The sequence below is a fragment of the Magnolia sinica genome, chromosome 18 (assembly GCF_029962835.1).
Source record: "Magnolia sinica isolate HGM2019 chromosome 18, MsV1, whole genome shotgun sequence".
Classification (NCBI taxonomy): domain Eukaryota; kingdom Viridiplantae; phylum Streptophyta; class Magnoliopsida; order Magnoliales; family Magnoliaceae; genus Magnolia; species Magnolia sinica.
In genome coordinates, this window is record NC_080590.1 from 10,727,066 (window position 1) to 10,799,154 (window position 72,089).

Here is a 72,089-nt window from a genome sequence, read left to right on the forward strand (position 1 = left end):
GCCCACCAAATAATTTAGCCGGCCAGATTTTATTTTATGATCATCTCCAAGTACAGGTATATTACCGGTATTGAAGAATCTTCAACATTTACTGCATATGTCTAAGAGTTTTGTGAGCAGATCCAGCATCCCTGGAGACATTTCTGCACATGTGGGATACTTAGACGAGATCAAAACCGATTAAATGGCTCGCCTAATCATTAGACATATGTATCATGAAAAAGCAAAGTTCCTTACGTGTCCAACTTGAAAAATAATGTAATTGCAACTTCAGCATGAATGCTATCAGAGGAAATTACAATTTGGTAATTTCAGCTCTACTAGACAAATAACTGCAAATTCAATTCAATGCTCAATACTGCATCAAAAACAGCCTTCAGTGCTCAACCTAACAGGATTCATCCACACCATACTCCGAAAATGCATCCTATATTGAAGTTTTTATACATACAATTTCAAGAACATGCTTTCTTATGTTGATATTTTAACCATACATACCAACATCTTCTCTCTTTAAGATGGGCGTCTGAAATAGTACCTGTAAAAAATGAGAAGCAGTGATAAAATTGAAGCGATCTACATACAAAGCTTTCGACATGAAAAATACTGAACAATGTAAAACAGGGAGAGAAACTGCTTACACAAAAATCTTTATGCCATAGATGGACACATATTTTCGCAGAAGGCGTTCTACCACGTACCAGTTTGAACGGTCACTGCCATCCTGATAGCCTATTCTTGGCATATGAATTGATGCTTTTTAAGAAATTAACACAGAAAAATGTTAGATACTGACAAAAGTATATTTTGAAAAAAAAAAGGGGGGGGGGGGACATAACTGCTTCCCTCATGTTGTGGTAGTTACATTTTTTTCACTAATAGCTATACTCAATCCTCTTTCTTAGAATTTGAGATTTCTTAACCAACACAATTTGCTTAACAAACTTGAGTTAGATGAACAGTACCAGAGTTCTGAGCAGCTGAGAAAGATGCCTTCAGTAAGCATTGTTCCAAATCTGGTAAAGAGATATTGCTACGAGGAACCTTACGGCGAGGGTTGTATGATTGTACAATGGCTAGAGCCACCCACTGTGGAGTATTTCCATCCGTGTTATTTTCACCATTGACCTCTGAACATCAACAACACAACTAGGATTGGTGAAAACATGAAAACCATAGAATATTAGATGGAAGATAGCTATATAGAACTTCTGAAAATACGAGAACCAAGAGATATTTTTCAAAGGAGATGTACCTACTCTCATCACAGCATTGTGTCTACAAGTTATGAGCTAAAGCACTAGAGAAATAAATGGAACAAAAGGGAAAAACAGCAACAGGGTCCAAGTAAGATGGATAGAACCTTTAGCATCAACATAAATTAAGGGATGTTACTGAAAAATTCAAATGGGGAACTACAACTTAGTGTGCCTTTCCTACTAAAATATCCACTGCCTAATTTTTTTGAGAAAAAAGCATATTGTCTATGGTATGTTTGGATGTACACTCAAAACCAAAGTAGGGAGAATACAGGGGTTAGGCTACCTCCAATTAATTTGAGGGGATGTTTTCTGGGGTACAGAAAGAGGGAACCACATTATGCAGACCTACATTTCTGTCTTCCCGACGCCTGGAAGAAGCAGACTAACAGTCGGGGGCAGAAATCTATTCCGCCTACAAATATTCTCAAGATAACCAACCTACCGCCACTTAATTAATTGCACAAGAAAGAATTACCCATGTTTAATATATAATTTGGTGAAGGCAGCCCTGGTGTAGCAGGTACTCACAAGAATAAGATGGAAGAACTAACCATTGATTTTTACAAGATGTAAGTCACCCAGGTGAAGGTCCCCACATTCAAAAGCCCGCTGATATGCATCTGGGATGCTCGCAGAAAGATTGGCTAGTGCATCAAACATTCCTCCACGACCCCAATTCCCACAGTTATCAATACAACTGCCAAAGAAATTACATGAGTGAACATACAAATGACTCACAAATAACTCTAGCTACAAGCAGAATTTTTCGAACTGCACAAGGATATTGACTGCATGTAAGGTTTTAAATAAAACATAAATGACTGAAGCTGATAGACTAGCAATCTCCATTTATCATTTATATGTCGGCTCTTCAAAGGTATTCCATCAACTTTATAATCCTATTCTAAAATATCTGAAATGAGAAACTTACCTGAAAATTATGGTCAGTTCAGATGGGCAAACTTTTGTTGGTTTTGTACAATCTCCATAAACGAATTCCACAGATCCTGAATCTGACATTATGTCACCATCCATGACCCAAACAGGGTCTTTGATGGCTAATGACTGGTAACCAAGAGCTTCCCACTTCAACTTCTTCTCCTCTGCCTTCTTCTGGTCAGCTTCATGTTTATGATGCCTTGTTTCAGATGGGTTTCTTTTCCTTCCCAACTCCACAGTGGAAGCTTCAATTGATTGTGATGCTTCTTTTAACTTTCCAATCCATGACAGATATGAAGCCTCATCAAGACCAGGATCAAAACTAACTGACATAGAACTGCTTTTTGCGGATATATCATCTCTATTCAACAAATCCTTCGGATTAATCTCAAATTTCCGGTCATTTTCATCACCCCTGTCTGATGGTTCATGAGTGCGCATTTCAATTACCTTTTCAGCCATTGCATTCAGTTCCACCATATTCACTCCACCTGAGCTTTCATCGATATCTGTGGGGTCAAGCATATGTAACCCAAATATAAGAGATCGCAAGTCACCAGCTTCAGCTCCTGCTTCTTTCCCTTCCCCATGAGTATCATCCTCTCCAACCGCATTACGACTTAGATGCAATTTCCTCTCTGCTCTTCGCATGATAACCTATTCACAAAAATTTATCAGCCTCCCAAACCAAAATAAAATAACTATTTTGTCATATATGTTGACCAACATAAGGTACAAAGCAGCGTTTTAAATAACGAATAGCTTGTAGCATAGCATTCACCCCTCTGAAGTGTGAGGTGTAAGCTACATAGCATGTAGCTTAAGCTACACGCTACTTCTAAATTTTTAATCAAGGTTGCACTTAGTTCCACCAATTGCATGATATTTTGCACCAAATTAGACTGATTAATAATGAAATTTAACAAAATTTCATGATTTTGGTGCAATCAAACACAACCTAAAGTAATAAGCGGGGGCAACGATTAAGTACAAAGGTAAAGAAAGAGCAACGAAACTGATTTAATACTATTACTTGTGTTATTTTACTGAAAGTATTAAAAAGATTTAACTAATGTTTATTGAAAATAGAAAATTGTAAAAAATCATTGAAAATATTAATTTATTTTAATTTTGTAGTGAAAAATAACTTGTAATTTAGTGAAAATTAACTTGTAATATAAGCTATGTAACGTGTAGCATAGTCTATGTAGCGTGTAGCATATGCAAATTAACATGTACTGTAGGCTAGATGTAACTTAAGCTATTTTCATAAGCTACGTAGCATTAAGGCTAAGCTACGCTATGCAACATAAGCTACACGCTACATAGAGTAAGCTATCACTGTACAAAGATTCACATCTCACCTCCTCCACAGTATGTGCTGACACTAGGTTTATAGACAGGACATGATTCATTTGTCCAATGCGGTGGGCTCGCTGCAGGGCTTGCTTATCTACCTGAGGATTCCAATCTTGCTCATAAAATATGACCTGTAAGCATGGGATTAAAAATCAGTATCAGATGTTAACACGAAACTGAGAAATCCTTGAGCATGTGTTTATTAACTCACAGTATCAGCAGCAACAAGATTCAGACCAACTCCTCCTGCTCGAGTTGAAATCATAAAGACAAATGCACCATGTTGATTAGCCTGAGTTTTTGACGTGCCTTTAACTAGTTGCTGGCTGAAACTTCTTATTGCAGCAAACCTCTCCTCTGCCCGAATAGATCCATCAAGACGCTCATAAGTGTACTTGCGTAACTCTAGAAAATCCTATGGGGCAAAAGTATACAAGCTATAAGAGTTTCACCGCATGCATAATTCAGCTTTATTTGAGGTTGAGCAATCCTCTAGCAATCACAATCAAAGAAAATAACTGACTTGAAGAATGTCAAGTGTATGTGTCATCTGAGCAAAAAGAAGAACACGGTGCCCTGCAGAATGGAGCTTCTGAAGTAGCTGGTCCAAAACAATTAGTTTCCCGCTAGCCTGATGAATGCAGCATACAGAAAGAGAATCATGACATTAGATTTGTTTGACAAGACATCTTACATCATTAGAAAAGAAACCAAATCAGATCAAGCTATTCAGTTGTCTCAAAACAAGTGGTGGACAGTACTTTCAGTTTGTTCAGACAAAAAAATCAATTAGAACAAGTTATTCTTTGCTTCTCCTTCTTCTTTCTTTCTTTCTTTTTTCTTTCTTGCCTTTTTTTCATTTTTTTACTGAGCACAAATCCGAACTCCGTACAATATACTAAATCAACATAACTACATAAGAATCCAGATCTACCTGAACCAGGTGTTCGCCTTCTTCATAAGGTTCAGGCTCAATACCATTGAAAAGGTAAGGGTGGCTGCATGCCTTTCGAAGCTGTATTACCTGAACAACCATGACACAAAGGTTTGGTAATGGCAACAAGAAATATTAGAGGCACACTTTCCTATCTAGTTCTTTCATATCGAGAATGCAAAATCGTAACACATCAGGCAGCAGTCACACACCAGAAGTACAAAAATCAGTGAGATTACAGATCCACTGCCATATAACAGAGAGAAAGATTGGTGGCATCATGGATTCTTATAGTTAGACTGTCAACATATGTCAGTACCAATGAACGTCGATGTCTAATAAAGATAAGAAAAGGTTAAAACATATCACCCTCCACAGAGTTAAAATGGAAGCTCCAGGAGGAAAACGTCTCTGAGTCCCACCAAAAATAAAATAAAATCAGCCTTTCTTTACAACTATGGGAAGGTTCATCATTATGTAGTTGGCAATCTCTGCATCTTCAATGCTTGTATTTCTCTCTTAGCAGTAAATAAATAAATGAACAAATAAGTAAAGATGAGGAGGTGTGTGCCTGCCTGATGAGAAACTCAGGCTCCAACAAGACATCTAGATGCCAAGAAATACAAAGAACCTTCTTTCACAATTTTGATGGCTGAATCTAAAGTGAAAGCAACATGATGAAATAACAACCAGAGAGAATTGAACACATTTAAATTGTAAACTACCATGTAAGAAGGCCCTATATCATTGTCTTGAAAGCAATGAGTCTCTCCTTGCTAAGCTTTGTAATTTCACAAGTTTTACAATCTCCTTTTAATACAAAGAAAACCAAGGCCAACTTATGTCTTTGGCAACAATCTTGGGTCTTTTTTTGTGGGATTCATGGGGTGTTTCTTCTCCTTTGTATTTGGGATGACACCTTGTCGTCCTTTACCTTTGCTTTAGAAAAATTGTGGTATCCTTCACAAAAAAGCAAGGTATTCAAAATCGGTTACACAATGGCCGTAACGGTGACAGTTATAACCATTACGTGTTACTGATGCAAGGCCGATGCATGAACTAAGTACCATGTGAGATCAAATAGTCAAATTAAGATATTTAACAAAAGAAAAAAAAAACACACAAACATAGCTATAATCATCACACATATCATGAAAATCAAAAGAAAACCATGCATAATCCTAGCCTAAGCTACCAACATCGTAACTCAAGATCATTAAATAAAAAGAAAATGGGATCAAATGGATGTGGGGACATCCAATTAGCATAGGGTATAATCTATTTCGAAATAGAAAACCTAATACAACCTAGGGTGAAAATTAGGGTTTGTTTAATTTGGGAAAGAAGAAAAATTAGAAATTTTAGATTTAGGGTTAAGGTCTCGGGGATGGATGGGTATGGGAAAGTTGGGTTTGAGAGAAGACGAAGATTTAGGATGGGAGAATTAAGAATCAGAAGGAAATAATTGGATGGGGTAGGAAAAAAAAACGGTGTGGGAATAGATGAAGACCTCGCACCTCCGTCGATGAAGATTAGGCTCGCACCAATCTTCCTTCCAAATCGCATGGAAGTATCTTCAAATCGCATGAAGATGGGAGAAGAAAGCAGGAGCTTTTCTCTTCTTTTTTATCACGAAATTCAATGAGGGAGAGGTAACACGCCCTCCTCTTTTTATAGATCCAAGAAGTTTAAAAAATTACAAAAATCTCCGTCTTGTGAACTTTAACGAAAATAACCTTAGTCTAAATAAAATCAACTAAAACACTCATAATGTGTTTAAATATAAAATAATCAAAAACTAAATCCTAAAATATGATAAAGTCTAGAACTGATGTGGACGATCAACGATCAATGGCCCGATCATGTGATCCACGCGATCCAATGGCCCGATCGTCGCGTCCCTCCGATCCAACGGTCTAGATCATTCCATAAAGCAACTCATGTGCATCTTCCTAGTGTAGGGCCTTCCAGATGCTCACACATGCACATGGGGTCTTCAACACGATCGTAGGTACTCACCTAGCCAAAGGAAAATCGGCGCGGCCCGCTTCCTCCTCTGATGCGTACGTAAGGATATACGTGACGTGATATCCTCATTAGTTACGGGGCCGAAACGGCCCATATCATAACGGTAATGGTGGTGGCCGTTACAACCACCGTTACCATTATGGAACACCTTGCAAAAAGGAGGGGAAACAAAAGCCAACTTATGTACCTACGAACTTAAGACTAACAGTTACAATGTTCAGAGTAACCTACAGTAGAAGTAGAGCTTTCGTAGAAAAGAAGTTTGTCTACACTCAATTGAACTACTATGTCATCATCATCTAAGCGTTATCCCAAATAATTGGGTCAGCTACATGAATCTTGTTCCCTCATTCCAATCTATCAAGGGCCACATCTTCAGTTAGACCATAAGTCATCAAGTCTTTTCTTACTACCTCCACCGACGTCCTCTTGGGTGTCCCCTTGCCCTTTTAGAGCCTTCAACTTGTACCAACTCATTCTTTCTAACTGCCACAATTCTTGGTCTCTGTTGCACTTGACCAAACCATCTAAGTCTACTTTCCTCATTTATTACTTATTGGTGCTACATTGCTTCTCCTACGTTCCCTTGAATGCGTTCATTTCCAATTCTATCCTTCCTCATCTATTGTGTGTTTATCCATTTTGGCAACCACCTATTTAGCAGTATGCAACCATAAGAATAGTGCAATCAAAATAGTGATGTAATTAATAATAGGAAGAAGCACAGAATATGATAATGGCGTAGTTAGCGTGGAAAAGTCCAAGAATTGAGATGTTTGAAATGAAAAGTTGAAAGATAGGCATCACCATATTCTGTAATGACTGATGACTTGATGCTCCCGAGGATAATGCAAGAAGTGCAGGAAGTTCTCTCCTCAATATTGACATATAGACTTTCTTTTGCAGGGGAACTAGTGGAGACATCCTGTCAAGATGAAATTGCAATAAACCAGATGAGGGTTCACTACTTGATAGCAAAAACACCTACAGAGACACTTGAATGTAACATAATGTGTTAAAAATCTAAATCCAGAGTGGAGAATCTGACACGGTAATCTCTGTAAGAGCTGGTAGCATGAGAGTTCCCCTCTCAATGAGCATTGATTTTGTTCGCCGAAGCATAAATGCTCTCAATATATATTTTAAAATTTTGAACTGTTCCTTAACTTTAGCTGCATCATGACCTGTTCAGAATGGGCACATAATATTTCAGGATGATGTTCCATTTACATCACAAGGTCCTTCCTAATTTGAGAAGATCCTCTCTTTTCAGAAATAGATTGCTTAATATTAAAAAATGCCCATAGATATCCACAGTGAGGATGTAAGAGCAAAAAGAAATGCATAGATGATACGCAGTGACTCTTGAACCATATGAAAAAGGGATTTGCCGATATGTAATCCCAGATAAAATAATCTCCCTCGTAACCCAAGATACTTATAGTATAACATCCAAAGGTAGCCATAAAAAACAATGTGTACTGCCATAAAAATTGGAAAATATCTTCAGTTTTAGCACCCACATGAGAAGGTAGAAGATGCCTTTCACTCCATTCCCTCTACTTTAGCCTAGAGCCCACTTGGGATGTTGTTTCTATGAGGATTGGCAGTCCTACTTCCATGTCGGTAAACCAGATCTCTAACAGGCACTGGAATTGGATGATATAGTTGCAGCCATGCATCCCCATTTGCAATGGTGGGAGGATATTCAACTAGATTTGGAATTGGTATTGGCATCCTTGCTTCTGCCCCCTTTGCCTTTGATAGCTAAGCCCCCGCCTCTATTTCTGTCTCTCTAACTCCCTTTTACTAACTTTGACTAATAGGGAAGCCGTCCTTCTACATGCCCCCGCATGTGCCAAGGGGCACAAGGATGCGAGATCCAAACCGAACATCAAATGTGTCCCACCTTGTATCTTCCAAGGCCCATAAATCAGGATTGTCTACTAAATTCAGCCATGATGTTAGAAAACAAGTGAATGGTTTAGAAAAACTTAGCCAAGTTCTTCAAATTGTCGATTTATTCATAACATTGAGGATAACCAGATGAATACACCGGCATGGTGTTGGGGTTGAGGTGTTAGAGTTGTGCCCTTGAAAACCCATATGAATCTTATATATTAATGACATGGATGGTATCTAGTGATATTGATGATCTTGACTGTAGATCATGATTACCATAGGTCCTAGATGGACAAGTGATTATGCCATGGTTAATATGAGGGAGTATCACAAACGTACATAATGAAAGCAAGGGATTGCTCTAGTTGTCCTTAGGAACTAGAGAGAGGACACAATAGTCATCGATCAACAGGAGTTATGGGCCATGGATCTCAATACCTTGCTATACCACCTATCAAGTTATAGGACAAACATGTGGTTATTACTTTATATGTGGTCATCTTGTGTGAGGGGATTAATGATAAGTTAAGATAGAAAGTCTCTGCCATTGGGCATGACAACAAGTTGGTGTACCTTTGCCCTACCTACCCCACATAGTAGTGTAAGTGTGTCATGGATATATGCTCCTAGTTTAGACCTATTGGGCACTTGCATTGGTAAATTGAGGTCAAGTCTCGAAACCGGAAGAACTATCATGCCTAAACTATAATCGACTTAAGGATGTACTAGCTTTAATTAATCCTTAGACTTCTAATAGTTAGATTTGTTATGGCCCACAACTTTATCTGCATGCGTATTGGGTCAATGGTGGATGCCCATGGTAGTGGAAGGATTGGATTAATTTGAGTACATGGGATAAGGTAGAATCATGAACACTAATGTAGTAGGGCATATGGAAGACTATAGGGTAGTAGAGTACCATAACTGATGTCTCTCTAAAACCCTAACTCATCCTTGTGTGTGTGTGTGTGTGTCCCTAAAGGGAGAGAAATCCTAAATTAGAGAAAGAGAGACCCTTGGACATCCCCAATGGCCATCACCTACACACACACACAGAGATTCTCATCTCTCCTTCCTCCATACATCAAGGTCCACATTCGTGAACGGCTCTTGCATCCCCTACTCCAAGGCTAAATTGGGGAAAGACCTTTTGATGCGGACACCAGGCCATTTAAAATATATCAACACAGGAGGCATGCGTTACCTGTATCAATGTGGTTAGATGACGGATACGGTTTGGGTCTCTAGATGTTGAAGACCTTACACATGTGTTCGTGACATGTGTAAGTTGCTTATAGGAGACATTTGGACCGTTGGATCGCGAGGATGGTGTGATCAGACCATTGGATCGTCACGGCCCACCTTCACTACGCCACCTTCATGGCGCTATCATTGGGGCCCATCGGGCATCTTAAATTTGCATTAAGTCTATGAACATTTGATTTATTTAAGTTTGAAGACAGTTTGCATACAATTTTGTACGAATTTCTTCTTTTTTTTAACTTCTTTTAGTAGAGGCATTTTGGTAATTTCATTTAATTACGAATTTATAAGGATTGCGCTAAACCTATAGCATGTTATGTTATGTTTATGAAAGAAAAAAAGAAAGCTTTTTGCTTCTGACGATCTCTCTTCGACTTCCAGTGATTGGAAAAGGGCGTGAGGCCCAGGTAAACGATTTCTCATCCCCTACTTCTTTCTCCTTCTCTCTTTTCTCAAGGTACTATTTTCTTTAATCTCATTCTCTTCTTTTTCTTCTAGAATCTTTAAATCTAGAATCCAAATCTTGTTTCTTTTTATCTAAATCATTAGATCTCAAAAGATTTTCAACCCCACATAAAACCCAACACCCAAATCTAAATTTGAGAACTACCAATTCTTTTCTGAATTTTCCTGATTTCCCAATCCAGGAAATTCCTATTTTTTTGGATTAGAAAATCCACTTGGATCGTTAGACAAACCTATTGTAAGACGAAAGTTCTATCTTTCGCTGAATCCAACTAAATTCAGATTTTAAAATTCAATACTTCGTGTTTGTGATGAATGGCCATAATCAATGCTATATTAACCTTATTCCTTTCTTGTGCTTATGATGTATAAGGCAGGCTGATATTTTATTTGTTTTTTAAGATTGCATGAATCTGCCGTTTTCAAATACCATGCTCATTTAAGGTTGGATTAGGCCGTCCTACATCAATTTTTGGTATCAGAGCCTGGGCTTCTTGCATTAGGTCGTCTTAGATCGAGTTATCAAGAGTCTAGATTTTTTATTTTATTTTATTTCTAGGGTTTCATGCATTGCATATAGAGTCTAGATCTGAAATTTTCAGATTTGTAAGGGTCTAGATCTGAATTTTTCCACATTTGCATCATTCTAAAGGTTAGGATCATCGGTGTCGATAGTTTTGTGTCTAAACAATCTCTTAGAGTTGTGTTTTAGGAAACCTAAGTTGAGTCTTATTGTGTATGCCCACTCGGACTAGTAGAGGATTTGGTCTACACCCGATTTTCAATATGGAACAGTTGACTGAGATGATGAACACAATCAACCAACGTTTGGCCGCCATTGAGGCGCAATCTAGGAACACGAATACTCGTATGGATCAGATAGAAGCGTCCCTAAGAGAAATCTCCGACATTGGAGGGGATGAACAGTCTCATGTAGGGGGAGTAGTTGAGAAACGGGTAGGAAATCGTGGCAGAAGTCATAGAGCACGTGGCCAAGAGGTAAGACGTGGAGGGGCACAAAATCCGCAACCCGCTGTCAAGTATCAAGAGCGTTATGATGACGATGAGAGGGTCTTAAAAAGTGTTAAAGTAGATGCTCCTAGTTTTGATGGGCGTCTTGACCCAAAATCATTCCTTGATTAGTTAGCGGACATGGACCATTATTTCAAATGGTATGAGATGTCTGAGAACCGAAAGGTGTGGTTTACAAAAATGAAACTTATGGGTCAAGCTAAATTATTTTGGACAAATACGAAGCATAGGATCGAGAGATCAGGAGGTGTCCCAGTCGCGCATTGGGTAGAGATGAAGGAGTTATTAAAGGAAAAATATCTTCCTCTCTCTTACCGTCAAAAGCTCCTAAATCACTGGCAAGCATTATGCCAAGGATCTATGTCGTTGCCGATTACATCGCAAAATTTGAGGAGTATATGATGCAGTGTGATATTCAGGAGGATCCCTTAGTGACGCTGATGCGTTTCAAGGTGGGTCTTCGCATGGATCTACAATGTAAGCTTATAACCCGTGCAGTGAGTGACTTGGATCAGGCTTACCAAGTTGTACAGGAGTTAGAGCTTTACTTAAAGTCTCCTGTCACGAGGCGCTTTGAGTCCCGAGACTCTACTGTTAGATCTGGTTTTTAGGGAACCAAACCTAACATTGGAAGTCAACCTAGGGCGTAGGCTAGTGCACCGGCTAAGCCTAAGGATGATAAGGGGAAAGGTGTCCTTAGTGTCAATCCTAGCAGTGGTAGTCACTTGAGATGTTATGAGTGCGGAGATACAGGTCATTTCGCATACCAGTGCACGGCAAAGACTCGTGAGAAAGCCTTAGTCATAGACGAGTCAAATGAAAATGCGGATGACATGAGTGATTATGAAGTTGAGGAATATTACGTAAAGATAGGTGCTAGTGATTATGAAGAAGAAGAACCAAAGACTGCACCACTAGCTGTAGCTAGATGTGGTTTGGCGCAGGCCAAGGAGAGTGGTGATTGGCGCATAAGCACGATTTTCTACACGTTTATCAAGAGCGGTGACAAAAATTGCAAAGTCATCATGGATAGTGGTAGTTGCACCAATGTGGTCTCAGTTAGTACAGTCACTCGTTTGGGTTTGAAGCCCATCCCTCACCCTCAACCCTACAAGGTTTCTTGAGTTGACACGTCTTCTATGCCTGTGTCCCAGCAGTGTTTAGTCCCCATCCAAATCGATTCATATAAAGACATGTTGTGGTGTGATGTTTTACCTATGAATGTAGGTCACATCATTCTAGGGAGGCCATGGTTATAGGATAGAGATGTCACGATTTTTTATCGCTCAAACGTGTGCACATTCATGCATGAGGGCAAGAAAATCAAGATTAATCAGTTGCCACCCAAGAGCCACACGGACAAGGCTGGGAATGTGAAAATGAGTGAGTCAAGGAAGGATGTGAGAAAATCTATTCCAAAGTCTCTACATATCATAAACGCAAAAGAGTTTGAGAAAGAGACAGCGGATGATTCGACGGTGTACGCCCTAATGGCTCGGGAAGTTACACCCAAGGTTCATGTAGAGTTACCCCCTGAGGTGACTTCGGTTCTTAAGGAGTACAATGATGTATTCCCTGAGGATTTACCGGATGAGCTTCCACCTATGTGGGACATCCAACATGCCATTGATTTCGTCCCGTGGTCTACTTTACCGAACTTTTCTCATTACAGGATGAATCCTGCAGAGCATGCAGAGTTGCATAGACACGTAAATGAGCTCCTACAAAAAGGTTTCATCCGTGAGAGCATGAGTCCATGTGCCGTACCAGCGCTATTAACGCCTAAGAAAGATGGTACATGGCAAATGTGTGTGGACAGTAGGGCCATTAATAAGATCATGATCAAGTATCAATTTCCGATACCAAGGCTTAATGATATGTTAGCAATGATGGCCAGATCCACCATTTTTTCCAAGATAAACCTTAGGAGCGAGTATCACCAGATACGCATACGCCCAGGAGATGAGTGGAAGACAGCCTTCAAGAATAGGATGGGTTGTACGAGTGGTTGGTCATGCCCTTTGGCTTGACTAATGCACCCAGTACTTTTATGCGTGTGATGACCCAAGTTTTGAGACCCTTTACGGGGAAGTTCTTAGTGGTCTATTTTGATGACAAACTCATGTATAGTACTACTAAAGAGCTATATCTCGACCACTTGAGGCAGGTCTGTAGTGTCCTGAGGGCAGAGATGTTATGTGCGAACCTTAAAAAATGTTCGTTCATGTCTGATAGGGTTGTCTTCTTAGGGTTCATAGTGTCGTCTGTAGGGATGCGAGCAGATCCAGAAAAAGTCAAGGCCATAGTTGAGTCGTTGACTGGCTTGAACCGCAGAACATATATGAAGTGAGAAGCTTTCATGGCTTAGCCACATTTTATCGTCGGTTCATTCGAGGGTTTAGCACTATCATGGCTCCCATTACTGATTGCATTAAAAGGGAGAGTTCATATGGTCTAAGGCCGCAGCTAAGGCATTCAAAGATATTAAGGGCAAGATGATGGAGGCTCCCGTCATGCATCTTCGAGATTTTTCTAAAGTTTTTGAAGTAGCATGTAATGCTTTAGGCGTAGGTATAGGAGGAGTACTAAGCCAAGAGGGTCATCCAGTTGCCTATTTCAGTGAGAAACTGAATAAGGCAAGACAAAAGTATTCCACCTATTACAAAGAATTTTATGCGGTAGTGCAATCGCTACGTCATTGGCGTCATTATCTTCTACCGTAAGAATTTGTCTTGTTTTCTGATCACGAGGCTTTGAGGTATTTGAATTTCCAAAAGAAGTTTAACCCAAGGCATGTCAAGTGGGCAGCGTTTCTTTAGGAATATTCATTTGTCCTGAAACATAAAGCCGAGATCGAGAACAAACCAGCCAATGCCCTTAGTAGGAGAGTGACATTGCTTAACTCCTTGAGTGTAGAAGTCGTCGGGTTTGAGCAATTGAAAGACGAGTATCTCATGTGTCCAGATTTTGGGGGAACATACGTGTCACTCTTAGGTGCCCAGCATAGTTCGGGTGAGTTCGTGCTAAAAGACGGTTTCCTTTTCAAAGGAGACCGACTTTGTATTCCCCGCACTAACCATGTTGGAGGTATTGCTGACCATTTTGGTCAAGATAAGACCATCGCCTTAGTGGAGGATCGATTTTATTGGCCAAGTCTCAAGCGAGACGTAGCCAAAATTTTAACGCAATGTCGAACATGTCAAATGGCAAAACAGAAGAAGCAAAATACTGGATTGTACACGCCATTGCCAGTGCCACACACACCATAGCAAGACATCAGTATGGATTTCGTGCTTGGACTTCACAAGACAATTAAAAAGCACGATTCCATTTTTGTGGTCGTGGACCGTTTCTCAAAAATGGCCCACTTTCTCCCTTGTTCTAAAACCTCAGATGCGTCTAACATAGCTAAGATTTTCTTTGAGGGGGTGATTCGATTGCATGGTTTGCCTAAGACCATAGTGTCTGACAAGGATGTTCGGTTTACTAGTTATTTTTAGAAGACATTATGGCTTATGATGGGTACGAGACTCCAATTCTCATCTGCCTAGCATCCTCAAACTGATGGCCAAACTAAGGTTGTGAATCGAAGTCTCGGAAATCTACTACGATGGTTGGTGGGTGAACACATTAAAATTTGAGACTTAGTCCTGCCAGTCACCGAGTTTGCATATAACAGTTCAGTTAATAGGTCTACGGGTTTGAGTCCATTCGAGATTGTTAGTGGTTACAAACCTAGACTACCCATAGATTTGTTACCTATGTCAGTCACCCAGAGGCCCTCAGAGTCAACCGATGCATTTTCCCATAACATTCATGAGTTGCATGCAAAGATTAGGAAGCAGATAAATGCTAGTAATGAACAATACAAAATTTCAGCTTACATCGTAGAATTCAAGAATTTAATGAGGGTGATTATGTAATGGTTAGGATGAAGCCAGAACGGTTCCCATAAGGTACCGTTAAGAAGTTACAAGCACGCAGTGCTGGACCATTTAAAATTCTGAAAAAGATTGGGTCCAATGCGTATGTGATAGATCTTCCACCTCGCATGGGGATTAAATCAACATTCAATGTGGAAGATCTCATGCCTTGTTCAAGCCATCCCATAGACCCTAATTTTATTCCAAACCATTGGCCAATTTCTGAATTTTCTTTCCAACCTAAACCACCTATGCCAACTATACCTGAGATAAGAGAAGAAATTAAAGGAATTGTGAATGAGCAAATTGTTTCCACTGGAGACGGTGGATTTCAGAGGTACTTAGTGAGGTGGAAGAACAGACCATCATCCGACTGTACATGGTTGACAGAAGCAAAGTTGCAGCGACTAGATCCAGATTTGTTAGAAAAGCACAAGAGTGTTATCTCGCCGGAGTTGAGATCTTCTCAGCCGAGGGGAGTTGATGCGGACACTAGGCCATTCAAAGTATATTAACGCGGGAAGCGTGCGTTACCCGTGTCAATGAGGTTAGATGACGGATACGGATCGGGTCTCTAGAGGTTGAAGACCTTACACGTGTTTGTGACATGTATAAGTTGCTTATAGGAGACATTTGGACTATTGGATCGCAAGGATAGTGTGATCGGACCGTTGGATCGTCACAGCCCACCTTCATTACGCCACCTTACGGTGCTATCATCGGGGCCCATTAGGCATTTTAGATTTGCATCTAGTCTATGAACATTTGATTTATTTAAGTTTTGAGACAGTTTACATACAATTTTGTACAAATTTCTTTTTTAAAAAAAAACTTTTTTTCAGAAGGGGTATTTTGGTAATTTCATGTAATTACGAATTTATAAGGATTGTCCTAAACCTATAACATGTTATGTTATGTTTATGAAAGAAAAAAAGAGTTTTTTGCTTCTAACGATCTCGTCTTCGACTTCTAGTGATTGGAAGAGGGCGTGAGGCCCAGGTAAACGATTTCTCATCCCCTACTTCTTTCTCCGTCTCTCTTTTCTCAAGGTACCATTTTCTTTAACCCCATTCTCTTCTTTTTCTCCTAGAATCTTTAGATCTAGAATCTAAATCTTATTTCTTTTTATCTAAATCATTAGATCTCAAAAGATTTTCATCCCCACATAAAACCCAACACCCAAATCTAAATTTGAAGAACCACCAATTCTTTTCTGAATTTTTCAGATTTCCCAATCCAGAAAATTCCTATTTTTCTGGATTAGAAAATCCACTTGGATCATTAGACAGACCTATTGCAAGACGAAAGTTCATCTATCATTGGATCCAACTAAATTCAGATTTTAAGATTCAATACTTCATGTTTGTGATGGATGGCCATAATCAATGTTATATTAACCTTATTCCTTTCTTGTGTTTATGATGCATAAGGCAGGCTGATATTTTATTTGTTTTTTAAGATTGCATGAATCTGCCCCTTTCAAATACCATGTTCATTTAAGGTTGGATTAGGCCGTCCTACATCACCTTTTAGTTGAAAAAATGGCATGAACAAATCAACGGATTGTCGACGACACAAGTAAGGTAAATTCCAACCGTATAATTTGAGTTTATTCTTTTCTAGAAATCTATGAATATCTCCAAACTAAAAAAAAAAAGTATCTGAGAATATCCTAATGGAGATCCATAAGGTTATAAAATCCAAAATTGGGTTTTTGAAAACTTTTATTTTCCGCTATGTTTTGAAAATCCTAACACGAGGCACCTAAAGGGTGAGTCCTAGATGATGGACAGCCTAGATCTCGCACCCCATGTGCCACATGGACAAATGTAGGTGTGTGCAAAGAGGCTGCCTTATGCACATGGGCAGGATTAGCAAAATAGCAAAATTTCATGTTTCTTGATTTGATTTGAAAAGCTAGTACTTCTCTCATGAGAGGGGTCTCAAGAAGCATTGGAACTTATTATTGGTATTAAAATATTGTTGGAAACAATCTGGGAGAACGCAGTTTCAATTAGAGCAATCTATGGACAGTAACAACAATTGGTTCACAATAAGACTTCAGAAAAAAAAAATAGGAAAAAAAAATGAAAAAGATATTTTTTTTTATTTTTTTTATTTTTTTTTTGCCTTGCATGACAATTAATTCTCAAAAATAAGAGTAATCTGTCAATGCTAGAACAGAGCCATGATCAGTGCAGGGTAATAATAGTACCTGCTGAAGAAATTCCAGCTTCCTTGAATGTGGAAATAAACTGTTCTAATGTCCCAAAGATTGACGGCATGCAAAAATGCATCAAAGCCCAAAGCTCAGAAAGGTTATTTTGGATAGGAGTTCCTGTCATCAATAACCGTCTTGGCATGAGAAAACATTGCTCAAGTACATTGTATAAAACCTGCAAAGCATCAATCGCAAAGTAACTGCCACAGAAATTACATGAGCTAATTATTTTAAGTCCATGAATGCATCAAATGTATAAAAAGATTAACTAATCTGAGTACACACACTGGAAGGATTTTTAAGCCGTTGAGCTTCATCAATTACTGCATAGTGCTACGGAATTTGACAAAGAAAATCTTGATCCAACAATGCTATGTCATAAGTTGTCAACAACACGTCAAATGGTAAAGCAGATTTTACCTGCAAGGACACCAGGAGGGGCTTCAATGAAAAGCTAGAGAGTGAAAGATTTGAGATGTCTTTGATGCACTATTGAACTATATTCAAATAACTATAGATACAGTGAAATGGAAATGGCAAATTGCTAGTACTTCATTATGCTTATTAACTTGGGTACGAATTGAATTTTTTCAAGTTGGAGATGAATGTAACTGCAATTTGAGGACCACTTCTTCATTATGAATATCAAATAGAAGATTGAAAAAAAAAACATTTGGTTATTTCCTCTCTATTATCGAATGTAGACAAAGCTTTGTATAGATTCTAAAATACTACCAGTGGTAAACAATTAAGATTCTAAGCTCAGCAATGGGGGAAAAAAGATCAACTGAAGTGTTGCCGGCATGAAAAACTACAGTCCTATTGACATCCATGTTGGTTTAGTGACGAATAAGAGCACATTTTGACAATGAAAAGACAGACACATAAGGTTCCAGACTTACATCAGATGATGGCAATTGTTGCTTTACATGCTCATATATTGTCCTCCTTATATCGCAGCGGAGTCCCTTATCGCCAACATACCTAAGAACCCTCAAAGTTGGACAGAAGTTGGTGAATTCAGACATCCAACCATCTGTCACACTGAGTGGACATAATACCACTGCAAATATAGAAGCAGAGATAATAACACATTATTCATACTTCAGGAACAATATAAGAAATAAGTCCACCAGAAGTGATTTCCCATAGATATCAAGTAAGAAGATTAGTGTCGACAGGATTTAACACATGTTCAGAGCCCATGATTCAGGCAATTCAGACCATTGACCTAATAGCCCATCAAGTATGAGATGCCACATTAACTTCAAGATTAGAAGATCCCAACCATTCGATAGTTAAGACTATTTTCTGCGAACGTAGAGCACTGTTGTATTTTCTGCTTCAATGTCTCTCTATAGGCCATTGATCGAAGGGTTAGGCTCTTCCAATGTGGAAAATTTTTGAGGCATCCCTGATGGTGGGCCTAGCGACTAATGTTTCAAGTCACTGAACCCACTTGTACAGAATCCTGTGGACTGAGATTCTTTGGATCCTTGGAAAACTCACTTAAGAAATGGATTTCCATTTCCAATTTAGAATGTCTGGGCACATGGATAAGGTTGTCCATGAAAATATAGAAGCAGAGATAATAACACATTATTCATACTTAGGAACAATATAAGAAATAAGTCCACCAGAAGTGTTTTCCCATAGATATCAAGTAAGACGTTTAGTGTCGACAGGATTTAACACATGTTCAGAGCCCATGATTCAGACAATTCAGACCATTGACCTAATAGGCCCCATCAAGTATGAGATGCCACAGTAACTTCAAGATTAGAAGATCCCAACCATTCAATAGTTAAGACTATTTTCTGCAAATGTAGAGCACTGTTGTATTTTCTGCTTCAATGTCTATCTATAGGCCATTGATCAAAGGGTTAGGCTCTTCCAATGTGGAAAAATTTTGAGGCATCCCTGTTGGTGGGCCTAGCGACTAATGTTTCAAGTCACTGAACCCACTTGTACAGAATCCTGTGGACTGAGATTCTTTGGATCCTTGGAAAACTCACTTAAGAAATGGATTTCCATTTCCAATTTAGAATGTCTGGGCACATGGATAAGGTTGTCCATGAAAATTGCTGCTTTGCATTTGGATGACACATCTTGGACAACCTTTACCTTAAAAATATACTGCAGGAGCATATAGAAGAGGTTAGTACTGACATGTTTACCAATATTGCACGTGTGTGCAGAACAAAAATCTGATAATAAGTGGATTCTAAAATGTGAACATGCTCTCTCATTAAATCTCGCTCATATACTGTTGGATTGCATATGGTGGAGGTTGCAGTTAAGCATTTGGAGTAGAGAGCTTTTTTTTAATGGTCTTAGAAAGTTCTTTCCAAGAAGCGGCATCTCACCCTCCCTCGTTAGACAACACTAAATTCAATTTTCTTGGTAAAGCTTGTCGCTTTTCCAAAAATCATAACGCAGCCAAACACAGTCTAGGTCACTTGGAAATGGAAATCCAGTTCTTAACTGAGTTTTCCGGGGATTAAAATGAGCCCTCCTCCTCAAGTGAACGAGTAGAAGAAAAGAAGAAGTTTCTCAACTCACAGAATGGCCCAGGGGACATCTGGTGGACCTTCAAATAACTCAAGAAAGAGATGGCTTGCAGAGTCTTCCCGAGGCCCATCTGCCAAAAACTCATTCAGCTCAAAAATGTCTATGAAGAACATACCATCTATGGTACCTAGATAGAGCAAATAAACAGCTAATGTACCTGTTGATTATACATACATGTACAATGATCCAAACTGTCCAAATTGTGGACCTACCATAGATCCAGCGGGGTCCCAAGATCACAGATGTTGGAAAATTCTAATCTCTAATTAATAAACATTTGTTGAATCTAAAAAGTTGAGTTCTATTCATTTTAACTATCCAGTTCACAGCAACCATCTTGGATTAGGACTTAAGAGTCTTACAACCAATCAGCGATGGACCCTGTAGTCTGAACCATTTGGATCATAGTAGTATGGGGGCTTGTGCGCACCATACTCCACCTTAGGACCAAACAATTCCCTTCTAGAAATTGAAAAGGACAGAAATAATAACAAGTGAACAACTCTGATACTCTCTGGCAGCGTGCCCTGTTTGGTTTTCCAATTACAAAGGTAAATGACTGTAAATGGGTAGTGATTATTTACTATTGTAATTATGTGGTGACATCACTTACATTTGGCAGCAATGAACGATTTTACTACGTTTTTTTTTATTTTGAAAGATGAGAATTTTATTAAAGCAAACAAAGGGCAATAAAAGTGAAGATAGCAACCAAAAAAAAATGAAGCTGGAAACACTTGAAAAAAGACTATACAAGGAAAAGCATCTAAAAAACCCAAATCACCATAAAAATGGTAGTTTTATAATGTGAAAATGCAATGATTAAAATTTACTTTACCTACTTCCTTTACAAGTGTATTTGACTCTCGATTTACAAGCCACAATTCCTATTTAAATAAACACCTAGAAATGACGATGATGGCTCATTTACTTTGCATTTCATAGGAAATTGGAAAACCAAATAGGCACTTAGAGATTACTTAGGAATTGCATATATGGCATATAAGTAATTCAAATGAAAAGATCCAAATTATGAGTACCACTTGAGATGTGTCATTAACCAAAAGTCATGCTTATGCTTATTCAATTATCTATCAAATTAGTGTAGATTTATTGGACGATTTACAATGAAAACATCTAATGGTCTTATTTCAACAATCAAGAGTCTACTAAGGTTAGGATTGTTCAAACAATCTGCTTTTTTGACAGTAAATTAAAAGCTCTTGTAAACTAAAAAGTCTTTACAGCCGGTAAAGGGTTTATAGGCAATTACAGGCATCCAAACAAACCCTAGGGGAGTTTGTTTTTCAATTCCCCCATGTAAATACATGTAAATGGGTAATGACTAATTACCAATGTAATTCCTGCACTTTTTTCTATGCTGAAAATGACCATTTGTTTTGTCGACACTCTTTTTTGAAGTGAGACTAATCCCTGCAGATACACGCAATCACCTACAACCACGTGTATCGGGTAAAGCCAAGGAGGGGAATCGAACCCTCACCTATAGGGAGCAAACCTACGGTGTAAATGGGTAATGACTAATTACCAATGTAATTCCTGCACTTTTTTCTATGCTGAAAATGACCATTTGTTTTGTCGACACTAAAGCCGAGGAGGGTACAAATTTCATGTGGGGCCCACTGTGATATATGTGGCTTATCCACACCGTCCATCCATTTTGCGGGATGATTTTAGGGCATGAATCCAAAATTGAGGTAGATCCAAAGCTAAAGTGGACTACACCACATGAAACAGTGGGTTGAAAGCCTACCATTGAAAACCTTCTACAACCAAGATTTCCTATGGTGTGGGCCACTTGAGCTTTGGTTCTGCCTCATTTTTCGGCTCATGCCCTAAGATGTTCAGGTAAAACGGGTGGACAGAGTGGATATCTCACACGCATCACGGTGAACCCCACAGGTTTAAATCAACTTTTTATGGACTTTCAAGGTAGAAATACCCCTGGAAATCAAACGGACGTAAATAACCATAATGAGCTATTTACAACTATTTACTGATATTTACCGAGGATTTTACAGGCATCCAAACAATTAATATGGTACGTGTACCATTTCTAAGTGGAGTATCAAATAACTCCCCTAATAACAAATATTTGAAAAGAAATATCGAACCCTAGATTAGGGAGCAGAGAAGCTGACCTCGTCTCCTGCAAGAACACCCGAAACGTATAAATATACGAATACGGAAACGAATGCATAGGTAATGCGTAGAAACGAAAGGGATGGTAACCTACCGAGGATGACGTTGACTCCGAGGGTGAATCTCCTGATAAGCCAAGAAACTCCTTCGACCTGGTGGGGTTTCAACGTAGCAGAGATACCCAAATCTGTACAGTTCAAATCTTCTTCCATTCGGCTGCGGTCATTCGAGATGATGAAGTGGGCCGCTGCTTTGAGCCTCTGCTCGTAGTCCATTTTCTGAAGAAATTGGGGAAATTTGTGGTGTTTCAGCAGGTTTTAAACTGTTTTATACGGTTTCGTATACGGAAATGGCGCCGCAGGCGTATAAGGTGGTTTGTTGCCTACATACGGTGTGAAGAGAGAGAGAGAGAAAAACAAGTTGTTTGAAAGCAGTAGAGCAGGCGCAACCGGAAGACGGAAAACTCCTGTCGGTCGCGACTGACGCGCCTTGATCAAGTAGCCACGGCTTCTGCTTAGTCATGAGAATTTTATAAAAAAATAAATAAATAAATCTACCCACTGGTGCTTATCATGGAATTTATATTCCGACACCACCCTTAAAAATGTTTTCAATACGCTTCTACGTTGATTTAAGTAATTATCATTATACTACATTTCATTTAGATTTCCCCTTTTTTATCCACACATACTCACACCCCACACAAATGGGATTTCACCGCAATGGTTATTATAACCCATGACCTCGTGTTGAAACTTTTGTGAGTATTATCAATGACTATGGACATCTCTCTCCCAACTACTTGCTTTGATGTGGCCCTGAGCCCAACATAGGGTCATACATCTGATGCATGGAGTGGATTTGACACAAAAATCATGATATGCCTCTATAAAAATAAGGGTTTCCCTTCTTTTCTTAATGAATAGGTCCAACTGGTTGGACCACAAGTTATCAAGTTATGGTATACCCGACCATAATTTCCAACCAATTGAGTGTGTAACTAAAATCCAAACCTTCTAACCGGTTTACACCAATTGGGAATCATATAATGTAGAAATTAGCCCTACCTACTCATCAAGTGAGCCACACCATATAAATTAATGCCCAACCATTGATGAAAGGAAAAATACAAGTATGGTGCACTCAAGGAGTGTTGTTGCTAGGTTTCCAAACGGTGGTGATGGTTGTGGTGGGGTAACCTATTGGACGGGTAGGATATGATAGGGTATCCTATTGGACAAGTAGGATATCGTACACACATCAAAGGTTGGAAGTTATTAGCTACTTGGACAATACATTACAGTTTAACTTGTCTTTGGGACTGGCTGGGAAAGAGACGCCCCTTTAAATTTTTATGGACCACCGTGATGTGTAGGCAGGATCCACTAGGACCATTAGATGTGCAATCCTACTTTATATGCATGGATAAAACATTAAATTGACCCGTGATTTAAGTGAGCTATGTCAAAGGGAAATGCTAGGAGAGAAACATCCACCCTTAATTTTTATAGGGCTCACTTTAATGATTATATTAAATTCACTCCAATTGTCACACCAAATTTTAGGCATGGGTTCAAAACCATGCTTATACCCTAATCAAGTTAGCCACGGTGTAGGAAATAGTTTGGAGGGTAAGCCTTGACCTCTACACTATTTTCAATTACACTGATGAGTTGACTCTTGGGTAGAGTTGTACATGAGTTGAACTGGGCTTGGCCCAGCTCGACCAACAAGCTACCCTAAGTTGAACTCAGCTCTCAACTCAGTCTTTGGGCCTGATTGGCTAGCTCGGATTGGTTCAACCAGTGGCTTAGCTAGCAGCTTAAGCCAAGTTTGAGCTCGATCTTTTTAACCGAGTTCGAGTTCGAGCTTACAAGTTGAGTTGATTTTAAGTTTTAGGATTTTTAATATATATATAAAATAATTTATTTAAATATATAAATATTTAGAAAATATTCATATTAAGTGAACCCGATCTAAATCGAATCGAGTCAAGTTGAGTCGAACTCGGTGTAGCTTGGACTTCGCTTGAAATTTTTTGAGCTCAAAAAATCAACTTGAATCCAGTTTCGAGTCGAGTGGAGTCAAGCTTTTTCGAGTTGAGTCGAGCAAATTAACCAAGCTAACTGTTCATGTACAGCTCTACTTTTGGGGCTTGAAATAAGATGGGTGACACACTCAGTGGTTGAATTTCACATAAACATTATCATAGGCCTGTCCAAGACACCCAAGGGCCTGTAATGAAAATTACTTAGTTTAGGGCATGTTTGTTTTTCCATTTTTAATATAATACGGTGTCAGTGAGTAATTATTACTTACACTTATATTTACATTCAACACTAATTACTTGGCGTTGGCATAAAACTTGTTTAGAACCCTATTATACTTGAATTGAGGAATTAAGGTTTTTTCCACTAAAATTTGTAGGGCCATTGTTGTGTCTGTGTAATCAACACTACCCATCCATTTTTTCCGCTCACTTTTAGGGCATTAACAAAAAAATGAGGCAGATCCAAAGCTCAAGTGGACCACACCATAGGAACCAAAGGGAATTAAACCTTTACCTTCAATTCTTCTCAAGTGCCACAAAAGTTTTGGATCAAGCTTATATTTGTATTTTCTCATCATTAATGTCCTGTGACATTATGATAAGGTTGGTTGACAAGTCCACATACCTATATGCCGTGAGCTCATTTTAACTTTCAACAGTAGGCTTTCTATTTTACCTGCTTCTTTCGATGTGGCCTACATGAGCTTTAGGTTTGCCTCATTTTTGAGCTCATGCCATAAAAATGAGCATCTAGAATAGACAAACGGCGTGGATTAGACATATACATAATGGTGGCCCCCATAGATTTTACATGCACCATTTTGGTAGGATTTCAGAGTATTTACGCCATTACTCATTTATATTGTAAATTGAAAGACAAATATGTTTATTTATTTTATTTTTTTAAAGAGGCACTGAAATAAAAATTTATATTAAGTACGTAGCTTTTAAAAAATAAAATAAAATTCCATTTTACACTTTATATCAAGGCCAAGCAAAGAGTCAGTTGTGACTTACACAGGTCACGAAAGGTAGCAATTGCTTTTGCTTATTTGGCTGCACGATTACGAGACTTGGCTGCAACCCCGAGTTATATGGCTCCCAGTTACCCACCACTCTGTGAGGCTCACCGTGATGTTACTTTATCCATCCGTTTTGTCCACTCACTTTAGGACACAAGGCCAAACATGAAAGTGATCCAAAACTCTGGGCCACACAAGTTAGGATTGCAAACCTACTGTTGGAACCTTAGTGGGGTCGTAGAAGTTTTCAATTAAGATTGTGTTTATGTTTTACTTTCATCCAGGTGGGAAATAACTTATGAGCTTGATGTAGAGTGGGTCGCAGACAGTTTCATGGTCAAGATGGATCAAAAAAGGCTTGGTTGATGACAGAAGTGATCCAGATTGTCGGACCTTAAATTGAACATATCTCGCAATTCAGAATGAGTTATCAGACGTAAAATATATGATTTTGGGATAGAACGAGCTACTTTAGCCACCCAACCCATTACGCCGGGTGCGCAAGCTAGATTTACAAAATACCATCAGATTGACAATCGTTTCTCTTTTTAATATAAATAGTAAGTTTTAGTTTAATTATAATTCTTCATCCATTGGGCTTTAGGAGTTGTGAAAAGTGCTTAGAATGATTAGGAGAACAACTTAGTGAAGCCAAATAGGATACTTACTATTTTTGACTGAAAACCTTGCACACTAGTAGACATCACGACTGTCTATAAATAGTAAGTTTACTATTTATAGTAAGTTGTGAATTCTAGGAGCTTTACTTGTAGTTTGATTTTGATTTCTCTCTCATTGCTTAGTATCTCTATTTAAAGGGTTGTAAACTCTTTTATTTCATTCATCAATCAATATCGAATTTTATAGAATTTATTTTCTATTTTCTTTTTTTTTTTCTCATGGATTCGAGAAGTCTCCGTGAGGAATCCAGAGAAGTTTTGTGGATTCAGAAGAGTTATTTCCTTGAGGAAGATGGTGCTCAACCTCATGTCCTTCCCTACGTCACAATCGGTTGATGGGCCGAAATCATAAACATAATGGTGGGCCCAGGAATGTTTGAATGTTGTCTGCATCCCCTATTTTTCTGTGGTACAAGTGGATCTCGTCCTCGTATGTTTGGGTTCATATCCTAAAATAAGAATGGATAGAATGTGAATGTCGTAGTGGAACCACAGAGCTTTGGGTCCGTGTAACCCCTTTAGTTAATCTTGACTTACCGTTTTTAAGTCTTGATTACTAATCTTTGAGTTTAAATGGATAGCCGAGGGGACTGTGTACATAAAGCCTAGTACATGGACTTGTTCTCACTGTACCTGTTGCAAAATATTGATTATTAAAATATATTTTAATAATAATAATATATATATTATATAAAAGGTGTTTGAAAAATACCTTTTTTGAGGTTTTGAGAATAGTCCCACATAGGAAAGGGTAGAGAAGATTTTGTGATTTATATGAAAACAGTGGAGTACCTTATTTTTGCCCACATAGTCCATGGACCATAAGACTTGCGCGTTCCACTCGCGCTCGGGCTCAGTCTCGGTTTCGGGCATGGGCATGGGCATGGGCATCTGAGGCAGTGTGACTATAAAGGCGCTAGTGGCGCACTTTGCACTTCGCACGTGCGCATCATGTCGCAGATGACCGAAGCAAGACGGGTGTGACTAACTGGCTAAGTCGAATGGCTAACTGAAGGGAAAACTAAAGGACTGAATGAGAATCCTCCTCTATATATAGAGAGGCTGAAAAGAGCTGTTGCAGCAGAACTGTAACAATTGTGTCATTAGTGCAGAGACCAACTGTAACTGCTGTATGGATAGCCCAACAGCTAGAAAACGGTTAGCTACCGTCTCAATGGTTATGACTCATGCACAACAGTCAAAAAACGGTAATAAAATGGCTAGTTTTCCAACAACTAGAAATGACTTAATGGGAGTTATTTCCCTAGACTATAAACCTCCAGCTACCACAGCTTATATAAATAAGGTCTGGATGGGATTCCAAACCATCTCCCAACCCACTCCAGCAGACCAATACGAACTGAGTAGCCACTCATCTCCTATACTCTAATGAATCCATGATGTCAGCAACTTTAAATATTTGCTTGAAGGTTAAACTAGCTTTGTGGTCTAGAATGGTTCAACTAAACCAGTGGCTGAAGAACTGACCAGTGCAGTGGTCCAAATCACAATGCTTCTTTCTCTTTCTTTTGGGGTTTTTTCTTTTCTATTTTTTTGTCAGACTATGTGTAACAGAGTTCCATTAGTGGGCCTTCGTGTTTGCTGAACGTAGACCCACACCAGGCTCGTCATGTCATAGAAGTGGTTTGCCTGTAACCTATCAGCATACTCAATCTTTTTGAATAAAGGCAAATAATGCTTTAAGGACAGCATCTCAGGCATACTTCAACCTGTCCTTATTTCAGATCATCTTGATTTTTTCGAGTTTTATATTTTATAGAAATACTATTATTTTGTATAATTTCTAAAGTACTAGCATGAATTTGCACGGTTGACTGTTGTAGCTGGCCACACCTGATGGACCATGTGAAGATTCCAACTGTCCAATAGGGAGGCTACGTCCATATAGAGGCGGGAACCCAACCAGGCTGGCATTCTTTGGGCGCGAGACAACTGAAAACTACCTCGGTGAGAAAACAGCATTCAGTGACGTTGAATGCACGAGCGAATGGAGAGAGACAGAGGATAGGGTGTGGCTACACAGATATGTCGCGACTCACTCCTCAACCGATGTTAAAGCATGTCCCATTCAATCTTAAGGCCGATAGTAGAGACCACTTTACCGTGCAAGGTAAGTCATTCCATTTGAACATCCCCACTCATCAGTTAAGACAAACGAATGCTTGTTTCTTGATTTCACCAGTGTAGCCCAACTGATGAATAGACCATCATGGGATCGAGGTTGGCTAAAAAACGGAAATTCAAAAAAAAAAAAAAAAGTTTCCGTCTCAGGTGATCTTTCTGATGCGGCCGTAAACATACAGTCTCTGCTAGTTATAATAATAACTAAGGATGTAACTCTGGTGGATTGGGGTTGAGGGTAATCTAGAGCCCGACCTGACCCACAACCTCACCCATCCAAATTTCTAGTTGAGGTGATCAACCTAAACCAAACCCAAATGTTTTATATGAAGGGCTATATAATGGATCATTGAAAAAAAAAAAAGACAATCTCGAAACCTGGATCATCACACGTAAGGATGTGTCTCTACCAGCTCACCCAAGGAGCTGGATACGTAGCCAACCTTCGTCACATGACTTCTCACATGGGCTTCTCCTCTCCTTTATTCCCGCGTCTTGAAGACAACCTCCTCCCTCTCCGCCTGCATTGCAGGTGCAATATCCCACTAGTGTGTATACGTGCCATTCCATCTCGTTAATGCAAAGTACAGATGGCTCGCATTCCAGAAACCACGCAAATCAGGTTATCCTAGCCATTTGAGTTCGGCTGAACAGTAAAAAAGGCTAACCGCTGACGTTTGAAAACGACAAATGATTGCTCAATTCACCTAGTGGGAGCAGATCTCTGGGCCGTGATCCATCTTTGTAGGACCCACGTCGCCAAATCCAAAGAGCATAAAAAGTATCGTATAGGACACTGAGTACCGTTGAAATAATAGGACCCACCATGAGGATCACCCTCTTCGAAAGGCAGATCCACTCACAAGGTGGGCCGCATCTGACAGTCGCTGTTCATTGATTACAGCCGTGTTGCCCCTGATATGCGGAAAGGCCGGATTTGTTCCGATTTTATTAGGATACAGGGCCCCCCTATCACGATACAGTACGAGGCGGATTTCTACCCTGTACATTATCTTTTATTGTTGCTATGACAGAAGCAATGTGGTGTAATCATGCTTCACTGTTGGTCCTGACCTTGACTCTTGGATTGAATATGAGCCATTAAAAAACTACTTTTCAATGTTCCCCATTCATCTTCACACACAATCATCCTTTCAATATATGTTTATGTTTCTTACGATCGCCCCTGTAGCATAGAATCTGGAGCATGAACAGTTCGTATCACCACCACCCACAGGTACCGTGACACCTTATCTTATGAAAACCTGTGAGCTTCTTTGTGGGGCATACCATATAAATCGAATCATGGTAATATGTCCTACAGCACGTTGGAAGGAATTAACATATGGAATCCCAAGTTATTATACTGTACCCCATCAGTTCTCCTCACATTGAGCCAGTATGCAACTCTCTAATGCCATTTTTGGACACGGAGAACTTCATTCCGGAGTTGGGTGGGGCATGGCATAAAAGCCAGGTTGACGGAACGGGTTGGCCATGGCAAAGAAGGGGTTGCAGGGGCAGTTGTAACGTGTGTCGAATTGATTTCTGTTTAGAGTTTGTACTGTTTACCACTTTACATTTCAACTGTCCATTAATCAAACGGCCAGGATGATTCTTTGAGTTTTCATCATCTACATAGTATAACAACCGTTTGCATGATGCTGATGGCCAGACTTTGCGACAGAGAATCTGCAATTTAACAGCCCAGCAGATATAGCAAGATGCAGAGCACCTAAGTCGGCAGATTTTTCATCCCAGTCGCATCTGGGTCACATCTGAAATCAATATCATGTAAAGATCCTCCAAGTTCCACTGAAAGGAAAGTTGGGATTACCCACTTCGTGATAAAAAAGGATGGGGGCCCATTGACAGAGGCTGGTCGCTGGGTACAAAACTTTGGAATAAAAGTAGGCCCACTTCAGCATTCAAGAAACCAAGGAGAAAATCATGAGGAGCTTCAAAAATCTCCCCCAAAGTGATAATGCCCAATCCAGCAATTCTCACTGAAATGAAATTGAGTATGAATTTTCAAATTTGAGTATGAATTTTCTTTCTTTTTCCTTCTTTTGTACAAAGGTATTAGTATTGGATCATCTAAACAACTACCTGAACTCCACCTACTCCTTTTCATTCTGTTTTCCTACGAGCCTCCCCACATGATTGTCCCTGCAACTAAAAGCCACCAACAATAAACTTTTCAGAAAAAGCAGAGAAACAGAACGTCACAGCTTCAGGAAATCCTATACTGAAGTTAGTTAATGTGGTCATTGTACTACAGAGAAGCTAAACATAGTAAAAAAAAAAAATCATTCAGTAAAAGGTGAAGAAACATTTAGAAAACAAATCACCTACCGCCCAGAAAGTACTAAAGCATGATATAAACAAATGGCATGGATTCACCAACTGGAATTTGACAATTTCCACATCGAACTTCTTTAGTACATGGAGAAAAAGGGAGTTGGAGCATTGCTAAACATGCAACTAATGGGAATCTCCACTTTTGAGTATGACTAGGCCTCTTACCAGTTCTAACTGGTATTGTGTTTATAACTAAACCTGGTGTCTTCTCCTCTTCTGTGATTATTCATGAGAAATGATCACATGTGTCCATCACTGGTCACTCTAAAACGATTCGATTGTCATTTCTCTGAAGATGTGGACGAGCAAAAATACAAAGTTGTGGGAACCTTGGCATACCAGTCTGTTCATTCATCCCTTTTGAACCATTCTTCATAGTTGTCTCTGTTTGTCTAATCTCCACTGTGTACATATTTATATAGAATCTACATTATATTTCATACATACATTCAGCCGACAGACATGATCATATCTTCCAACATTATCAACATGCACAGATATATGGACAACATACTCCATCTCATCGTAACATAGGTCAGGATTCAACTAGATATCACATTAACTAAAACTGAAATAGAATTGTAAAAGGTTCATCATCTTTTATGAAAATTCCATTTCAATCTTGACTTTCAAACCAAAATGCCCATGATATCTCTTTATTTTCCTTCTCATTAGTTACCAAGGGAGCATTGCATTTCAAAGCATCAAATTTCAATCCCTAGAAGAAGCTATGAAGATTCTGAGTGTGAAATTGTACAAAATAAACCATAAACTGATGCCATACCTGAAGATGAAATCCTCGTTCCAGCCCATCCTTTGGTGTTCCTCTCAGATATTTCTGCCCTCTCTCAGATCTCCAGACATCCGAACTACACAAATTTAGACAAACCCTGAACAGAAGAAAAAGAAGTGTGGTTCGAGTAGATGTGTGTACTAATTTGGGTACTTCCATGACAAAGGAAGATATGCCCATCCATTATCTAAAACCAACAATTCCTTCAAAAGAATGCGGTAGCTCCATTTAGTTCCCTTCTTAGTTTGAGTTTACTGCTGCTGAATTTGGATCTGGTTCAGCCTATTGAACCAAATGGAATGCAGAATCATGTGAAACATATCATACTTGATTGGTTTGCTATGCCATAGAAAGTGCTTCTGTAACCTCTTCACATTTGTTTGCATTGAAATATATCTCCTTAGCGGGATTTTCAAAAGAATCTCTTTCAAGTTCGGTATATCCTTCTCTGCAACAGTCACTGAAAATGCACTCCAATCCAACACCTCATAGAGAGGTGGCACAAAATTATCCGCAATGATCACCGGCACGCACTCAAAGTAGATTGCCTCCACTATCCTGGGGCTGTTCACTTCATAACCCATTGGACAAATGCAAAATTTGCTCGACTTCATGTGCTGGATATATGACATTTTCCTGGTGATTCTGTTTGGGAGTGGGCCGTAGATTTTCATGTCTTCATCTTTCCCTTCCCAGTATTTGAGCAGAGTGGGTCTGACTCGGCCATGCATGTTCCCAGCAAAGAAAGCAAGAATAGACCGCAGAGAGATGGGTTTTCCACCGAGGTCTCTGAGAGGCCTCCTGGGAGTTCTTATTAATGTTTCAGGCAAGGAGACATCCTTTCCTGGGATGAAGATTCCTTCAGAGGCATCTGCATTGCATAATGCTTTGATGGTGTTCTTGCACAGTTCATCATGCGCTGTAGTTGTGTATGGACCCTACAGAATATAACATAAAATCATAAGGAGATGAGAATAGCACTTGGAAAATTACATGAGTAAGCATCAAATTTCGTAAAAGTCAAGTGATAGTGATTCTGTTTGAAAAAATAGACTTTCCATGAAAACTTGGATATAAAGTATGGAATCAGTAGCCATCTACATAGTTGATGAGTGGGTTTTATCATTTTGGAATCATAGATAAGACACTGATTGAATTTGCAGGAAGTGTTTCATAAATAAAAAGACATGGTTAAACCAATAGCATGGACAGAAATACAAAACATACCCAATCATGGCAAGCAACAAGAAAATGATCTGATCCACGTGTGCGATTCCAGAAAGGATATTTAGCAGCTAGCATGTTCACATAGTCCTTCAGAAAGACTGACAACGGCCGCATATTATGCGAGTCCGGCACGTAAAGAGCTACCTCCAGCTGACGTGCACTGTATGGTAGATAGAATAAGTGGGCTCTGTTTGGGTCGCTCACAACAAACCACCTGTTTTCCTCCATTAATTTCAAAAACCATCCTTCGGAAGCATAAATTCCTCTGAGTTGTGGTGTGTGGAAAATTGGTCTCGGCCCATCCTTGTAGATGTAAACCTTCAGAATTTTTTCCATCAATTCATAGCTCCTGAAAGTTTAATGGTTCACCTTTCAATAAATTTCCTTTCATATAAACATCAAACAGAATTATAAAAATTGGTTGAAAATTGACACTATAAAATACTAATCATGCATGTCAATTGTAACTCCACATGCATACCATAACAGAAATGCAAATCTAATGCATATCATGACAGAAATGCAAATCTAACTGTAAACTGGCATATGTGAAGATAGTCTTATTTCATGATGACTTGTCACTCAAGATAAACATGCAGCAAAATGCTATCCGAATTGCTGTAAGTGAGTTCATAATTTTGTACCATGTCCTGAAAACTGTTGATATGAAGAGATAAGAGGATAACCACGTGTTTTTCTCGAAACTCGCCTCTTAAAAACCGAAATATTTCGAAATATCGGTGCGTGCAAATCCGGGTCATCGGTAATTGCAGGGGCATTCTCGATCTCCTTTTTGACATATAGAAGTGCCTGATCAGGCGACATGGACCAAATAGGTTTCTACATATTCAACACCAAACCAAATAACATAAAAAGCTTATCCAAAAAGTCTCCATTAAGATTCAAGCTCAAGCAAGAAACAAGCATAAAATCTAAATCCTACCCCTGAATGAGAAGAACGAGTACTCTTGCCTGCAGCAGGAACATTTCCACGTGGTTGAGCCATGACCTTTGGGTCCCTATCATTGTTAAGATTCTCGGTACCTCCTCCTTCATTAGTACTCTTGCCTGCAGCAGGAACATTTCCACGTGGTTGAGCCATGACCTTTGGGTCCCTATCATTGTTAAGATTCTCGGTACCTCCTCCTTCATTAGCAAGATTACTCTCAGAAGAAACATTTCCAGCAGGTTTAGCCAAGACCTTCGGGTCCCTACCATTGTTAAGATTCTCGGCACCTCCTCCCTCATTAGCACGATTACTATCAGAAGAGACATTTCCAATCGGTTGAGCCCACACACCCAAGACCTTCGGATCCCTATTGTTCTTAAGATTCTCGGTACCACCTCTCTCTTTAGCACGACTACTCTCGGAAGAAACATTTCCAACTGGTTGAGCCATGACCTTCAGGTCCCCTCCCTGACGAGCAGGATTCCTCGTGGATGAAACTCCAGACACGTTTTCCACATCTGACAGTGATACGGGTGACACGATAGAATCCTTCAAGTTAAAGGGAGCAGTTGGAACTGGCGGAAACTGCTCGACCGTCGCCTGAGGATGCAAAGATTCCCCGACCTGAACCGTGCTATTCAAGGTATTGAATGAAGAAACCATTACAGGTGGAAAAAGGTGCCAGATGTTTGATGTATCAGACATTGCGCAGAGCTGAAGCAAGGCTCCTGCAGTGGTCATGACGCAAGCAACCAAAACCAGCTTCCTCCAATCGATACCCCAACCTCTGCAGTGGCATGTAAACCATGCCTTTGCATCGAGTAAAATCATCTTCAAGTTCTTCATTCCACAAAAATTGTAGAAATCAGCTTTTGGAGAAATTAGGACAGAAAATCACTGAAACTTGAAAACAAGAACAGTTTCACGAAGAAACAAATCACCATGATTTTTTTCATAAATGCAGTTACTAAATCTTCAAATGAAATCTGCAGCCGGAATCAACCGAACACTAAGAGACTAATCCTCAAATGGACAGAAATTAAATGAAAGGACGAAGAAATTGGTAGAAAAAATAGAACGAAAGGATAGCAGCATCTCAGTAAAAAATCAGAACCCGATACGATAATTTTAAATTAAAAAAATTACATTACACAGAAGTCGTTCTTCAAGCAACGAACAGAATCCAGTGTTCAAAATCAAACCAAAAGGTGACTAAATTGGTTATAAAAACATAAACACTTTCTAGAAGAAATTAGCAGTAAATTACATAAATGGCCAATGAATTTGCAGTAGTTCAGTTTTCAAAGCTTCAATCCCCAATACTAAAACAAGAAGAAAACGAGGCAGAGGTGTCCGCAAGCAAGAGAATCTCAGCTGTAGAAAATACAAAAAGAGAGGAAATTTTCATGAAATCATTCCCTCAAGCATATAAACAGAAGAAATTACGTGAAAAACGGAAATGACAAATGAATTTTCAGGATTCAATTTTTAAAGCTCTGGAAGCGATCCGGCTGTAGAAATCTGAAAACGAAAGCACCAAAAAGAAGGATTTTGCATAAAAACACGTAAATCGCACTGAAATTTGCTTGATAAAGTTTCGGTCGCGATCCGTAATTAGAAATTGAAGATAACGCAAAGAAATCGTAAAGGATAAAAAATGAGATAGATTGCACCGATTTCCCGAAAAAAAAAAAAAAGAGCAAGGAATCAAGAGAAACAGACGTACCTTTGTCTGAGAAGATAGAGAAAAGATCCAGAAGCGCGAGAATCGAAGATTGGAAATCTGCAGAAGAGAAACGAACCGGAGAGATTTTCGCAATGAAATCTCTGTAAGAAGAGAGAGAGAGAGAGAGAGAGAGAGAGAGAGAGAGAGAGAGAGAGAGATCTGCTGCGAATTTGGTTGAGAAATGATTCGAGAGAAGAAATTTGGAATTTTAAAGGGTAGAGAGAGGAAGAAAAGCGGAGGGAATCAGACCAAACAGATCAGGCGGTTAGGAGGGAAAGTGCCGATTCGGTTTACATAACATGGCGATCTGTTCTGGCAGTTGCCCTCAGCTTTGTTTCTAATTACGATGATGCCCCTGGACCGTAGAATATGAGCTTGGACCTTGCGTCAGTAATATCGGAGAGTTGAAGACGTGTCTATCGTGCACTTGAAAATGAGGTGCACGTTGAAAGAAAGATCCGAAACCAGGTAAATGTGGCGCTGAACATGTCCGCGCGTCAATTAATCAGGTGAGCCGCAGGTGTTCGTTGAATGTGGGCTGTCGGTGATTTTCTTTTTTACCGTCCATTATCTTCCTAAGATATCGTCGATCTGATTAGTAATTGAACTGATTCTTGGAACAGAGAATATTCATGGTGGGATCCACCAAAATGATTGGCCCTCATCTTGAGACGTGTGCCGCGATTCAACTCCATATGGTTTTGGTGAACAAGAGAATTTCACAATTGGCTACAAATCACGGCAAAAAAAAATTAGTAACTTCAACTGTAGGGTATTTTGGTCCGACTAAAAAGATTTGGCTGGTCAGAGGCAAGTGAATAAGATCGCTCCTAGTTTGGTAAACGGTTGTTATCGGTGGTAGATGGATGAATAAGGGTGACAAGGATGATTTGGTTGATTGTAAACAGTAGAAATTCGAACAGATGTGAGATTGGAATGCAACACAGTTGTGTGAATCGATATACTTTTAAAAGGTTGAGAATAGGATGTAAATGCGGTAGGACTCCGATTTTTCAAAGTAGGCCCATTTTTATGGTCTACCTGAGGTTAGATTTTATTTTATTTTATTTTTTTCACTAAAGTATACATTTCAAAGGATTTATTATAATTATTATGTAAAATGTCATTTATGGGTGTTAAAAGAATTTACTTAATGCAATTTAATTACTGGCATCCAAATACAGGCTTTTGAATTCTTTTATTTCCACACACGTGTGTGTGCGTGTATGAAAATGGTACTAAGAGGTCACCTCATGGGAATTTCACATGAGGTCGAGTTTTGTGAGGCCCATGGTCATGTGCGTCAAATATCTACCCCATTAGTCAATGCACCATTTCATGCTGGGCCTCAAGCTTAAAAATCAAGTCAGCCCATGACTTTGGTAGGCCACGGGGTGTTAAACCATGTGAAGACATGCATAAAACATACAAAAGCATTTAGGTGGGACCACCTGAGTTTTTGATGCGGCTGAAACTTGGTTTGACCCCTCAACCAGGGGGGACACACATACTGAATAGGGTGAATTGATTTGTGAACCACATCCCGGTGGCCCAATAAATGATTATGAATGTTTTAATGGGAGGGTATTCCCTCTCAACTCATCCAAGTGAGACACACACAATGGATAGGCTAAATTGATTTGTGAGCCACATCTCGGTGGGCCCAATAAATGATTATGAATGTTTTAATGGGAGGGTATTCCCTCTCAATTGTTGTATGTGGTGTGGCCCACCCAAGTCAAGGATTGCCTTGATTTCCGCCATGGAATGGTGCATCTGATTGATAGGGTAAATGTTTGAGACACATCACAATGGGGCCCACACACAACTCCACCTCAGGGGAAGTTCCAATGAGGTCCACCTCATAATATACCTCATACTATGCTATATATATGCGTCGCGTATGTGTGGAAATGGTTCCATGCGGTTGACCTCATGGCAACTTCCCATGAGGTTGAGATGTGTGGGCCCCACCATGATGTGTGTCGAACATCAACACCATGCATTTGATGGGTCCCCTTTAAATTATGGGATATCTCAAAAATCGGCGGTATACGAAACTCAGGTATACCATACCATTTAAAATCATGTGAAGACATACCTAAAACATATAAAAGCACTTGGTGGGGCCCACTTGAAATTTGAATGCATCTGAAACTTGGTTTGACCCCTCATCCAAGTAGGACACACATAATGGATAGGCTGGATTTGTGAACCACATCTTGGTGGGCCCAATAAATGATTACGAATGTTTCAATGGGAGGGTAACCCTTCTCAACTTTTGTATATGTTGTGGCCCACCCAAGTCATGGATTGACTCGATTTTTAAGCTCGTGCCCCACCATGGAATGTTGCATCTAACTTATGAGGTAGATGTTCGACACACATCACAATGGGTCCACACAACTCGACCTCATGGGAAGTTCCCATGAGTCGCATAAAACCAATTCAATTAAGGGGATTCTCATATTTTTTATTTTATTTTCCTTCATCAAGGTGATGCTCGCCTGCACACCCATGCATGTACGCACCTTTGCACACATGTCATGGGTGTTTCATCTGAATGGTCCATATGATGTGGAATCCCATGAAACCCCAAGGGACAAATTTCAACCTAATAGAAAATTTTGGTGGGCCAAGGCAAAGAGAAATGCAAATCTATGGAGGAAACTATTTTCATTTTTCATAGCCCACCAAAGTTATAGATCGAAGTAAATATTGAGCCCGAGGGGGTCTCATGAGGTGCTTCTTCACATGGACCATTCAGATTTTGGAGTCACATCACATATGATGAGTTCTAAAAAAAGTTTGCACAAGTTCCCTGCAAACTGGTGCGCAGCTGAGCATTCGGATATATATATATATATATATATATATATATATATATATATATATATATATATATATATATATAGAGAGAGAGAGAGAGAGAGATGCTCACACACTAGTTGGACATTGCCCCGAGTATATGACCAGTGTCCAAAAAGCCCGAGAGTTAACTTAAAGGGATGGTCAAATTCGAGTATACATTTTTTTTTATTCATCAGAGTAAGCAAATGAGCGTAGAGTGGACAAATCGATATAAAAGAAAGTTTCATTATCATTCAAATTTACAAGAAGTTGCCCATAATGACTTATACAAACAAATGTCTCTGAATTTAAACAAGTACAAGATTTACATGATTTAATACATGAAGAATAACAGAAAGCATATAAACACAATCCGCGAGATCACGCAGCTCCTCCAAGCAAATACAGTCATGCATCCCTGGCGATCGTACCCTACTTCTCATTAAGTCTGAACAAGCATATTACTTAAGCTACCTGGATTACCTGTACGGTTGTATATTTGATGGATGAGTGGCTAACTCAGTGTGAATTTCCCTCAAGATTACACACCGCCACAGTAGGTAAGAAATAGTATAAAACATCCAGACAACCAAAACAAAGTAGATGCAGTCTTATTAGATGCATGGATGCATGAATGCAATCATAGACCCGGGAAAAACATCCGGACGGTCTGTACCCCAGGAAAAACATCCAGACATGCAATGGAGTCATCACCTAAGGATGTGATTGGTCATCAGCGCAATACACGGCGTAATTGTATGGGCATGAAGAACCAAGTCATTATCATAGATCGATCGGCTGGTCATTAGCGCAACACGCGACGTAATCGTATGGGCATAATGATCTCAGCCGTCGTAGTATGCTATGCGTGCATGATTTGCCGCCGTTATTAGTCCAATTGCAATCACCATTTTTGAATAAGCTCACGGTCACTACGGGAGCGCATGGCCCAACGTAGGCCGATGGCTCGGGCATAGTATTCCATGACTACCATCCCGCCCATGAGGCTACCATCTTGGGATGTTTAATGGAAACTTGTCGATTAGTGGTCAATCATATTACGGTATATGTGGCTTACCATCGCATGGTTGCGAGAATAAAACATCGAACCCATATAGAAAAAATATCGAACAAAGCCACATAAGACGATATCAAACAAGCCACATAGACGATTATCAAAATAGGCCTCATCGGGTGAGTATTAAAACCATGCGATAAAAGACCATCCTTGAAAACTATTGGACACAACAACCCTGGAATGGTAGGCCCACATTAATGATCTATTTAGACCACCACTCAATAACCACTAAGTCGAAGGTCCATTTTAATCACAACCGGTAGGGTTACATCCCAAGTATAGGTGTACATTTATAGGTGGGGTTTCCCACTAATGTACCGATTTAAAGTCCATAAGCAATACACAAATAATCCACAAGCATGAAAAATATACAGGATGAACATTAAGCGAGCAATATAGCAATTCAATTTCCACCACCAACATGTGATTATAAGAGAGAGATATCAATTATAATTTTTAATAAAACCTATAACTTAAGCTAATGAGAAGATGGAAAGCTCAAGGGAAATATTATCACCTTATGTTTTGAATCGTATACGTCATCACTAAGTGCTTACGCCCTTAGAATTGTATCCTACCACAAATCATGAACTTATACAATTAGGTCCAAGTTCTAATCATTACCTAGGGTTTAAGGTCATAGCCTAGGGTTATCTTTTAGGGTTTTAGTGTAGAATTATGGTTTTATCCTAGAGCTTAGTTGTAGTCTTAACTCTAGGGTTTAAATTGTAGTTGATGTGTAATAGCTTATAAAATATTTACTAACATTAGTGTTATAAATATTAGTTAATAATCATTATGATGACAATTCATATTATGATATATTACTTATGATAAAAACAATACACTAGCATTTAATAATGATATCATTTTAATTCCTTGTATGTAATAACTTTCATTAGGATAGATAATTTACTAATGGTTATGCATCCTAATATTTAACAATCCTAATAATGATGGAAATGGTAACGATATTAATTTAATAATTAGAAAATAATTGTTAACATTAGTGTTACAATTAATATTAGTTAGTGTAGCAAAATAATCATCAAGGTGACGCTAATGACTATTAACCAAGGATATTTAAGAATGATAGATAAGATACTACTATTTAATAGTTGCATTTTGTTTATAATAATTTATTTAGCATAATGATCCACTAATGGCTAATCTTTGCTAATATTAGTAATCCTCATAATAACAACGGTAATATTTGATAATGGTCCATCGAAACAAAACTAGAGGGGGGCGAACATGTTGACTCACCTTGTTGACTCGGCTCGAGTCGCGTCGACTCGGCTACGCCCTGGCTCCCCTACTTCTCTCTCTCTCTCTCTCCTCTCTCTCTCTCTCTCTCTCTCTCTCTCTCTCTCTCTTCCTTCACTCAGGGATGAGCCGGACTGAATCTGAACTCAGTCCGACCCTGCTCAGTTCAGCCCAGGGCTTGGCCCACTTGGTGTAACACGTCGACTTGCTGAGTCAACTCAGCACCCATCCAATTATAGCTCCACTCTCTTCCTCTCATTCTTCAATTTTCTTTTCTCCTTTCAATCCTACCTAGGGTGACCTGGACTGAACTAGGCCCAAGCCTGATTTAAACTAACTGGACTCGATTTCAGGCCTGAAAACCTTGGCAATGAGTCAACCTGACAACAACCCATGAGTTGGGTAGAGTCGGAGTTGCACACGCACACACCCCCTGCCCCATCTACGGCTCCCTGCCACACTCTCTCTATCTCTCTTAGGAGACTAGAACTGGGCCTGGACGCATGCTCCAGCAGGGTTGCTGGTCTGGTTCGGACCCAACCCAGACCGAACTTGGTCAGGTCGAGATGGAGCAACACGCACCAGCTTCCTGATTCTTCCTCCCTTTCTATCTCTATTTCATTCCTTCTTTTTCTTCTCCTCTTTCCTCCTCTAGGGAACTCCAGCCGTGATCAGGACTCCAACATCTTGGCTGAACGTGCCCAGAAATGCACCAACAACGATGGAGAAGAAGGCCACCATCAATGGCAAACTCTGTCCCGTTGCTTCTTTCTTCAATCCGACCGCATGGGAGAATTTCTAGGGGTGTAATGGAGCTTGGGGGATAGTCGGAGTGGAGCTCTAACAACGTTTTCTTGGTGGGTTCGAAGGAAGAAGATGGCGTCCGTTTTTGAGTGCGAATACAAGGAATGCATTTGGGTCTCATCGCTGCTCGATTCACCCACATTATATTACTTGCCCTAGCTCTTGGGACCGTCGGATTGACGACAAACGGTCCGGATTTGTTCTGGTCGAAACCGCCCTCGAATACGGTGGGTAAAACTGAAACCGGCCACGGTTTCTGGCTTCCTGTGGGCGAAAATCCGCTCCCACGTGGAGAGCCTGGATGGCTGGGATTGCCCTTAATGAACGGCTGAGGTTGAGGGACCCCTCACGCGGTTGCCCACATGGCAACAGACAATTTCTAGTTTCGAATTTTTTTTTGTGTTTTTAGGGTTGTTTTGTGCTAGTTCTCGTGTGCCCACACGTGCATGAAATTCAGTTTTGATAGTTGGGTTTTGGTCAAGCTTGCCCCCTAAATCAGATAGACGGTTTGGATCATTGGGACAGTGACCGATGGTGGGCCACACTTGCATCAAACGGGCGCCCTCCGTTTTTCAAAAATGCCCATAAGCGGGAGCAGCTGGAGAGAGAAATCTCCATTTTGGGCTAGGCATGGGTCAGAGCTTGTCTGACCGTGCAGGCAGTCTGGTACACCTCGAGTGTACACCAGTTATGCATAGGCGCATCACTAAGTGGGGTCTGGCATGATGTTCGGGATAAATCCACACCGTCCATTTTATTCGGTGGGCCCTGCATTAGCCCCTGATTAAGGGTGGGATAGATCCAAGGTCCAGGTGGGCCATACGAGCTAATGGTTAGCCCCAACAGTGGTTTCTGTTGATCTAACGGCCGGATCTTCCCGAAATCAAACGCTAATGGTTAAAAGAATTCAATGGACCATTTAGGCTAGAAGTCAATGGTTAGATTGTGGGTTATGTGACCTATTATGCATTAACTATGATGCTACCATACTTGTAATATCATTATTTACTATTATTATTATTTATATATTTTGTCATGTTGTGGGACACTCAAGCAGGACTACCTGACTCATGATTTTATCTTATTAATATTTATACATTATTACCTATACATTGCTATGTATTTATTTTTATTTGTTTCTTATCATCATTATTATTATTATACGTATTGAATTGTAAATTGGCTGATTGCGTGTGTGTGTGTTAGGTTTTAAATTTTATATAAGTCATCAAATTGTTTGAAGTATATTATCCATTATAAGTTTTTCCAGTATATTTTATTTTTATGTATTACAAATTCTATAGCTTGTAATTTATATTAATGATGTTGTAAGTATATGCATATAATATGGATTTTAGTTACATATCATTTTAATATGAAACTTTTAATATTTATAAAATATATAGACAACATTTCATTGTGTGTGTGTGTGTGTGTGTGTGTGTGTGTGTATTAGGTTGTATTTTTTATATTATTATTAAATTAAATTAAATATAATTTCTGTATTATTTTTTCAAAAACAAGTTGACAGGAAATGTCATGCCTCGAAATTCGAGTACAGAGTGTGCACCCTCGTACCCGAGTTTCGAGTCGTTACTTATACACAAAGTGTACTAACTCAATTCCTTAATCAGTTTAATTGGAGGTGATAATTACATTCAGTCTAAGTCTCACCCCAACTCCAATCACACATATATAACACTTAGCATCAATCAACCAGACATATAAATCTTGACGACCCTTAAAATAATATAAATCTTAAAAATCATTCATTTATTATATTCTCGTACTATAAATATGTTTATTGCAGATAAACATTGTTTCAATGAGATAAATCTAAACAATTTCTTAAAATCTCAAAATCAATATCAATATGCATTATACGTTAATCAAACTTTCTAGCAAATAAATCATATAATAAAAAATGATCTGATGCCGCCACTTCATCTTTATATAAGTATAACCACGTTTTGCATGGGTCATGTTCAGGGGTGGTATGGTAGATCCTTCCGGTTCTTACGCTACATTATCTGCTAATGGTTCCTCTGTACGATTTTTTCATTAATAAAAAAGTAAGTTGGCCAGACTTAGTGAAATAACCCAGCATTGTTAATAATCATAGCAATTAAAATAAGATAAAATATATATATACAATAATATGGATGCAAATGGTATATGAATGCATCAGATGAGATGATCGTCTATCTGCTTAAGTTGGAGGTTATCAACCTGCATCCACCCGTTGGATAGGCTTCCACCTTTCGGTAGGCTTAGGCATATCCTACATCTGATAACGCTCTACTAAGATCAACATTTCTTCTAAGGAAGGCCCATAGGATCGACCATGCATTATGTAGATGTAACGAAAGATGGATGACATATGAATGTATTATTTTCATAACAGCCATAGATACTTGTCTTGATTAGTAAATTCAACTTACAATTATTATCATTTATGCAATTTAGCACAAATTAGCATATAATTTACCACATCATACAATATTAAAAATAAAATACTGAAATTAATTAGTATATCAATTATTTAAACCATCACAAATAATTTATTTTAATTTCAATGAATCATGAGGCATGTTGGGTTACTCACTTGAATTTGGTAGTATAGACTTTGTAAGGTAATTAGGTTTATTTGAATTTCAAGGTCCTATCAATTATATCAATAATATTATTATTCATCTAGTTTTATTACATACTGAGGCCCACCTTTGATTAACATCCAAGGTGGCCAAATACTAGATGATCAAATAATTAAAAATTTTATTTAAATTTTTATCTTTTATTTCATTTTTAAGATTATAAAATTGAATGGAAATTGCTTGATCGGGGTGGCCCATTGGATGATTAGATCATTTAGATTCTTGAGGCCTTATCATATTTTGCCTCTACACATTAGACGGATGGTGTGAATCTAACAACACATACTCCGATAACCCATCTCGACCTTCTACGCTAAGTGATACCAACACTTGCGAAAAAATCTAAGATTCCCTTATTAAACACTTCTAGATTTGACTAATGTGACACTCCGATAGTCAAATTAATCTAAAAATTAAGGCCCTTGTATATTTTGACCTTAGGGATCATATGATCCGTACAGATCTAATTTAATTCGACCAGATGCACACCAATCACAATTACAGAATTTCAGACTTCCCTCACATTTACATCGTATCTACCCCAATCCACACCGTTCATTGTATATATCAAATCAAATTACATTTAATATATAAAAATACTAAAAGAATGACAATATACATACCTCTTCTAAGCTATCCAAAATTCTCTTTCTTCATTTCTTTGTTGTCGCAAGTAGCCTTTTTGTAAATATTTACGTTGAAGTGGAATTACTCTTACACACTTCGTAAAAGGAAAACTTATTTGAGGGAATGAGACTCGAGAGATACGAGGATAGTTAATGGTATATATAAGAGATGATACTTAGAAATATGGGTAAGATAATGATAAGATAAGATAAAGATAAGACTATAAAATATAGATAAGATAAAGATAAAAATAAGATAAGATAAAATAAGATAAAAATATGTATTATTATTATTATTATTATTATTTTATTAAATTTGAAAATTTATGGGCGTTACACAACTTGCTCTAATTAATTAATGCTAATTAATATTAAAAGAGAAATAGGACTTTGTTTGACATTAGCTTTCAAAATTATCATTGACTTGAGTGGGACCTATTGTGCTATTAATTTAAAATTCACCCCAACCATTACGTGTGTTACCTCATGTTAGACTTATGAACTGAAAATAAACCCCGTTGGTGGTTCAAATGGAACACAATTGGAAATGGTATGCTAAAAAAGCTCAACCTCCAAAATGATTCATTTGATGAGGCCCACTTGAATCACATGTAGATAGGATTTTTAAGTCTCACATCTAGCCTTTACTGTTGCATCTAATGGTTGGAGTGGATTTCTCATTATTGGAGTCCTGTAAAAATTGAAGGTGGATGTCTCTCCCTCAACTATTCTATTGGTGTGTCTCACCTGAATTATAAATCTGCCTTATATTTTCCATTTAGACCTACAATGAGATTGCACATCTAATGGTCGATGATACGGTGTGCCATATCAAAAATCAACTTGAGCTCTCTCCTACTGTTAAACTTTTCCGATTCCGAGAAAAAAGGTGCATTTTTGTATTTTTTTTTTTTTAAAAAAAAAAGTGGGAGTGCATTGGGTGCAGCCTATCCTAATGCAGTACCATGCATCCCATCCTTGGCCTACCTTCATAAATGTATTGTATATCCATTCCTTGCATCTATATTTTTAGCTCATGATAGGACATGATTTAAAAAATGAAATAAATATAGATTTCAGGTGGACTGCGCCACAGAAATAGTGGTGATTGGCCATTAAAAGCTTTTTATAGGCCAAAAGTTTTGGATTAAGCTGAAATTTATTTTTATTTTTATTTTCCTTCATCAAGGTCTTTGTGACCTTATAAAAAAGTTGGGTGGCGGCAAGTAAAAAATTACAGTGGGCCCTAAGAAATTTTACTGAAAGTTCAATTTTCATTATTTTCTATTTGGTGTCGACCACTTGAGATTTATAATTGCTTCATTTTTGGATCAATGTTATAAAATGAGCTGAAAAAAAAAAAAAAACCAATGGACGGCATGGATATACAATACACACATGAAGGTGGGTGGCATGGTCGGAGACGAGCTGTGTTGCACGAGTATAAGACTACATTTAATCCCCTCTTTATATTTTTCTTAACATGGCTCTTTTTTTCCTGTAACGAAGCCGGAAGAAGTTTAATAGTGGAAGAGGAATGCCTAGAGCCCTCTTTTTATAGGAGTGGGAGATCCCAGTGTAAAAGGATTCTCACATTATTTTCTAGGAGATCTGATTTATGTGATGTTTTGTTTACGGATACTTCCCGATCCCGAGTTTCCGGGATCGGGAATCCTTTTACAAGATTCTCAGGACGGTGTTTAAGATTACACTGTCTCTTTTTTGTTTGGCTCGGTCTCGATAGATTCGTAATCTCGGCTGGCTTATAAAGGAGGCCTTTTGCTTACTGTCGGACAAAACTGAGCCGGTTCAGGACCGATGTCTTTCTTCTATCTGATAGCTGGTACCACAACCAACCCTACATAAGTCGGTTTCATGAATTGGTCAGGTGGCTTTCCGTTTTAGGGCTTTTAATAGGTCCCTTTAGATATTGCTGTCTCGTTAACCGATTCAACTTGATGTGTTTTACACTTGCCTAAGGCTCTCGACTTTCAACTTCGGTCAGGATTTGTTTCCCACAAATCCGAACAAGTCTCTCCTCTGGCTTTATCTTGCTCGGTCTTTCCTTAAATAAAGTTTATTTATTCTGAGTTCATAAAAAAACCAATGGACGGCATGGATATACAATACACACATGAAGGTGGGTGGCATGGTCGGAGACGAGCTGTGTTGCACGAGTAATGGACAACACTTAATCTGACTCTTTATATTTTCCCAAACATGGCTCCTTTTTTCCTGTAACGCAGCCTAAGAAGCTCGGCGGTGGAAGAGGAATGCCTGACCTTATTTTTATTAGGCCACCATGGTGTCTTGATGTGCATGTGAGATCCACTATAGCCATCAGACGTGTAATCTCATTCTACATCTAGAGACAAAATATCAGGCTGACTTTTGATTTAGGTAGCACACACCAGCAGAACGGTAGAGGGAGAGACATCTACTTTTGATTTTTACATGATCAACGATCATGAGTAAGTGAAATCCTTTACAAAGATTAGATGCCACATCAAAAGTTAGGTATAGGACTTAAAAATCAGGCCCATACTTGATTTAAGTGTGCCTCATGAAAGGAATCATTTTAAAAGGTGATCTTTTTTTTTAAAACACTATTTTAAACTGTGTGATCCACTGGAACCATGGATGCGTTGATTTTCGATTCTTAGGTCTAACATGGAATGACACAAGTGATGGTCAAAATAGATTTAACATTAACACCACGGTGGGGCCCACCCAAGCCAGAGATCATTTTCAAAGGGCCTCTTAAAAAGCTAACATGAAGCAAACCCGCTCTCTCTCCACATTAGTTAGCATTAATTATTTTATATTGTATTTAAGAGAAAAAATTTCTCATTAAAGGCACAAGTAGTTGGAACAAAATACACCGTACCAAAAGCTAAAGTAATGCTCACACAGCTAGTTGGACATTGCATTTTCGTCCAACTAGCCATGCATTCAATGAAAACAATCTCTCTTAATTAATGAAAGTAAATGCTTCCACCGCATACTAATTTCATTTTGGCATGGAAAAGGGGCTACGGTTTGGGTGGGCCCCATTGTTATGTGAATGTAAAATCAACCCGGACCATCAAGTATGTCACCCCATATTAGATCAAGGTTTCAAATTTCATCCCCATCCGTAGGTCAGGTCAACCACACGATTGGAAACATTGTACATGGAAAGGTTAACCTACTAAACTATTTCTTTTGGTGTGGCTCAAATGAATCATGTATGGACGTGATTTTTAGATACTAGGATTAGTTTTGGTGTGGCATCTAATGGATGGAATGGATTTCACAGTTTCATCATAATGGGCCCTGTAAAAATCGAGGGTGTATGTCTTCTTCCTAAATGTTCCCTTTGGTGTGGCCCATCTGAATCACAGGTTAGCCTAATTTCTTGGCTCTGTGTCTTTAACTGGATTATACATATAATGGTCAGAGTGGATCTCACATACATGTAATAGTGGGCCCATAGAAAATCAGATGTGGGAGTCCGAATGGTACCTGTTCCCAATACACTACCGCTTGGCGTAATTTAAGATGATAATTAATGCTCGTAATGCTGGCCAGAGAAGAGAAGTGGCGTTATTTTGGTAATTAATCCTCAAGATCCCGGTAGAGAAGTGATTTAAACTAATTTGGAAAAGCGTGAACCGTTCGACCGGGTCAGCCCACCATGGTGTTAATTTTAAATCTACCCGGAACATCAGGTGGGTGACCTCACCTTACACCTAAGGTTCAAAAAAAAGGTCCACCCTTGTTTCAGCTGGACCACGCAACTAGAAATAGTTGATTAAAAAAAAAAAAAAAGAAGCTAACCCACCAAACTATTTACGTTTGTGTGGCCTACTTCGAAGATAAATGGACTTGAATTTGGGCCCTAGGCCTAAGTTTTAGGGTGGCATCTGATGATTGGAGTGGATTTGATATAATCTCTATGGTGGGCCATGTAAAAATCAAGGGTGGATGTCTCTATTCCAACTATTTTCCTCAGTGGATGTCCACTGAATCACTGGTGGGCTTGATTTTTAGGTTCTGTACCCAACATAAGATTACACATCTACTGGTTGTAGTGGATCACACATACATATCAAGGTGAGCCCCGTAAAAAATCAAGATACTGCGCCGGCTGAAATTCTTTTTATCAATAAAAGTCCAAGTTGGAGTACCGTTTAATGTCCAGCCAGCGCGCATCATCCAACCTTTTATGTAAATATGACATCCAACCTGTCTGATAGGTTGGTCCATCACAAGCATTACTTTTTGTGTGTGTGTGTGTATATATATATAAAAGCCAGTATGCTAAACACAATTTGGTTGATTTTAATGGTGGGAATTTCTATCTTAAGTATTTACCATGGTGTAGCCCAATCGAGTGTTGAATTTACCTTATTTTTAAGCCCTTCTCCAAACATGAGGTGGCCCACATGATGGACAGGATGGATCTACTCAACATGAACTCTTTCCTTCTAGGTCTGCGAAAGCAATTCCCGTATACCCTTTGTAAGTTCATGCAAACTTTATACTAATATTTTGGAAGAGGAGACGTGTGAAGGGAGAGTAAATGTAAGATGAGCTGTATGCTATTATAGATTTGGACCATCCAACTCAAAATCAGATCCATGCATTAGATAGATTACACGTCAACATGCCAGGAGCAAAAAAGAATTTGATGATCTCATGATCAATCATGTCAAATACTTATGAAAGGTGTTGGTTGCTAATAAAACTGTCCAACGATCCGGATTTAACATGCATACATACTTTCACTTGTACTTCCCTTACAAGTGTAGTTTCCTAGTTTTTGGTACAAAATTTCTCTCTAATGAGTCTTAATTGATGAATGGCCTAGATCTTTAGGGGCCGTTTGATTTCCGTTTCTTTGATGTAAATACATGAAAATGTATTTATCATTATTTACATTTCTGCCTGCAAAATTGTCAGGTGAATTCCTTAATCAGTTTAAATCAAAAATAATAATAGCATTTACTCTAAATTCCACCATAATCTTAATCACGCATATATAACACTTAACACCAATCAATCGGGCATATATAAATTTTGACAACCCTTAAAATAAAATAAACCTTAAAAATCATTTATTTATTATATCATCATACTATAATTATATTTATTCCATACTAACATTGTTTCAATGAAATAAATCTAAATAAATTTTTTTTAAATCTCAAAATCAATACCAATATGCATCATACGTTAATCAAACTATGCTAGCAAATAAATCACATAATCAGAAATGGTCTAATGCTGTCACTTCATCTTCAGACAAATATAGCTATGTTTCACATGGGTCGTGTTCAGGTACGGAAGATCCTTCTGGTTCTTGCACCACATCATCTGTTGATGGCTCCTCTGTACAGTTTTTTATCAATAAAAATGTAAGCTGGTCAGACTTAGTGAAATAACCCAGCATGGTTCATAATCATATCAATTAAAATAATACAAAAATGTATGTACAATGATATGGTGCAAATAGAGATGATCGTCCATCTGCTTGGGTTGGAGGTCGTCAACCCGCATCCATCCGTTGGGTAGGCTTCTACCTTTCGGCAGGCTTGGGCATACCCCGCATCTGGTAACACTCTATCATGATCGACATTTCTTTCAATGAGGGCCCGTAGGATCGACCATGTATTATACAAAATGTAATGAATGATGGATGATATATAAATACATATTTTTCATATTTGGCATAGTTGTTTTGATTAGAATATTCACATATGAATTTAACGTACAATTGTCATAACAAAATATTCAAATCAGTATATCAATCAAACAATCACAAATGATTATTTTTATTTTAATGAATCATGAAACAAGTTGGGTTACTCACTTGAGTCCGGTAATATAGACTCCGCAATGTAATTAGGTTGGTTTGAATTCTGAGTCCTTATATCAATTATATCAACGATATTATTATTCATCTATTTTATTACATGGTGGGGCCCACCTTTGATTAACATCCTAGGTGGCCAAATTTAAAATGATCAAATAATTAAAATTTCTATTTTTAGATTTCTATATTTTATTTCCTTTTTAAGATTTTAAAATTGATTGGAAATTACTTGATCGGGGTGGCTTATCGGATGATTAGATCATTTAAATTCTTGAGGTCTTATCATGTTTTGCCTTTACACCTTGGATGAATAGTAACAATTCAAAAGGAGAAAAACTTTGATACTCTGGCGGAGTGAAGTGGATGATACTCAGGCACTTAAAGAATACTTAAAGATTGTATATATAGCATTTCGTAATTCAAAATAAACCGTCCAAATTATGTTTACCATTTTAGGTGTATTATGAACCAAAAATTACACTTACATAATTATATTAATACCAGATTGGCAACACTTTTTGGACGGTTAAAAATGAAAATATCCAATGGTATTCTTTCAAAAAAACTAGTGTCAACAAATCAGAGGTTAGGATTGTTAAACCACCTGATTATTGGCCTTGAACTTAGATATTGCACGTTTCACGATTCAACCGGATCAACTTGAGTTTGACATTTTGCACGTATACCTATTCCAAGTGGCTGCATATTAGGCGACATATGCAGCCAGAGTATCAGTAAGTCCCCATTCCAAAATGTCAATTTTGTAATTGTAGTGAAGCCCAATGTCTATGTCTCAACCATGCCCCCAACTGCCCTACGTGTGGAGGTCAACCTCTTCCCATACAGCATGCAGTTGCTTTTGTCCGCTGTAACGTGTCTGGCTTGTGCATTTATCCAACACACGCGGCTTCTTACACGCGTCAAGTTATAAGCAATCTCTATAGTCCATATTGCACATGTGGGCTTAAGATCGTGGGACCCTCTGAAGTGCCCAGATGATGGGAACGGCTGTAGATGGATTATAGGCCAGATCCATTGAAATTACATCATACCGATTTATGGGCATCTGATGGACGGTGCATATGAATAGTTGACGGTCTTATTCAACAAGAGAATGTCGTTGATCAGAGGTTAGGACTGTCTAATCAATCAATTTGTTGACGATATGAACGATATACAGCAGGTCCGCCTCTGGCTGATCCGGATTTGAGCCACATACCACGTTTACGGCAGGAGTATGCCCAGCGGCCCGTTGGTGAAAGATAGTCGCATGAGCCCAAGTTAGGCAGATCTTGCCATCAGATGGGCTTCATGTGTGGAAAATGACCTTTCCTTCCACGCATTTGTGGCCCACTTTTATGACCTGATGGGCCTGATTTTCTTATCCCAAATTAAATTACAGTGGAGACTTACCGTATGAATGGAACTGCTGGTTGCCCGACTCGCGTAGGATTGCGGACGGCCTGACTTGCACTAACAGAGCGCTACGTGGAGTAAAAATTCATTAGATCCACCCCGTCCATCATGTGATTGGTCACATTTTAACTATGGATATTAAAAATTGTTTCACACCAACACTCATTTTGAGCCATACTATGGAGAACAATGTATAATCATGCGTAATACCTCTGAATTTAGGTAGTATAGCGAGGTTTGGAATATCCTGATTTTTGGAAAATCCATTCATCCTGGTGTTTCGCATCCAACGAGTGGATTGGATGGCATATACACATCACGTTGGACCCCACACACAATTTGAACGATTTTAACGGTGGAAGTTCCCATTTCAACTGCTTCCATGGTCTAGTCAGTATTGAATCGGCCTGATTTTTCGGTCACGGTCCAATTCGGCGTGTAGCACTGGATGGACAGGGTGGATCTCATCGACATAAAGTCGTTCCGTCCACGTCAGCGAAGAAAGTCACGCCCCCGTCTGCTACGAAGGTCATGCAAGCGTGTCTGGTTGGAACACGAGATACGGGGAGAATAGGATTCGTAGGCACATGTCTCGCTTGAGCAATAAATCTCATCCATTCAATGATTATTGGACATCACGAGTAACGGTAGGTAGCATTCTGTTGTCTCCTGCTGCCGGCTTTACAGTAGCTGGCCTAAATGGGGACCACGGAGAATCTCCTGTCCCGCGTGCCGGGCAGTAAAGCTTCCAACTGCTGTGTGAACATGTTAGTTGACCCACATCTACACGTACGTACCAGCGTGACATGCTGTATGGCATCCGAGCCGTATTTCAGGTACGATCCACCGTCTAAATCGTTTGGCTAAAAGCTCGGGACGTTCAATGAGAAAATAATGGACGGTCTATAATAAATTGCAACTTCTTTTCGACCTTTCGTTCAGTTTCTCGCACGTATGGTTTACTCGATACTAGTTTTTAAGCATGGCCGTTCAATCATCTGCTGTTTCCTATGATGTGGACTACCTGAGATTTGGATCTGCATCGGTTTTTGTCTCGTTACATAATATGAGCTTACAAAATGGATGGATGGAGCGGATAAAATACATACATCATGGTGGGGCTCACAGAGCTTTTCCAGCACCTACCAGTAGGTACCGGCGATGTCACTACCGAATCCCTAGTCGAAATCGGATTGCGTACTGAGTAAACTCATTTCGGCCCACCTTGAATGTATGTTGTCTATCCACGCCGTCCATCCGATTTTTCATCTAATTTAAGGGGTTGAGCCCAAAATCGAAGCATATCAAAGGATCAAGTGGATCATACCACTGGAAACAGTAGGGATAATGATTTCTACCATTGAAACCTTTCTAGACCCCTCGGTGATATTTGTTTGTCATCCAACCTGTTCATGAGACCACACAGACATAGATGAAAGGAAAACAAAAATATAAGCTTGATCCAACACTTCTGTGGCTCTCAAGAACTTTTCAACCATAGATGTTAAATTCAACTCTTTCCCGTGGTGTAGTCCATTTGAACATTGGATATGCCTCATTTTTGGGCTGTAGCCATAAAATTATCTGTTAAAATTAAAATGTATGGAAGGAGCGGATAAAGTATATAAATCATAGTGGATCTCAAAGATTTTACTCAGTACGCTAAGCGTAGTGAGCTTCTTACTAGTAGTCACTACGCAATCCGCTTCCTTGAAGTTCCAAGGCCTGCATTTGGATGGAAACGATGGACGCGGTCCTGACCCGGTTAGAACGGACTTGGTCTTAACAGGGACTCTGTCGGCCCACTATGGTGTATGTGTTTTGTCCGCCGTCCCGCCATTTTCTTAGCTCATTTGAGGGCATGAGCCCAAAAGGACCGAGTCCGTACCTACAGGGCCAAGACTCAATCCGCATCCGGAAACGATTGTCCGATCTTTGTCGTTTTGAACGATAACTCATCCAGTACAGTTAGTAGATTGATGGTACTGATTAACCATACACACTGCCAAATGAAAGACGCAGATTGCGTACTGACAGGGTCAGTAGTGAGACGGCAGGAGACAGTGCTCTATTAGCCTGTTTTATTCAATCGGACCATCTATTTACAGAGCATGAACTTAAAAATAAGGGAATCTCGAGTTGACCGCACCTCAAGAAAACAGTGGCAAATGAATGTCCACCATTAAAAACTTCCTAAGGCTTACTGTAATGTTTCTTAGTCACATATCTTATTGATGAGGTCAGGCACACATGAATGAAGAGAAAACACAAATACCAGCTTAATCCAAAACTTTCGTAGCCCCTAAGAAGGTTTTAATGGCGAATGTTCAATTGCCATTCTTTTCCGTGGTGTTGTTCACATTAGATTTGGATCTGCCATCAGAAAGTATAGAAAAATGGATAGATTGTGTGGATAGGATATACATCATGATGGGCCCACAGAGCACGGTCAGTAGCCACCTCGCTACTGACGCTGTCAGTTGGCAATCCGCGTCTTATAGTGAATGGTAAGTTGAAGCTTGGTTGAGACACGTGGCGTCTTGTTACAGCAATGAAAATGTCAAACTGACAAGACATAATGGGCCGGGCCAGCTGAGCCCATGGTCGGCTTCGCAACTCAAGTTTTAGCCCAACTTAATTCCAATTAGCCCACACCAAGACAGCGATCTCGAGTAGGGACGGAAACGGCCCACAGGCCCAGTGATCCTGTACGGCTTTTGTATCAGGCTGGGACCTGTCATGTATGGCCCATCAAATTTTGAGCCGGCCCGAGTATCATGCACATGTGGTCTATCTGAATCATTAGTTAGGGAGCATGCGTGACCGTCGGATTTCATTTTATGAATGTTTACTTCTTTATGCGAGGGCCAACTGATTAACATATGGATTAGAAACATAGTCCTTTGGAAGCAGGGATTTGATTAATTTTCTGGAATGACCAGGTTGGTCTCAGGACCATAAACAGCTCAGGACCGTCCATCAGATCATAGCTAATTGAAAAGTTAGAATCGTCTACTGAGTGTGACATTCTGTCAACCGTAATTGAATAGTTAGAATCGACCTATGAGTGTGACGTTCCGTCTACGCTTCATATGCAGGACTGCTATTTGGACAACTCAGTTTGGTAATGGACTGCAGCACGCGGTTGATACGAAGTTTTTGGGATTTAAATTTTTCCCGAAAGAAAAACGTCTCCTGATTTGGTGGTCCACAGGCATTAAAAGCCCATTAATTAAGGGAGTCTTAGGGCATGGACAACAGGATTCAAAAACTCTAGTGTTATGTTGTAATAAAAACAACCCAATGGGCTTCAGTATGGAAATATTGGCCCAGCATACACTCCATGGCATGGTTAAATGACTAAGTTATAGGGACCGACTCTTTTAGTCTCTGGTTGAGTCAGGGATGAATAGGCTCAACTTGCCGGAGTGGAGTGACCTGGGTATCAAACCGGAACGGGTCTAACCAAGTCAAAGTTGCACAGGACTCGTCTGAGTCTTAAAACCATGCTCCATGGTTATGAAAATCAAGCTCATGACCAAATTAATTCTGTAGGAATTTTGGATATATAAATTTATAATTATGAAAATTCGAAATTTAAAAAAAAAAATTATATAAAAAAATTGAAATAAAATTAGAAATTTGAATAAGAAAGAATATAGAAAACTTATTTAATTTGAGACGTGTCAAAAGTACGGACCACACCTCACCACAGTATAACGTGCATGTGTGGTTCATGGTATAAATTGAGGCTATTGGATAAGCCCTTTCAAAATCATTTTCTTATGCATTAAAATTTTTCTCATTGCCTATCTGATATGGGACTAAACCCACACCATTACAAGACAAAATGTCTTTATTACTTTTGAAATTTTTGGAGAAAATTTTCAATCCAAATGATATTCTTTTTGAAACACCAAAAATACAACATTAAGCCCAAAACCAGCCCAACATGCAGGTGGGCCTCAAAGAAGTCTCTAGACGGACTCATTTCTTGATGGGACGCACTTTGAAATGAAACCAAAACATCTAGTCCATTGACACATATTATTTGCCAACAACCTTTTATCTACAAATCCAAGCTTAAAGGGTGCGTTTGGTCACATCAACTATCATGAAATTTCATGATATATTATTCCAAACTAGACTTACTAATAATAAAATATTGGAAAATTTCATGGTATTTGATGCAATCAATCACGCCCTATCATAAAACTAACCACCACCTGAAGTCGGGAGCCCACCAGGTGCAATAGAATGCCAGCTGTCACATTGTCCAACGACAATCAAGCCTTCTGGACACGTGTCACAACGACCACGAGGAGGACCATGATGGACAGCATGAACGACGATCTCACTGCTTCATCGAAAATGTCCATTGCCTTTTCCTTCTCTTGTGACCGAAAGAGGTCGTTCACCAGTGTCATGATCTTCTCCATTAATTCCATTACTTTCGCCTTTGCATTATCTACAATCCACCTTAGAAAATCGGCAGGACCTTGGGGGCCTTTTTCGGAGCTTGGCCAGTGATCTTCTTCGGCTGCACAAATAAAATTTAAGATGGACACATTCAAAACAAGAAAAATCAGGAATATATCAGGTTTAGTAGAATTTGCTCAAATCTCATTGGTTCTCGTCCACTAAGTTCTCAACTTAATGAGGGGCCGCTAAGATCATTATCAAAATTGAGCTAGTTTCATGCAGTTTCTAGAGGTGCGTTTGGATGCATCAGCAAATTGAATTGCAACCGTCAATCTAAATAGAGAAATTGTGATTTTCATCCTTAGCATTCAACTACTTTAAAATTAAATGGCATAAGTTAGACTTAAAAAGTATACAATTGCAGTTTATGTCACATGTAGAATTATCAATCAAGAAGTTCTTGCGTATCAATAAGTTAATGTACACATATGCCATAAATGCTATATATGCTATCATTTATCATATATGTCACATGTGCTATAGTTAATTTTGACCTTTTGTTTTAAAGTGTTTCACGAACAAAAAATACAAATATAGCATAACTAGTTCAGGACAACATAACTTAGAGAGCCCCTCTAAGACAATATGCCCAAGTAGTTTGTCCAGAATACAAATTTGCTTATATTCAAATGGCGGAAATGTTTTAGGTGCTAAAAATAACTTATTGCCTACTATTTGTGGAAGTTTCTTTTTTACTTGTCCTTTTTACAAATTCTGTCAAGCTTCGTGTAACTGAAAAACTGTCTTGATATAGAAATTAATAAGCAAATGATGTTTGACCCTAAGGGGGTGTTTGGATCTTAAGCTGCTTAAGAGAAGCTACTTATTCCACAAATAACTTATCTTACTTTCTACTTATTATGAATATAAGTATATTTGGCAAACAAAATACTTTCAACTCGCTTTCGTCTCTATTGTTGCCTCTCTTTTGCAACTTAAGAAAAATAGAAAGGCTAAAAAAATTAACTGAAGTGATTATGTACTTTTAAGTAAAAAAGTTACTTATAATTAATCATAAACCAAACTTACTAATCTGAAATAAATCACTTATCTTCTGATATATGTAGAAAAAGTAACTTATTTAGTGATATCCAAACCAGCCCTAAGTGCTAGAGCAAAAGAAATGAGCGTACAAGAACTCACATCCAATATCATGTAGAATTTAAGAGCTCATAGAGTTTTCGCTTGTACAGATCTTCTTTCAATCTTACATTGGTATGCTGTCATAAACCCAACCTGTTCAATCACTCGATGGACCAAGCATGCTCGTGGCACAACAATGGAATCAAGATGGAAATATGGGTTATTTGCTCAGACGAGTGCTATCTCTGTTGAGGCATTGACTCTTCTTTGAAGCTAATAGGAGAGAAGGCAGTAAATGGTTTAGATTGGACAAAACTCAAACTAAATTTGATTGAGAACGGATTACTTGCCTTTGAAGGCCCAGCATTTTCTTGCCTCCACATTGTCTACCACATACGTGGTACACCCATATGATGATCTGAACCATACATCCTGTGGACTCAACCACCGAGCAACTGTTAATTAATTTATTTTTATTAGTCTATCTCAAACATCTATAAATGGTCTTTGCTCAAATAAGAGGAGACGTCGCAGGTTTTTGTCTTTTCATGTTCATTTGTATAATACCAAGTAATGGCCTAGAACTGTCTAAACATTGCATTTTTGGACCATGGCCCAATCACTATTGGAATCACGAAATGGACGGTTTCAATATGATCTAGGTGCCCCACTTATTCACAATTACATGGAGGTATGGAAAATTCTGTGCCTTCAAAGTTGAGGAATCTGCTTTCAATTTGGTTATTCTGAAATGGTAATACTTCAACTGAAATTTTAATCTCTTACTACCACTCTACTCGATGGATACACCCTTTTTTCTACTTCCAGCTATACGATGCACAGCGTTCTACTATTGCATTTCCAAGACTAGAAAAAAGGGTGCATCTATCAGAATAGAGAGGGTGCAAATACTGTCTCCCTTATCTAGCCTCTACATAAGTACTGACTCTTTAGTTTTATTTCAGTTGTCTAGGTTGGTTTCTTTAAATCTGCTCCCTCAAGTAACAGTCTTTTGATTTTCCCAGAGAGAAGAATTGAAGAATACCCGAACAGAACATCGTAACAACTGATACGAGTTTAATGGCTAATTGGGGAAAAGAAAAAAGAAGAAGAAGAAGAAGAAGAAGAAATCTGAGATCAGATCAGAGTGCAAGATTTATAATCAGCAACAGATGAATAGAAATCAATAGCATTCTATGTGTGAGAGAATATATTACAAAAGAAAGTGGAAATTTTCATTATTAGGGAAAAATATATAATCCTGCAAGGTTGTTGATACCATATTGATCAGAAATGATTTACCATCTCTGGTAATTCAATTTAAATGAAACTAAATTTTATAAGCAAAGAAGGAGAATTGATGATTTATGTGAACCTGCATAAAATGATTCCCTCAGCTCCTGCATGGCCTCGTTGTTCATAACAGCATCCCATACAGCTTTATCAGATGATAATGAAATGACCATCCTCTGCTTGAAATTGAAACCACAGCAGCGAATATAAATTGACTAACCAAAGTGAAAATATGACTAAGAAAATCATCAAAAATCATCCTCCGAATCATCAAATCTTGTCACATCTATTTGGGGTCAGGTAACAAACCATCAATGGCATTCAGGGTAATCCATTCAAATATACAATTTTCTACCCAAAAACTTGTTAACGGATACAAATTAATGGTGGAAGGCAGATGCCTGGGCCCATCTTTTTTTCTTTTTTTCATTTGGTTCTTCAGATTTCTCTTTTTAAATTTGATTAAATAGAATGAAAGCATGCATAATTATATTACACAATCAAGAATCCATCCGTATTTAAGGGCGTGCTTGGTTCCATGCAATATCATGAAATATGAAGAAATTTTGCACCAAACTAGTCTGATTAATCGTGATATATCATGATATTTGCTGCAACCAAACGCACCCTAACAAAAAAACACACAAGTTATTTGTGAGATTTCAATGGAAAACACAGATGCCTTTTCGGAATGTTTGGTCCCCTCGGTTTCTTTTATAATATCAGGTGTGAAACAAGGCCGCTGATGGTCTGAATAAATGAGTTTTAAACGGTTCCATATTAAAATCCCAATTCTCTTTGTGGAAGCGAAACATGATCGATGAAAGCGTCAAGACAGTCTGTCTCAATGGGTTGTAACAGGCACATGCAACATATTCCCATATTTCAATTTTCATTTGAACTAGAAGCTGAAAGGCAACTTACACATGACTGCGCTAAGCAGAAACATACAAAAGCATGCTTTTGAACTATAGGTTAATATGAATTATAGATCAAAGAACAGAAGGGTAACGACCTGTTACCTGAATAGATGTATTAGTCTGCAACAAACGACACGCATTGAAAACATTATTAAAGCCTTGAGATTGTAAAGCTTTTGTATCGTAAATGTTCGTCACAGGTTCAATGCAGTTGGACTGCAATTCGACTGAAGAAATTCGGGGTATCAAATCAGTTGAATTCACCATTAGACCTTCTGAGTCCTGAGTAGATGGAAATCTATCTTTGACGGTCTGTGGATGATGTGCGGCCGGGGCAAAGACCCTACGAGTAGGAAAACCATCATCGGGTTATCATAGAAGCAACATGAGGTAATGCTTCAACACAAGAAAGTTGTAACACCACCCCACATGGATGTAACATTTGTGTAGTCAATGTAGTCTTTGGAATTTTAATTTCAATGGTTTCTTAAAACTAATCCTTTTTCATATTTCCTTCATCTTCAAACAAAAGAAAAGGTGTAAAATTTGTGATTGTTCATCGGTTGTAAAGAGAGGGAAGGAACCTGCAAGCTAATGTAATTAAGCAAATGCATTGGATTAACTGCTGATGGAAGCAACGTTAGAGAAGGCATTCCAGGTATAGTTTTAAATATCGGCCAATATGCATCATCTATCCATCGTGACTGATACGATAAATCGATATTTATGGTGTATATCAAAGAAAAATCATGAGAAAGAAAAAAAACACATTTGTTATTTACTTAATCCTTGGACAAATTAAATATCAGTGTCATTTATCAATGGTGGGCCCACATGATGATCGGCCCATGTTGAAAGTTGGGCGATGAATGGTTCACATCAAGTTGGGCCCGCATAATGCGTGGTTCACATTAAAGGTGGTCCCACATGATGGACTATCCACATCAAGTGGGCCCCATATGTGGAAAGTCCACAACAAATGTGGGACTCGCACGATGGATGGTGGACATCAAAGGTGCGCCTACACGATGAATGGCCCATATTGAATGTGGGGCCCCGCATGATGAATGGTCCACATCAAGGTAGGCCCACATAATGCACGCTTCACATCAAATGTGGGCCCCACATGATGGATGACCCACATCAAAGTGTATCCTAGCATGATGGACCATCCACATGAAGTGGGCCCCACCTCATGGATGGTTGACATCAAAGGTGGGACCCACATGATGGATGGTGGGGCCATATCATGGAAGGTTGACATCAAAAGTGAGCCCACGTGATGAACGAACCATATTGAAGGTGGGCCCATATAATGGACAGAGTAGGCCTCTTGTGATGGATGGCCCACATCAAAGTGTGGCTTTTCGTGATGGACTGTCCACATTAAGTGGGCCCCACCTAATGAACAACCCATATCAAAAAGTGGCCCGATATGATGGATGGTCCACATAGAAAGTGTGCTACATCCATTGGATGGTGGATATCAAAAGTGGGCGCCACATGATGGACAACCAACTTCAAAGGTGGGGCACCCACAATGGACACATCAAATGTGGACTCCACGTGATGGGTAGTGGACAATGAAGGGGCCCACATAAAGGACAATTATCATTGATAGTGGACCCCACAGGATGGATGACCTACATAAAGGTGGACCACACATAATGGACGGTCCACATCAAAATTCAGCCCCTAATGATGAATGGTCCACATCTAAGACATGCCTCGCAAGATGGATGGCACACTTTGAAGGTTTAGCACACACGATAGTCCACATCAAAGGTGGGCCTCACATGATAGATGATCCACATCCAATATCCAACGTGATGGACAGCCTAAATATATTAAAACATGAATATTGTAGCAATTCATTCTTTTGTCATTTGGGGCATGGTCCATTTATGATGAGATTCACCGAAGCATGGTCTTGATAGTTCTTACAAAGGAGTTATTGTAATTTTTAAAAATAGCATTTACTTCTAAAAAAATCTTTTATTTAAATGTTTTACCAAACATATTTATTTCAAATAAAAACTTTTTCTAATTTGAAAATGTGGCTTTATCAAACAAGCTTAATGTAAAACAAGAGCTAGAACAAAAACATCTTATTAAAGTAACTCTTATTTAATAAGTTCTTATTGGATTAAAGTAGAGATGGCAAATGAAATTGAATTATTGGAAAGACAAGTAAGTCGCAGTTTTAATTATACATTATACACAAGTTTGTGAAAGTTATTTGCATTTGAGAAAAATGGACATGCATGTGGAATTTTTATTTCTACCTGATTACCCCAAATCTAAGTGGGGTAATTAGGTACTATTAGTTTTGCTCCAAATTAATTAGCTTATTACCCAAAGGTCATAACTTTAGAAATAAGTGGATGGATGAGAACTGTCAAGTTTTTTCATGAATTACCACATCTATAATGAGAGTACAAGCTTGATTGCTGTGCCAAATAGTGATGAGAATAAAATCCAACAAATGGAGAGCTTGAATCTCATTCTCATATGCCATTTTAGTAGATGTGATGATGTTAAAATGAGATGCTCACATGCATGGTGGTTGTAAATCTCTTAAAATGAGATGCTCACAAGCATGGTAGTTGTAAATCTCTACCATCAAACAGGCTCAGCCTTTTTAAAGAGTGGAGTACTTGATACTTCTGGCTATGTACGACGTTGATACAGGGGCTTAGATAAAGTAAAGGCAAGTTGCATTAATTCTAATTAAATTGCTTAACTTGTATAATCCTTTTGCTTTCTTTATCTCTCTTGCTCAATTACAATCATGAATATGTGAAAAGGAAGGTTAGGATTGCCATTTTTCTATATATTTATCTATAAAAGTTTAGTAATTTCCTTCTTTTTTTTGTGTGTTTTGATGGTTAGTCTATTTTTTTTCTTCGTAGATCTTCGATCACCCAGCAGTTAGCTGAATATTGACTTATTATGAGATCTTATGAGAAATGGGTTTGAATATTCTAGTGGATTGGATATGAGTTGGATAAGGCTGTCCAAATTTTAAGTCAAATAAAGATATGTGATATTGCAGTATCCGATTGGGTGTTGTTATGAGGAAATTTGCACAAGGACAGTTGGGGTCCGCCCGAGCTACACAAATCAGATAGCGAGGCCTCGGAAGGAGGATGCAACGTCGGGGGCCAACTCCTGATTCATAACTCAGGACTACAATCCTAATTGGCCGACCTGAACCCTTATCCTAGTCCGAGAGAGAATGGTTAAGTCGAGTCCTGATCTTCGTGTTCGGCTTTGATCAGCAAACTCCGACCTCAGTGATTTATCGACGAGCTTCGACTATTAGTACTCAACTTCATGACGGTACGATCCAAGGCCGAGTCAAAGCACAAATATTTCGTATGCCGAGGCCGAGGCTAAGTCAAAGCATGTATGTATCATGTAGTCTCATGTACAAAGGCTGAGGCCGAACCCAGACATGGATGCATCGCGTGCTGAAGCAGGAGACGAGCCCGTGATAATACTTCGCACGCCGAGTCTGAAGATCGACCCAGATGCGGACGTGACCGACGATCTCGCCCAAAGATACGCGCCATTAAGACACGATATGCCGCGCGATCTAAAGATTACGGATAATATCTCCACGATCATAATATCTCGTTGATGGAGTGAATCATGCCAAGATTAATGGATATAGATAGTCTAACCCATAGGTATAAATACCAGGGGACCTCATTGCTATAGATACGTAAGATCTCGCACCCTATCTCTACAATAGACTTAGACTCAGATTCCCTAGCCTGACTTAGGCATCGAAGGGTCTCCTGGCTTAGCCAGGGTCTCCTTTGCTCGCTCTTTTGTATAGGACTAGAGTTTGACGAAGGTCCACCGCATTGAGTAGAGGGTGGTCCATATTTTGACCTCAACAGGTGTCATTAGTAATATTCAAGCACTAAAAAATATAACATTTGTGTAAATGTATAAATATGTCAAATGCTTATGGAGATAAATGTATTTGTTATTATTAATTTTTAAGCACTAAAAAATGTGGCATATATATGCGTTTATGTACATATATGTCAAATGTTCATTCGAATAGGTATATATGTGCCACTATTAATATTTAAGTACTAAAATATATGGCACCTGTATCAATATGCACATATGTCACAAGCTCGACATGGTGCATATGTGCATATGTGCCACTGTTAATATTTAACTGCTAAAAAATGTTGCTCTTGTGCCGACGTGTACATATCAAATGTTTACATGCACAAGCGAACTAACCAATCTGTAAGCTTTTCACATGAACATAATCTATCTGGCCTATATTCCATAAGATTTGACAAATAAGGGACACGATGGGAAAATTAGCACAATTAAAAAGCACCTCATGCAAGTATTAGGAGTGAGGAATGGTGAAAATTAATTATTTTTCTCGGTGAAATAATATTTTTGTTTATGCTTTACTTTTACACAGTGGTGCACTTTTGTTGGGAAACGGATCGGCTACTGACTCTGCTACTAGCCAATCGGTGCCCTGCAGGCCTACCATAATGTATGTGTTTCATTGATTCCGTCCACCCATTCTTTTAGATCATCTATGTTATCAGCCCAAAAATGAGGTTGATCAAAATCTCAAGTGAACTGCATAGTATTTGATTGAACGCCCACCATTCAAAACTTCTTGGGTCCACAAAAGTTTTGGATAAGCTTATATATATATATATATATATATATATATATATATATATATATATTTCCCTTCATCCAAGTCTGTATGATCTAATCAACAGGGTAGATGTCAAATAACCATTACAGTTGGCTCTAAGAGGTTTTTAATGATGGACATCCAATCACTACTGTTTTCCCATGGTGTGGTCCACCTTAGATTTAGATCTATTTAATCTAATATTTGAGATCAATGCCTAAAATTATCTTTCACAATGAATGGATGGCAATAAAACACATACACCACGATAGGTCCACGTAGCACCAACCAGCGTCACTGGCCAAACCGTATCCCTTTTGTTGAGCCATGTCAGGGATAAGGAGATTCTGTTCAGCAATCGACGTCCAAAAGGGACGGAACAACCACTGACCGCTCCTGACTGACCATCCCAATGCCATGGAAGTCGCGGGCGTTGTGCCTACAATTCCTCGGTTTTGCCTCTGTCCAGACTCGGGATCCAAGGTGTAGCGACCCCACTCCACTCGGCCTTTCAAGCTTAAATGGTCAAATAAGTTGAACCGTCCATTTTCTCACTACTAGTGTAGATAAGTATCGCTCCCATAATTATGCTTCAGTAATGATCTTATCCTTTGATTTTCATATGCAATCCATAGAAAATTTTCTTTTCATTGTCCTTAATTCGTCTTCGTATATTGATGGTCACAGTTATCATTTCGTCGTGTGTCATAGAATCCACAGCATGGACGGTTCAGATTAACGGACTACTCAGCAAGTGGGCCCGAGTGGTGAGGAAATAGCGGAATCTTGAGTGACGACATAGCCAGAACGAACTGCTCTCTCTCTCTACGGAAATGGAAAGGAAGAAAAGACGGAGGTTTAAGAAAACTAACTGCTGGAGTGCGGAGACGGCATCTTCCACCTCGTCCCTGGACGGAACGGGCCCGAAAACGAACCGTTCGGAAAACCCCGTAACGGCATCAACTTGCTCGACGGCTTCCCATTCATCAGCGTCAATGGAGGCGGGTGAAGAACGCAAGCCGTTAACGGTGGAAGTGGCGGAAACGGGCAGACTAACGGAGGAGGAAGAAGGAGAGGATGAGGATGTAACGGAAAGAAGAGTAGTGGGTTTGGGCCTTGCTGTAGAGATGGACTCCTGGACCCCACCAAGGCCCGTCCCAACTGCTCGTCCGACTGCACGCAGCATCCCTCCTCCCATTTCTCTCTCACTCTCCTCTCTCCCTCTCTCTGGCTTTTTATTGTATTGTAAGAGATGAGAAGGGCCTAAGACCAACCGGTTGGACTGCAAGTTACGATCTACCCAACGAATATCTCCCAAACCATTAAGTTTATAAAAATCTAAACCTTGAAATAGGTTGGATCCATGATGATATTTATCTAATGAGAAAAATCAGCGGCATATGTTTATCAAGTGGTCCACACCATTAAAAACAATATCTAACTATTGATAACTAGAAAATACAATTATGGCCTCACAAATGAGTGGATATAGATGATGTTTGTATAAGGTAATCCTCATGATGAGATGAACTTATTGGGTGGATTGGATATAGCATGCACTTAATAGGTCGGAAGCTATCCTCTGGGTGGACTGTAACTTGTAGTGCAACTGGTTGTACTTAAACCTTCTAGATAAGGAGCTCTCTGGTTACACTTTCGTGCCACTTCTTCGCCAAAATATCCTCTTGCGTGCTGCCAAAAACCGCGATGAATGTGAAGTCCTCGCGTATCAGAACCTGAACGGTGTCCTGATGAAGACCGTTGATGCGGTGGGACACGACATTGATGGTTGATGGAGTTCCGGATTGGATGATACTATCCGACTCATCTATGGCTGTGATTTGTGGCCTGCTTTTGCGTTTCGTAGTAAGCATCCATCCATTTTCGGTTCATACAAATTATCAACGGGCTGGATTTTCCTCAAGGACCTGAACTATGGCCCAATTGTGTGCAAATTAGCAGATCAGGAAAAAGCAACGGTTACAAAATGATTCTTTTCTTTTAGGACCACCGGTAAAGTGCACCTGCCATTGATGGTGGTGTACGAAGCAGATGGTGATCAGGCACGTCAATCAACGGTTTGGATTGCTGATCCATGGGCTTCATGTGCACAAATTGCAGAGGAATAGTAGGATACCCATCTTGCTGATCCGGAGCTTTGGAAGTGGAATTTTAGGAGATACGTCAATGTAAGCAAGTGAGATGCATGGCTTTGTAATGGGACCATGTGACGTATCAACGGTATCCATCAATCATTTAGGGGCTTGATTTTATACCACAAGAGTATATTAAGAAGGCATATTTGTTCCTTCCAAATTTAAATAATTACCTTATTATGCTTTAATAACACGTAAAATAACTAATTTTTCTAAAAGCTTCAATGGTTAATGGTTAAAGAATTGTGTACTATTATGGAAGGACTTTAATATCCCACATCGTTTTTCTTCATCGGCATCACATACGTGCCTCACCCCTTGCCTCTGATGCTCAATCTGATAAATTACCCACGGACGATTTTCCCATTTTGATACAGTATCCTTTATCCTAAAATTTAGTCTGACATGATATTCCTTGTTCCAACTTTTATTTTAACCTTTTATTCATAGCAACCTAATCAAAGTTTAAATTATGAGGTCATTAATTTTTTTCACCTTTTGTATTTTTCAGAACCTATCACCAAGGAATATGATTAGAGCGAGTGAAGTATGTTGGATGCGCAAGCGTCACTCAGACATAACCAGATATGAATTATACAAGTATAAAGATTTAAAAAAAAATAAAAAAATCAAGCATACACAAAGAACACAGTGATTTATGTGAAAAAATCCTTTCGGAAAAAAACAATGGCATAAAGTGACAAGCAATATACAGTAAATAATGAAATTACAAGAAATGAGTAACTAACAATCCAAACCCTAAAGTATAAAACCTTATATCTCTTTAGAATAAGTTCACATTACCCTAATTCCACATTACACCCGTTTATATAACCCCATATCCGAATTTAGAAACAAAACCGCGCACTTATGTAGAAGTTGCTTGCACTGTCGATCGAAACTTCGATCGATCGACATTGATCGTGCATTGTTCGATCGATTGACACACAACATTTGATCAATTGAACATGCTCAAAAGTGTCCAAATAACTAACTTGATTTTCTAAAATTATCTCAATCGATCGTTCAAACATGTCCAAAACTATCTATGGACAAAACTGAGAAACTCAAAATTTTCTCGTTCGATTGAGGCTTCCATCGAACGATCAAAATCGCCTGTTTCTGCACAAATTAAAGGCACCAATTTCAACAATCTTCAACATGGCTTTAATATTCATGTTTCATGCACTGTTTCAAGTTGCTTCCTCCATCTGTAATCATCTCTATCATAGCTTCACAATCACTTCTTGTGAATATTCTGTCTTCATTCGTCCTTTTGCCAAGCTCATAAAAGTTGAACAAAATCTGAATTTCTCTGCAAGAATAACTTTCATAAGTATATCCTCCAGAATCCTGCTCGTGTATATCTTATCAGGAGTATGTAACACCGTATTCTTTTTATATCCGTCAGATAAAATAATGACGCACATTAATATGTTTAGTATGAGAATGGTATAACAAGTTTTTTCCAAATTAATCGGGATTTCATTGTCACAATTCATAGGCACAGCCTCCTACTGAAGCCTCGATTCATTCATCATACCTCTCAAACAAATAACTTTTTTGAATGTTTCTATCACTGTTATATATTCCGCTTCGATCATAGTAAGAGTACACAATAAATCGAAACTTCGACATCCAGCTGATCACTAATCCGAAGTCGACATTCTATTATCCACATTCCCATCATAATTGGCGTTCATGTGGTTTATCAGTTTCTCAAGATTTAAAAGTGTCAAAATGTAGTCCATTGTACTTCGTATGTTACGAAGTAGCCATTTCACTCTCTCCTAGTATTGCTTGCTGGGGTTAGACGTGTATTTGTTCACAACACTCATTGCATGTGAAATATACAATCTCATACAGACCATGATATACATAAAAATGCACATTGCGCTCAAGTAGGGACACGAGACACGTGCTACTTTTCTTTATCTAATGTAGAACATTATTACAAAAAAAGTTGAAAGTGAGCAGCATGGAGAGTACTAATCGGTTTTGTCTTGTCCATCATAAACGTGATTAGGACCTTCTCAAGATACTCATCTCGAGACAACCATAACATGCTACTTTCTCTGTCCCTATGTATATCAATGCCAGTAATCATCTTTACAGCCATCAGATCTTTCATTTTGGATATATTGGATAATTGAGCCTTTAATATGTTGATCTCAGACATGCTGTAGCTGAAGATAAGTGTATCATCAACATATAATACAGATATAATGAATTTCAAATCACTTATTGCTCTAAAAGTAGATACAGTGATCGAATTCACTTATAATGAACCACTGGTTCATCATGAAAGAATCAAACTTTTTATACTACTGCCTAGCTAATGTTTCATGTTGTACAATGACATCCTTAACTTGTAAGCTTTATTCTTTGACCCCTGTACCTTGAATCCTTCTAGTTGTTTCATGTAGATATGCTTTTTAAATTCCCCGTATAGGAAATGTGTCCAGTTCAATACCATATAGGGCAAGCACTGCCAACACAAATATGATAGAAAGTTGTGTTGACTTTGTTTCGATAAGAAACAAATGTCGAAACAGACTACACGTGTAAAAATCTCACTAAAGTTGATACCATCCTTTAGTATATAACCCTTCATTACAAGTCTGGCCTTTTATCTATCATGTTTCTTTTGATGAATCCACTTATATTCAATCACTTTCTGTCCAACGGGAGGCTACACCAACTCACACGTCTCGTTACAATACAAAGAATCAATCTCATCTTGCATTGTTGTCATTCAGTTTTTTGCATCTACATCATTAATAACCTATTTAAAAGTAGACGGGTCCCCCTCATTTGTAACGAAAGCAAATGCAACAATGATAGCTTGCAATCTTGTAATGGATTTCTCCTGACAGGTGGTTGCTTCACCTGCTCATGTACCTCTTCATGTGACCCAACTTCTTTAAGTGTCTCAGCCTTGTTGGTTTCGACATCAATCACTGCTGATTTTTTGATTTTCTTGCGTTCATTCTTACGGAACAAGGAACCCTCATCAAATTTGATGTCTTGGCTCATTGTGATTTTTCGTGTAACCCGATCATATATCTTATATCTCTTGACACCATCGTCATATCCAATAAAGGTACACTTTTTCGTCCTTTAGTATAACTTATATCTCTCAACAGACAATACCTTAGAGTAAGCATCACAACCAAATACATGCAGCCCTAAGTAGTATACTTGCTGACCACTCTATACTTCTTAAGGAATCCTGTAATTAATAACCCTTATATGATGACCAATTCACCAAATAACAAGTTGTGTTAATGGCTTTGGCCCATGGATTATTGCCCAGCACGACATTGTTTAACATACTTCAAACTATTTTTAAAGAGTCCGATTCATACGTTCCGCCACACTATTCCGCTATGGTGTGTGTTGTGCCTCATAATCTCTCTCATCCTTATAAAACCGATTAAATTCATTCGAAGTAAATTCTTCACTATTATCCGTCCTTAGTACTTTCAATTGTCGTCCTAATTATTTTTCAATGAAAACCTTTTAAGATTTTAAAGTGGCAAACACATCAGATTTATTCTTCATGAAATAAACTCGCACATTTTTAGAGAAATCGTCAATGAATGTTACGAAGAATAACGACCCTAGTCTATAAAATATGGAGGACGACTCCCACACGTTTGAGTCCACATAATCCAACCGTCTGTTACTACTATGTTTTCCAGATTTAAATGACAATTTTAAATGTTTACCATATATGTGATGCTTACATACATACAAATCAACAATTTTTTAAAAGTATGAATGTCACGCCCCGAACTCGGAAACCGGGCTCACAAAATTTCCGATCGCCGAATCCGGCGCCGACAGCCTCCGTAGAACCCCGTTCTCGGATCCCGATACCCATTCACCAGGTTCCGATCCTGGAATACTACAAGGAGGGTTTCAAATCATCAGTCTGATTCATAATAAGCATAACAAAAGCATAACCCACAAACAATAACCACAAGAACACCATCACAAAATCCACTATGATCAAAAACTTTTTGTACAATACAACAGAAAGGGAAAATACAATGTAACAAAAGAAGCAAAACTCCAGAAGCAAAAGCTCGGCTGCGACGAGGCTATGACTGCGTCCTGGCGTCACCTGCACGCATCAATCGTGCATAAGCTTATAGAAAGCTTAGAGGGGTGGTGTAAGTGTGTGTGCAATATAAGCGTGCTCAAAATGCAAGGTCAGAGTGATGCGGAACCATGGTGATGAGCACATGAATGCAATCAGCCGTACCAAGGCTATGCAGTGCAAGATATGAATGCTATCGGCCATAACATGGCCATGCGATGCAAGATGCAACTCAAGCATGCCAATCCTCAACATGTATCAGTACAGTTCTCATTCTGGATAATCACCGGGGTTCAATACACTCCAAATGGCACTGTCGCTCTCCTAGTCGCACAGCCCAAGTGATCGTAAGAAACCTCACTATCCGCCTGACCAATAGTCTGCCAATACCTATCCGGCACGTCGATAGCGGACCCATTCGCGAGCTGGTCAAACTCAGCCTAGTATTGCCCCCTACCCTCGGGCGAGTAAGGCCACACTCCTTTCCAACCGACCACGACACAGTGGGAGACGCGACCTCCTAGTATTCGGCCCTCATGCGCTCATATATCCACTCGGTCTCGACATTGGAGTCATCCTCTGGTACCATCGGGTTTAGGAATTTTCACCCAGGGACGTCTATGTCGCCCGTATGCTAAAACCAAATATTTCCGGTATCCAATCCTGCCATCCACGATGTGTCTGTAGAGGTTATGGCCCTGATGTCGCTAGGGCATACAGTAACTACAATCACATAAATGCAAGTGCATGAGTCACACTATCAGTCATGCAACAGTCCTGTATATACCATGCACTTATATGAGGCAACTCCGCCTATCAGGGAGCCCATAAACAGTCTGTCCAAAGGCATATGATATGATCGGTCACTCCTCATATCAGGCATACATATGATGCGAATGATCATGAATCATGGATCTATACTAAACATGTATAAAGAGATGGGCTCTAGATATAATGGAGATGACCCTAGGCGGCCTTCTTACCATAATTTTGGGCCTATCAGTGGGCCTTAGGGAGAGTTATAATGCGGACATTTAACCAACATTATCCATTTAATGTGGACATCAAACCAACATTGCTCCCAAGGAATGGCCTTCCATGAATCACATATTATAATGGGCCTTTTGTACATCTAATTGGGCCTTGACCCAAGGACCCAAATACATCAAATGGGCTACATAACATGAGCCCCATATCTATATCAAGGTGGGCCTCAATGGGCCTCATAATATGGGCCTAATACAAATCAAGGTGGGCCTCAACAAGGACCACTAATGCATGAAGATGGGCCTCCATAATGGGCCTTAATTTATCTCCAAACGGTTGGACTGTTGGATGAAACACATGCATCATGATGGAGCCCACACTAATGGAGGGTGTAGTTTACATACATAAGTGGGGCCCACCATAATGCTTGTTTTTTCCACCCTGCCTAGGGCCCAATATAATGTTTATTTTCCAACCACTGTTCATAAGGTCATGTGGACCAGGGTAGGGCCCACCAAATTATTTATTTATCATCCAATCTATTCATAAGGTCATGTGGGCCTGGATAGGACCCACTGTGATATTTGTTTCCATCCAAATGGGCCAAGGTCACGTGGGCCTAGATAGCACCCACCGTAATATTTATTTCCATACAAAATGGGCCCATTGGACTGGGGCCCACTGTGAATGTTTATTTTCCACCCAAACTATTCGTAAGGTCACACGAACCGTGGGTTGGGCCCACCATAACACGGTCAGAAGCCCACCGTGCTGATTTTATTTTATTTTATTTTATTTATTTACATATGT

General features: G+C 39.0%; 3 protein-coding genes across 4 annotated transcripts; all 3 read right to left on the minus strand.

The window, feature by feature from the left end:
- Positions 1 to 238: 238 nt before the first annotated feature.
- LOC131233954 (probable helicase CHR10) lies at positions 239 to 28,468 on the minus strand. Its single transcript, XM_058230848.1, is given in 19 exon segments — positions 239 to 538; positions 642 to 756; positions 966 to 1,130; positions 1,814 to 1,959; positions 2,194 to 2,858; positions 3,566 to 3,691; positions 3,772 to 3,975; positions 4,084 to 4,191; positions 4,495 to 4,584; positions 7,330 to 7,447; positions 7,571 to 7,706; positions 17,323 to 17,503; positions 17,614 to 17,748; positions 18,231 to 18,391; positions 19,891 to 19,969; positions 22,062 to 22,069; positions 22,157 to 22,340; positions 27,938 to 28,027; positions 28,335 to 28,468. Coding segments are annotated over 18 exon segments (2,676 nt in total). The 5' UTR covers positions 27,968 to 28,027; positions 28,335 to 28,468; the 3' UTR covers positions 239 to 513.
- On the minus strand, positions 21,879 to 35,348 carry LOC131233953 (probable glycosyltransferase At5g03795). The gene is made up of 9 exons (XM_058230847.1): positions 35,013 to 35,348; positions 33,443 to 34,126; positions 33,281 to 33,346; positions 33,047 to 33,177; positions 32,338 to 32,686; positions 31,102 to 32,048; positions 28,335 to 30,125; positions 22,157 to 22,340; positions 21,879 to 22,069 (listed from the first exon to the last, which is right to left on the minus strand). The coding sequence occupies exons 2-6, from the start codon at positions 34,115 to 34,117 to the stop codon at positions 31,362 to 31,364; spliced, it is 1,908 nt and encodes a 635-aa protein (XP_058086830.1). The 5' UTR covers positions 34,118 to 34,126; positions 35,013 to 35,348; the 3' UTR covers positions 21,879 to 22,069; positions 22,157 to 22,340; positions 28,335 to 30,125; positions 31,102 to 31,361.
- A 20,053-nt stretch (positions 35,349 to 55,401) lies between these two features.
- Positions 55,402 to 65,250, minus strand: LOC131233279 (uncharacterized). 2 transcript variants are annotated; one of them, XM_058229924.1, is made up of 4 exons: positions 64,904 to 65,250; positions 59,444 to 59,684; positions 58,498 to 58,597; positions 55,402 to 56,103 (listed from the first exon to the last, which is right to left on the minus strand). In XM_058229924.1, exons 1-4 carry the CDS (start codon positions 65,227 to 65,229, stop codon positions 55,850 to 55,852), a joined length of 921 nt encoding a protein of 306 aa, XP_058085907.1. In that variant the 5' UTR covers positions 65,230 to 65,250; the 3' UTR covers positions 55,402 to 55,849. The 2 variants fall into 2 exon arrangements, with proteins under 2 accessions (XP_058085907.1, XP_058085908.1); XM_058229925.1 differs by having other exon boundaries at positions 58,504 to 58,597; positions 64,904 to 65,249.
- Between the last annotated feature and the right edge of the window lie 6,839 nt (positions 65,251 to 72,089).

Coding starts and splice junctions, on each gene's coding strand:
- LOC131233953 (XM_058230847.1), bottom strand. CDS start 34,117: ATGATTTTACTCGATGCAAAGGCATGGTTTACATGCCACTGCAGAGGT. Junction 32,687..33,046: donor AATATTTCGGTTTTTAAGAG/GCGAGTTTCGAG, acceptor TTAAACTTTCAG/GAGCTATGAATTGATGGAAA. Junction 32,049..32,337: donor TTGTTGCTTGCCATGATTGG/GTATGTTTTGTA, acceptor TATATTCTGTAG/GGTCCATACACAACTACAGC.
- LOC131233279 (XM_058229924.1), bottom strand. CDS start 65,229: ATGGGAGGAGGGATGCTGCGTGCAGTCGGACGAGCAGTTGGGACGGGC. Junction 59,685..64,903: donor GCCGTCTCCGCACTCCAGCA/GTTAGTTTTCTT, acceptor TCCTACTCGTAG/GGTCTTTGCCCCGGCCGCAC. Junction 56,104..58,497: donor ATCATTTTATGCAGGTTCAC/ATAAATCATCAA, acceptor TTATTTGTGCAG/CCGAAGAAGATCACTGGCCA.